General features: G+C 36.1%; 1 protein-coding gene across 1 annotated transcript; it reads right to left on the minus strand.

Annotated features, from left to right (window-relative positions):
- Positions 1-25,215: 25,215 nt before the first annotated feature.
- On the minus strand, positions 25,216-43,344 carry LOC149808451 (uncharacterized). Its single transcript, XM_089950652.1, has 3 exons — positions 43,070-43,344; positions 28,452-29,306; positions 25,216-27,988 (listed from the first exon to the last, which is right to left on the minus strand). Exons 2-3 carry the CDS (start codon positions 29,290-29,292, stop codon positions 27,804-27,806), a joined length of 1,026 nt encoding a protein of 341 aa, XP_089806778.1. The 5' UTR covers positions 29,293-29,306; positions 43,070-43,344; the 3' UTR covers positions 25,216-27,803.
- Positions 43,345-72,089: the final 28,745 nt, after the last annotated feature.

The raw sequence follows: 72,089 nt of genomic DNA on the forward strand, positions 1-72,089 counted from the left end.
GTTGACCGATGGTCAAGTCAAGAAATTACAATCAAAGTCCGCTAAACAATGTGGAACCACAATAACGTTAAAGCCGTCACAGATGACTGGTGGCAAGCATAAAATATCGTTGACGACACGTCAAATAAAACATTTCAATGATGCAATGAAGAAACAGCGAGGTGTTCAAATAACTTTCTCAGCCGCAGCAATCAAAAACATGGAAAAGACCGGTGGGATATTTCCGTTGTTAGCTGCGATTCCGGCGTTGATTTCCGCGGCCGCACCAGCAGTGGCGAAAGCGGCGGCGTTGGGGGCCGTTGGTACCGCGGCGGGAATGGCATTGAAGAAGGCAACCGGGAGAGGCTATAAAAAAAAGAAACGAGGACGATCCGTAGCCGGAAAGGGTCTAAGACTACCGGGAACCCCGTATTCATGGTACAGCGGAAAGGGCTTAAGACTACCGGGAACCGTTTATTAACGCAAGAGTCTATGGTTCCGTTATCCAATTTTGATTTAATAGATGCCGCCGACGCGTTAGCGATAAAAAACTTCAGAGGTGTTTTTATGAGGGATCAATTACCAACAAAACCAAGGAATATTGAAACCGGTATAATTAACCTCGATAAATCCTCCGGAGCGGGAACTCATTGGGTTGCATACGCAATTGATCCGCGTGCGATCGTCTATTTTGATTCATACGGGTTAGCCCCGCCGAACGAGTTCATGCGGTATATCCGGGCGTGTTCAGCCCCGGGTTTTTATTCCACGCTGCCAACACAGCAATTAAGTGACCCACCAATATGTGGCCGTGAGGTATTGAACGTACTCGCGGCGATTTCGTCATCGCGGAAACCACCTCATGTGGTTGTAAACGAATACACTAGTGGGAAATTTAGAGACAATTACATTAGATAACAATGATTGATATCTGGGGACGACCGGTTTCGGCGCTGAAAAAATCCACGGAAACGCCCGCCACCGATGACATAAAAAAACTAATCGAGGATGAAATCGCCGATACGTTAAATCTAACCAGTGTTGACCCAGGTGAAATAGTTGTATTTCAAGACCGCCAGGGTAAATTAAAATCCAGTAATGTGTCGCTGGATGACGTTTTAACACGACAGCGTGATGCCGCTGAAAACAGTATAGCGCTGTATTCCAGCGACGGACGACTTAAATCAGGTGAATCCATCTTGACGATAAATGGAAAAATAAGTACACTGGGCGACAATTATATATCCATGTCGAATTCGTTAAAAAATTTCTATGATAGATTGAACGCGCAAGCAAATCAGTTCGAGGGGATACAAAAGTCTGTCACTGATATACAGCTCACTACCGCTAGTTTTTTTGGAAAACCCCCGGTAACCGAGCCGAATATTGCAACAATAAAAAATATTATTTTGGAGTTTACAACGCTGTCGGGCCAAATTTACACGTTACGAAAAAATGTTAACAGGATCGATGACAACTTTGATAAATTCTTTGGTAAAAAAAATACCAAGCTGGATGAAATTACAACAACTATAAATGATATCACTGCGTATGGGCAGAAAATAGAAACAGTCAAAACCTATGCTACAGCTACCAAGAATAATGTAGACGAGCATAAACAGGAAATAGAAACAATCAAAACTTATGTTACAGCTACCAAGAATAATGTAGACGTGCATGAACAGGAAATAAAAACAATCAAAACTGATGTCGCAGCGAACAAGAATAATGTAGACGTGCATGAACAGGAAATAAAAACAATCAAAACTGATGTCGCAGCGATCAAAAATACTACGACCGAGAATGAACGGGAAATAGAAACAATCAAAACTAATGTCGCAGCGAACAAAAGAACTATAGACGCGCATACACGGGAAATAGGAACAATCAAAACTGATGCCGTAGCGAACAAAAAGAATGTAGACGCGCATGAACAGGAAATAAAAACAATCAAAACTGATGTTACAGCGAACAAGGGGAATATAGACGCGCATACACGGGAAATAGGAACAATCAAAGCTGATGTTGCAGCGAACAAAAAGAATGTAGACACGCATACACAGGAAATAGGAACAATCAGAACTGATGTTGCAGATATCAAAGACAAACTACCGAAAGCGATGGAGCAATTTGAAAAAATAAAACCCCCCCATGAGAACGCCATCAACACAGTATACACAATTCGGCATGGATCATTCACTTGGGCAGCTTCTGCGCATAATATAGTAAATATTACCGCAACTGTCAAGGGCATTTATCGATTGACACTGGTTTCAATGATGCAGTTTAATATATCATCGTCGAGTTCATCCGGGTTTAACAGTACAATATCAACGATCATTGACAAGGACGCAACTGAACGGTTTACAATTTATGCCGTTGATAGAAATTTAGCCAGGGCAAACATCACATGGTATGTGGAATTTGTAGTGGATCTAAGTAAGTAATTGAAAACACTAGTTCTTTTAAAATAAAAATGACCACCAAGGTAATTGAATCAGAGGCATCACCGACGTCACATCAATATCGATTCGATACCGTAAAAGAATTCTCCGCGAACTTGAAAACGCTTTCCGAACAATACCGTGTAAAAATAAAAAAATACCGTCGAAAAATAACCACCATCGACGTGGCCGTGTACTCGGTGTCCGGTATAGTAGCTGGTACCGGTGTCATTTTATCCACGGTGACCATGATGGCCCCGATCGCTGTTCCAATCGCTATCTCCGCGGCGACAACAATTGCTGAAGTTGCCAACGCAATCACTAGAAAGATATCATCGTGTTCTCAGAAAAAACTCAACGAGTATACAGTAAAACATCAAATAGTATCCGACGCGTACTCGAAATTATCCGGGTTGATCTCGTTGTCGATCGATAATTCGTTCATATCCGATGTTGAATTCTCCACGATGGTCCAGTTGTATGACTCCGCGATGTCAAAAATTGAGGACTTTCAACTGGAAGCTGGAAACCACGTCGCTGAAACCACTTCAATGGGCTTAAAATATTCTTCTGAAAACAAGCAGGTTGTTAATATTCGGTGTTGAAATTGAACACTAAAAACAGCGAATAATAATAATGTCGCTGAACCCCGAAGGGTTTCAATTACTTCAACAGATCGCGGAGAACACCACTCCGGTACAAACAAGTATGATATCAATAACGTCAACGAAACCCGAATTCAGTGTGAACTTCCCATCATCGGTTCCAGTGAAGGAAATAGCGCTGGCAAAATTGCGAGTATATCACAGTTGGCCTAATATCCGAGCGGAAGCATTTAACGGACAACAACCTAATAACTCGCTGGTTTTTGCATGGACAAATAAACCCGATGGGACCCCAGACTGGAAGGAGATTACAATACCAACTGGGTCATACCAAATAGAACAAATCAATAAAGAATTTCAACGCAGGATAAAATCGATTACCACAAAGGAATCAAAAATAGATATTACGGTTCATGAACCGACGTTATCGTCGACGATTGAAATAAGCACACCGGGGTATATGGCTGATATTTATAACAGTTCAATAAGAACCATACTAGGATGGCCTGAGAATCCACCTCATGGAATCGCCGCGGACTTGCACACGAATGCGCAATCGTATCATGAAATTAATCCCAGTTATCAAGATGATTTGTCTATTATAAAAAACACGTTATTACCCAGCAGGTTTATATTTCAAGACAGGAATACCATGCAATGGTATTTTCCGTATAAGGAAACTCCTGAATCGTCCGCCATAGTCACAGTTAATTTAAATGATATCGCTGGTGCTTTTACCGAAATTAATCGTAATTACCAATCACAACTAGAACAGCTACGGAAAACAAAAACACGAAAACACGTTGAGGTGTTAAATCAACTTATATCAGACATGGAATATATCAATGAACGAATCGTTAAAACAATATCTGCTAACAGCGATGATAATAAACAAAAATTCCTAACCGAGTATAATATCACAGAAGCCGATTTACCCGATTTAAAGCTTCCAGGATACAACGCGCCAGAACTAAGAAAATCTCTTAATGATTTTCTCGGTCCATCAACTATCCTCAGACACGATAACGGAGAGGGCGGTAGGCATATTGCTCCATACAACGTAAATATTGCATCGGTGATAGCGATCAATCTAGTGTGTGATGCTATTGAAGGGAGTTACCAGGTGGATACCAAGCAATCAAATCAGGCTCAACAGGGGTATATCCTTTATTCATTTTCACCAACAGCCCCTCCGGGATTTTTAATTATTGAGAGTCCGATTAATCCGGTCTATATGCGATGCCATAATCGGTTTTTAACAAGAATTAATTTCAGACTTACCGATCAGTCAAATAACCTAATTGATCTACAAGAGGAGGAGTTAGTGATCACTCTGTTTGTAAGATCATAAAGATCTTCATTGTAAATAGCCACTTAGCAGCAGAGGGGGCGATGACATCAACGCGGTCGTCGCGCTTTTTTACCCGACGCTGACGACACTGGGATCGCTGAGTGCAGAAAGTATATTAAACTAAATGACGTTCGATTTACCCCCCGACGACGACGTCGTTTTATTTTTACCAGGCGCTGACGACGCCGGATCCGCTGAGTGCAGAAAAGTATTAATTAAACCAAATGACGATTGGACAAAATGTCCGATTCGCCCCCTCTGCTGCTATATATATCATGTAATCCTCGTTCACAGATAACTGTCATTCCTGACATATCGATATTTTTAAGGTGATTTTAGAGAAAATCGACCAGACGTGTGACAGTGATTGCTTGGTCAAACTTTTTTATCAGTCGGTTACAACGCACGCAAAATGAATTTGTTCAGTTATGATATTGCAGAGACAGTCTAATCTCATTTTTGAATAACTTACAAATTACTCTTATGTGTCTGATCACAGCCATGGCCATGTTACACCCATACCTATATTTCACACATGCCTATATTACACTCATGCATATGTTACACCCATGCCTATTTTACACACAAGTCTATGTTACACCCATACCTATATTACACCCATGTCTATATTACACTCATGCCTATGTTACACCCATGCCTATGTTACATCCATACCTATATTACACACAGGCCTTTGTTACACCCATGCTTATGTTACATCCATACCTATATTACACTCATTCCTATGTTACACCCATGCCTATTTTACACACAGGTCTATGTTACACCCATACCTATATTACATCCATGTCTATATTACGCATTAATGCCTATGTTACATTCATGCCTATGTTACATCCATACCTATATTACACCCATACATATATTACACTCATGCCTATGTTACACCCAGGCCTATGTTAAACCCAATGATGGCATAAGGTGCCAATTATTGAAACATGATTTCGGTTAAAACGCATCTTTATAGACCTTGCTCAACTCAGCTGAGTAATATTCATGTCAGTTAAATATGTGTTTTGATTCTGAATCAAAAGTTATGTCTGAATATTATCAAAACCAGAACAAAAGTCTTTGAGTAGGTCAAAATATGAAATGGGTTTCTTCCTGATTATTCATTTCAGAACAGAACGCGCATGTAATTCGAAATTGTAGGTCTTATATTCATAACGGAAAGTCCAAGATACAGATCGCTGAGAAGAACATCATATATAGATAGTTAAAATAGGCCTATAAGTAACTCAGATCTTAAATCGATAATTACAATAGGCCTATAAGTAACTCAAATCTTAATACGATAATTACAATAGGCATATAAGTAACTCAAATCTCAAATCTTAAATCGATAATTACATTAGGCCTATAAGTAACTCATATCTTAATACGAATCTTATAAATATGTTGAATAATTAGAATGAATATTTTCTGATTAGGCATCCAACTTTTGATTCTTGTAGGATTAGGGGTGAGTTTAATAAACTTCTAAACTAATATATTGCATGGATTATGCAATGGATAATATGTTTTATAATCCATATACAATCGAGCTTAGATCTTAATCTCGACCCGATCAACATAATCCGTTGTACTCCACATCTGACGGTCCAAGCTACTAAGGAATACAGTGCTTTTTGAATATAATTTCCGGTGATACCCATTATGTGGAAGGAAAGTTATTAAGACTAAACAATAAGGTTTCCATAACATTAGGACAAAGATAACTGTCAATATTCCGTTTTGGGCCTTTGACTAATTCGCAGATATAGATTTTGAAAATCTGAACCCGTTCTGCCAATTTCTGAACTTTGTTTAATCGTATCTGTAGTTGATGTTCTACAGTGTGCACACAATATACGGAACAGTACGTTATTGAATGAAAGCATTTCACTATATCGTAGATTCAGAGTATTGTGATCGACAATATGCTGCTCTAAGGTACACTCACATCCTGAGGATAACTTTAATAATAATAATGATGATAATAATAATAATAATAATAATGATAATCATAATAGCAATATATAAATGTCAAGAGTCTATGCGATATGCATAGTTTCGTAAACTAACGCCGGTGATAAGTATTTATTTACACCTAATTCACCATGAATTCTTATTGGGAGAATCAAATAACGTACCATACGTATGCGTTCTATATCGATCCACCCCGAGTTACACTCGGAAGAGCGCTACTGATTGTCCAGTTGATTGGTGTTGGTTGGTTAGTTTCCTAATGACTATATTGCGGATGTATCTCTCGTGGTTATTCATTCTTTTCTCAAGTTAACGGTTTCGCCAATCGACTAGCACACAATCTGCATATCAGGTTTCACACACTTTTTATTCTGTCTGCCTATCAGTATGTTCATGTCTCTCTATCTCTCATCCTCAGCCTTTAGTTTTGTAAGACCATATATCTGCGTTCAGCAGCAGGGAAGTTCTACAGACCAGACGTTCCAGACCAAATAAACCTTCCTACGCGAACTTTCTCCGTAGAAGCCTCGGATTTCAAAAATAAAGCTTCCCACGAAAAATAATTTGCGTAAATTCGTCCCCGAGTGCATTTTTTGTGTGCAAAATCAATGATTCTGGACAAGGAAAAATCAGACTTTTTCGGGGGGGGGGGAAATTTATTCTGGTGTCGTGTGTGCGCGCAAAGATTGGGCTGCAGATCCTAATTTTACCTTGCATTAAAACAATATAGTTGAAAATAATATGAGTCGGAAAACTAGTAGAGTTGGAGAGCCTCATTCTGCCAGATTAGCGCGAGAAGAATTAGCGGCAGTAAGGAAACTTATCCCGGCAAAACAATTATTTAAGAAAAAAGTTCGTGATTACGAAGATTCCCAATATGGAATTACCGAGATATCGTCAAAGTTGTTGAGTCCAGTCACTGGAGCAATCGAGCAAGTCGCATATGGTGATAAAAAGGAAGATAAGGAACTTAGGAAGCTCGGGCTTATTCCTATGACAAAAGATATCGAGCAACACACTCGAGTGGTTCCGGATAGACTGGATCAAATTCGTCAAGAACAAATACAAACACGGGAAGAACAAGCACAAGCAAGAGAAGAACAATTAGATCGGGAAGAAGAGGAAAAGGAGTATACTAGGGGTAGAGAGCCTTGGGAAATAATAAAAGATAAATTTACTGATAGTGGTTGGAAAACGTTGACAAACCAATTTGATAAATTTGGTGATACCCTTGAATTACTTGCTGTGTTTGCTGAAGATTCTTTTGACAATAGGAAGGCTTTTTTAACGGAAGAAGGATTGAAAAAATATAAATCGCGAGATGTTTGGTATAATATTGTATTTCGAGCTAAATTTAATCTTAAGGAGGCAAAAAAGAGTAATACCATTTTTATTAATTTCCTACAAATCGCAAATGAAAGGAGGGAATGCAACATAGAATCTTTGCGTAAATTACAAAAAACAACTCAACAAAAGAAAGAAACTTTGAAACCACAAAAAACAACTCAACAACAAGAAGAAGAAGAAAAAATAAAGAACGAGTATGAAGTTCTTCATCATGTTTCCAAAGCAAATTTTCTCAGTGATGTGTATGAAAGTCTCAAAAGGGGGGAAAATTTAGTCGAAATTGCCGCGGATTATGAAGATAGGGATAAATATTTAAACCCAAATGCCCGTGGGAAACCTATTGAAAGAAAAAAATGGCTCCAATGGATATATTTTGTCGATAAAAGTCCTCCCTACAAATTTGATTCCGGATATAAAGATTTTGTGGAAAAAGTAAAACAAAGAGAAAAAGAAAAAATAAAACAAAAAAAACCAGAGGGTGATTCGGAAGGTAGTCCAACACCAAAGACGGGAAGCGGATATACCATTTGCCCTGACAGCGTTATCAACGACGTATCTCGCCTCGAAGTTTTAATCGGAGGAAAACGAGCAGGAAATAACTCTCGCGAAATAATCAACGAAGCCTCAGATATTTGTCAGCGATTATTCCGCGGCGGCGTCATCGATTCTCATATTTACAAGGAACTCGTCGATGAACTCATCGATTAAAACTAACACAATTGAAATAACATGATCGTTCACAAACATCAACGCAGACCCAAGCAGGTCCGCGTAGTTAATTCTAGATTGCCCGTATACAAATATATTCACGGTAACGGACTCGGCGATATCATTGGAAGTCTCGTTACTCGAGTAATACCTAAAATTGGACCTGCGATCAAACAATTCGCATCAAAAACGATAGGAAAAATCGGCGAGACTTCTATCTCTGGTATCGGTAATTTGGCCAACAAAGGCTTCAATGCTGTCAAGAAAAAAATATTAAATTTAATGCGCAAAAGAAAACCCGTCGAATTACCTAGCACCAACGAAATGCCACCCGAGATCAGCAAAGTCATAAACGACGCAGCAAATAAAAAAATAAACGACCTAGCGCAGGAAGTTGCTAAGAAAAATCTAGCGCAGGAAGTTGCAAATACAAGCTTCATTTCAGGTGATGGTCTTCGTTTTAGATGATATTATTAATAATAAATGTTCGCACAAGTGTCAAATGAAGTATTCGACATGGACGAGCCGGTAGGTAGGGACACATCCGTGCGAGATTTTCAGTATTTCTCGTACGACGTAGTTGACCCAAATACACCTAATCGCAAGGAAATTCAAGTTCACGATACAACAAGATATTTTCTCCCATCTGAGGCGTATATCGAATTTGTTGGGAAAATTATTAGGACAAATAATACAAATTTTGGAGCAGATTTTAAGGTAGGATTTGTCAATAACGGTATTATGGCGTTATTCAAGAGCGCCACTTACATGATCGACGGAAGAGAGATCGAATCAATCACGGATAACGTTGATATTGCAACGACGATTGTGGGCCTAGCGAGATACTCGGATGATTTTACCAGATCGGCCGGTCCTAGTATGATGTTTGCCAAGGATAATTCCAATCACGCTGATCATGTCCAGTATAATATCGGCGTACCGCAAAATCTCGCTGGTAATGCCGCCGCCACCAACGTCCCTGTGATGCTTGGCGTCAATAACAATTACAATCTTGGATTTGCCACGCGAAGGAAAATGCTAACTGGCGATGAACGAAATTTCTCCTGTGCAATTCCACTATCTCACATTTTTGGATTTTGTAGACATTTCAGAAAAGTTATTTACGGAGCAAAACACACGATAACTTTTATTCGAGATGAGGCGGGCAATAACAGAGCCATCTGGCGAGAAGCGAGTGCGGATGCCGCTGATGTTGGTAAAGTATTATTAACAAAAATTACTTTGTGGATGCCAGCAATAACACCATCGATTCTCGAGGAAGAAAAATTATTATCATTCATGAATCAAGGAGGAAAATCCGTTATGTCCTGGTTGACAACGACAACCGACTCCTCCACCGATATTAATATCAACGGAATATTTACTTGGCGAATTGCGTCACAACAAGGTGTTTCGGCACCTAGGCATATCTTCGTTGTTCTTCAAAATGCAAATAGATACGAACAAATTCGCAGTCATATGATATTCGATCAATTCGAGGCAACAAACGTTTCATTGAGAATAAACGGCCAACAAGAACCATCCGAGGAAATATCCATCAATTTTGCCAATTACTCTACGGCACGCGCGTATCATCGATTGTTAAGTTTCATGGGACGCGATCAAAATATCGATACAGGATTGCAAATATCACAGCTAGATTTTAATACTCTCTATCCCATCTATTACTTTTCCCTGGAACATCTCGATTTGGTAAAACAATCCGTTGTCGATATCCATTTCAAAGCCAGAATTAACACAGCCGGAGCGGCAAGAGCCATCGCAGTAATTCTCAGCGATAGAACAATGATCTTGGAAGGCATCAGTGGTAGAATGAGAATCATCGATGCTCCTGTCGAAAGAATGTGACAAATTCCAAATTTAGATTAAGCGATTATTAATATGCCATGCGAACACGTCAGCGTAACTCTGACTCCGGGTCAGATAAAAAAACTCCAAACAGCAACAGCAAAGCGATGCGGTATGAAATTAACCTTAAAAAATGATCAACTTCACGGTGGGCCTAATAAACTATCGCTAACTAGAGGCCAACGTGAACGCTTTACCAAAGCCAAATCGGCGAATTCCGGTGTTCATCTGAGTCTTTCAATAGACGCAATCAGAGACATGGTCAAAGTAGGTGGATTTCTTCCTCTGATATTGGGTCCATTAATAACAGGCGCAATATCGGCCTTGGGTGGATTCGGAGTTAAAAAATTATTAGAAAAAGTTACAGGAGAGGGATACGGTAAAAAAAAGGGAGGAGATATCCCCCTGCCATTTTTCCAACTCGGGAAATGGTTAAAACAACAAAAACAAGGATCCGGTCTAAGATTAGGACGACCCCCCCCCAATATACGGATCCGGCCTAAGATTAGCACGCCCCTATCAAATTTAGATCTAATCAACGAAGCAAAGAAAAAAAAAAAAATTTTTCAGAGGTGTATTTATGCGAGATCAACTACCAGACAAACCAAACCCTACCGAGACAGGAATAATAAATCTCGATGAAAATACCGGTCCTGGCACGCATTGGGTTGCCTACGCGATTAATCCTCGCGAAGTAATTTATTTTGACTCGTATGGATTAGCGCCGCCAAATGAATTCGTCAATTACGTATCTTCGCTGAATCTTCCGGTTTGGTATTCGACGCTTCCAACACAAACAATAATGGATCCACCAATATGCGGCCCAGAGTCAATTAACGTCCTCGATGCGATTTCAAAATCATCCGGTCCTTATCACAAAATTGTATTTGAATATACCGTAGATAAATATCATGGTTGACATTTATGGTAGATCCCTCTTCAGGAAGGAAAAAGAAAAAGAAACAACCGACATTGATGTATCAAAATTCGCAACCAAGAGCGATATTAACAATCTACTGTCGTTGTCAGAGATAGATCCTGGCGAGGTTGCCGTTTTTCAAAATGCAGAAGCGCGATTACAAACTAGCAATGTCAAAATAACTGATATAATCAAGCGAGACGAATATAACGAACGCATCGAGCAGTTTACTCGCTTGTCAGATTCGGTAACAAAATCCATCGCTGACGTCGCTGATCTTATCGCGAAGTTACCATCGAAGGCCGATATTACGGATGTAGAAAAATCCGACAAAGAATTATCAGCGATGTTGCTACTAAAGATCGATAAGGCAGCCTACGACGATGCTCAAGACAAATTTTCAAAGCGACTAAATAAACTAAATAACGATCTTAAAAAACTCGACGATGCCTTGGGCAAACTTAGTAAGAAAGTTGACGAGAATATAAAAAATCCACTGACATTTCATTCGTCGCAGATCAGCTAGTAAATAAAAAAGTTGATAAGGAATTACACGACGACCTCAGCGATAAGGTAGGAAAAATCAACGATGATATCACTAAATTTATCGCCGACGTTAACGAAATAAAAACCACAATGAAACAAAAAGGCGATAAATTATTATACGACGATCTCAGCAAGAAAACAAATAAAATAAACGATGATATCGCCAAAATCAATAAAGATATCGAAGCGGTACGTGGATTAGCAAGTAAAAATGTCGATGATCTCACCGAGAAAACAAAATTCATCAACGATGATATCACCCAAATCAACAAAGATATTGAAGCGGTACGTATGTTAGTGCATCAAAAAGTCGATAAAACATCACATAACGACCTCAGCGATAAAACAAAGAAAATCGACGAGGATATTATTAAAATCGGCGTGGATATTAACGCGGTACGCCAAATCGTAAATGAAAAAGCCGATAAAACATCACACGACGATCTCGGCGAAAAGTTAACAAGAACCACCAGGGATGTTACTGGCATTCTCGCTGATGTTACCAGGATAAATACTGCAATGGGAGAAAAAGTCGATAAAACATCACATGACGAAAAAACAAATAACCTCGACGAAAAAATAAAAACCATCGAAGATACCATTACGAATATTGACGATGAAGTTACCACGGTGTTTAATCTAGTACATCAAAAAGTCGATACATCCGTGTACAACGGAGAAATTCAAAATATCAACGTAAAACTTCTCGCCGTAGCAACAAGCACCAACGATATCAACACAAAAATATCACCGTTGAATATTCCAAAATTGACGCGATTTTATTTGCCGGATCAGGTAGTGACAAAAAATTTACCCTGCCATGCGTCTTTTGTGTTTCGGACGAATAATCTCACCTGGACACTTGAGAATGACGTATTCAGATTTACCTCGCCAATTCAGGGTGTCTATCGAGTATATATTATCTCGGCGACAAATTTCAACGTTACAGCAGTTTCCCATAAAATTTACCAATACCATCCTGGATTTTTTATTATTTCCATGGATGAAAATATCACGGAATTTTTAACGTTAGAACCACCGGACAGGACCATCACGGGATCGGTTATATATTTTATAATTTTCGAATATTTATCCTCGTGGTTTAGTTTTGATACAGAACCGGCTGTATTCGATCAACCCAAACCAACTCTGGTTGTCGAGATAGGAAAACCGGGCCCCTAATTGGCTAGATAAATTAATAATAATGACCGCATCGGATTATCGCTACAATCAGGCGCGATCATGGCAGGATTCGTTAAAAAAACTCCTCGACGATTATCAGATAAAAATAAAAAAATACCAACGAAGGTTAGTTACCATTGACGTTGCTGTGTACGCGGTATCCGCGGTAGTTGCCGGTGCGGGAATAATATTATCCGCGGTAACAACAATCGCGCCAATCGTAGCAACAATAATAATCTCGTCAACAACAACAATCGCGGGTGTTCTAAATATCATCGCTAAAAAGATATCCTCATGCACGAATGAGAAGTTATCATCGTACAAAAACAAACTAACCAAGATCAACGACGCATATTCAAAATTATCATCGCTGCTTTCGGAGAGTCTCAACGATGGCGTTATCTCCGATCTAGAATTTTCTTCGATGATCAGTATCTACTCCGAGATTGAACAAATAAATATTAATAATGTCCGAATTAACCCAGATCGTGACAAACACGACACCGCCGACAACGACGTTAATATCGTTAAGTTCAACCAAGCCAGAATTTAGCATTAATTTTCCTACACCAATCGACGTTAGTGAAATTGCGCTGTCGCAGTTACGCGTTTACAACAGCTGGCCTAATATCAGATCAAAATCATTCGGTAGATTATTATCAAACAACTCGCTTGTGATCGCTAATAAAAAACGCGCCGATGGAACACCCGATTGGATTCCCGTTAGCATACCAACAGGCAGTTACGAAATTGAGCAGATTGATGCTGAATTCACATACAGAATAGCAAATATAACCAGCGATGCTACTCCGGGAATAAAGATATTAGCACACGAACCAACAATGTCGTCGATTATCGAGATAAAACCGCCGTACATGGTAGATATTTACCATTCGTCAATTAGGACTGTGCTGGGTTGGCCTGAAATTAACCCGGCGAAACCAGAAAAACCGACGGTGTTTATTCCTGATTGGCACGAGGAGATTTCAGATCCACCCGAGCCTAAAAAATCCGACTTTATCACCGATGAAGGATATTACGAAACAGCAATCAGACACAAGGATCTTGTCGAAGATGCCATCATTCTCATGAATAATCACAAATCTAGCAAGTTATTTTTTGCTTTTACTCTTCAGGATAAGAATTTCTCATGGTTACCTCTTCCCAGGGTATCCTCGGATGTTCTCGAGGTAAATGTTTTACAACCTAGACGAGTAAAACCAATAGATGGTATCTTGGTAAGAAAAACCATCGATGATTTTAACCAGGAACATAAATTACAATTAATTTTACTAAAAAAAATCTTTCATGATTGTATCTTAGAAGAATCAGATTCATGCAATAAACTTATCATCGAACGAGTGAAGATACTTAATCAACTCACGCTTGATGTTGAATATTATCATGGTATGTTCATTCGGGCGATAATCGATGATATATCAGTCGCTGATTATGATCCCCCCCGCGAGTAGTTTTCGGTTGATCAGGAATTCAGGAGAAAAAAAGAAATTTATGACATTATTCGGATTGACCGAGGAAACACTGCCGAATTATAAATTTCCCGATTACAACGTTGATGAAATGAGAAAATCCGTCACCGATACCATTGATGATTTATTTCCGAAATTGTACAACACGTGGATGGCTAACAAAATAAAAACGAGATCAATTCTTCAGCATGACAACAACGAAGTTGGGCAAGGGCGACATCGCTCGCCGGGCATCGTTAATATAACGGAGGTTGTCGCGATTTATCTTCACGCGGATGTTGTCGAGGGCAGCTATAATGTTGATCATGCAATATCAAAACAAGCGCAGCAGGGATTTGTCCTGTATTCGTTTTCCCCTAGCGTCTCTCCTGGTTATTTGATAATAAAAGAGCCAGTTAATCCGTTTTACCTACGATGTCACAATCGGTTATTATCAAGTATAAATTTCAAACTAACGGATCAAGATGAAAATTTACTTGATACACGCGGAGAAACATTAAGTATCAGCATACTGGTAAGATCGTGAGATTCTTGATTCTGTCCATGGGAAAAAACAGGCCAAAAAAATAAGTAAAATCCAAGGAAATTTTCAAAATTAATATATTTTTTTAATTTTTGTTTTTTTTTGTGATTCAAGAATCAGAAGATTCCCTAACTTTGCTCTCATCGACAAGCTTTTTCAGCTGCCTGACGCGCGAGCTTGTAATTTTTCTTGATTCATATGCATCTGATAAAATCAATCTAGCTTTTTCCACTAGCGTCGATAATTTAACGAAATCTTCGATTTGACCATCGTTGACTGTAGCTAGTGATTGGTACATCGCAATTTGGATTTTCTTTATTAGTTTGTATTCGGATGGTAGCGTGTATTTATATTCGAGTTTTCCTTGAACAATTGTCTCGAATTCGGATCGAATTTTATTCGTGTCTAGATCCGATGGAAGATTTATTTTTTTCTTCAGGTCATCGATGGCTTCGATGATGTTATTTATGGTTTCCTCATTCATTATATTTTTTGTTAATATTTAATTATTCTTCGTCGCTTTCCAAATCAAATATTATTGGGATGTAGGAAAATTTGATCCAAGTGCCGAGATTATATGAAAACGTCGCATTTGTCATTCCTTCTGCTGCATATCGCACCGATGCTGAATTAATTTCATAATATTTCGCAGCGGCTTTCATCGACTCAAATATCATCTCATCGCCTGTTGCTTGATTTATCGATTTAACTGCCCTGGCATATTTCGGATGTCTACCAACGTTACTACTGTTAAGTAAATTTTCGCTCTGAGAGACTGCGCGTAGATTGGAAAGTTTGTTGTTAAGTTTGTTTCCATCGATGTGGTCGATAACAAGTCCAATATCTATTAGTCCTTTGTGACATTCGAATACGAACCTGTGAGTATAATAATTTGTTTTTCTTCTTCTATTATTTTTATTGACGGTGAAAGCAAGATAACCAGTGTTATTAACAAAACCAACAATATTCTTTGTTTTGATGTTTCTAACGGTACCATCCGATGACGCCTCGTATCCCTTGATGGTTGGATGAGATCTATACTCGTGTGTGATTTTCATTGCAGGAATCGTCGATTTGAGATTCATTATACAATAATTATCTGTCTAAATCATAATTTGCCTTGAATCGATTAATATAATCTTCTTCGCAAGCTATCACCGACGAGGATCTTTTTTCGTAATAACGGCGTAACTCCCGATAATTTTTCCCTCCACAGGATAAACACAACCGTGTCTTTCCTCGAGTGCCAACTTGACAAGCTAAACATCGTTGTGGTCCTTTACTGCCTCGTCGAATCGCGTATATGTGAGCGCCGCAATATTCGCCTCTGCAGGATTTGTCGCATGATTTTGTTGATCCGATTGGTATCCATTTGCATTGCATATTATAATTTAAATATTTGTCTAAAATATAATAATGGATACTTTTGATCTTGATGAGGCAGAATTTATCATTCCTGAGGTCGATCGAGCAAAGAAAGAATTTTTCGATGATGGAACGGTTCACACTTGGTCGACTTGGAAAACAAACTCTATTGATGCTACGATGAATCTGGAACGGGCCAAGAAAATAATCGAACATATAAAAAACTCGCATAAGGAGGAGCGATTTATCTTCGGAATAAAATTTATCGCACAAATGCCTGACGACACTTGGATTATTCGCGATAAACGAGATCCCGTGCGTGGCGGTAAGAAAAATGTTATTCTTGATAAAAATTCGAAGCCAGGATTATTATTGGGAATTGATGGTCCTTATTATGCTAGGGCGTATCCATCTAGCGCTGTTGTTTATGGAATTTATCGGCTGAATAATAATCCTGACATGAAAAATCTACCTGCGATGAAAGAATCAGGAGTCTCTGACTCCACGATGATAAATTGTGTGGCTGAGCGTGTTATCGAACATATGAAAAACGCTCGTCGTGGATCCGGCTTGACCCAGTTGAGGTTGGATAAAATTAACGCGTGGGCGAAGATAGTTGTTGATGGTGCATCGATTGACGATGTAGCTGTGTTGAGCAAGAAACTTAAATTTCCAATCACGGTGAAAACACTATCGGGAGAAATATTATACTCGTCGCCGTATAGATCTCGAGGATTACCAATCGAGATTGTCGATCATAATTCACATGCGTGGTCGCAGTCGGTAATGATATTTCCGCGGGATCGTGTTGTTAAATTTTATCCCACAGATAGTAAATCTGCGGATGCTGCAAAGGACAATTCCGATGCCATGTTCAGATATATCAAAATATTAGCCGCGTCTGATCCGATATCGGTTTGGTTATTTTCGAGCGAAGAAAAGTATGATCAGTTTATCTTGCCCCGGGGAGATATTTACCGTGATGAAAAATTACACGAATCGATGAAAAATATCGCGGTGAAATATTCGTCAAATCCTGATCAGTTATTAACGAATTGTTTTACGGTTCCATCTGTTGCCGCTCACGCTGCCAGAGAAAGAAACTCGTGGAAACCTACAAGGAATGAATTCCTCGCTGATATTCAACTTAGTTGTATCGAGTACGGCCATGGCGGATTGTGGAATACCAAGTATTATTTCGAAGATATGATCTCCGTTGATATGAGCGCGTGCTATCCTGGAAGTTTCCTCGGATATGGCGATTGTGCAGATTATTTTGCTAAATTTGGCCATCCCACCAGCGAGATGACAAGAGTTGCGATTAACGGACCGTTGCCTGATTTTGTCATGACAGGATTCGCTTATGTAACTTCATTCGAGTTTGCTGAAAATTTACATAAAATTTGTTATATTTGGTTTGGTCGGCATTTATCTCAACGTAGATGGGTCCCTGTGGTTTTGTTGAGATATATGCTGGATTCGTCAATGTTATTATCGTTGACAGTGAGCGAGGCGATTATATCATACAGGAAACAAACCAAAGTGTGGTTGCCGACAGATTGTGAAAACGCGAAAGATATAGGAAGAAAAATAATTGGCAAATTTACTCAAGGAGGATCCGTTGATCATAAACACCGACACGCTAGGTTATTTATCAATGATACCGAGATGGATTTTATTATCGCCGATACAGTATCGCGTGGAATATTCTGCAACAGAGAAAATATTATCATTGATGGAGAAAAATTAGGTACCGTAATCAGCTACCTCGACGGAGAATCAGCGCAGTATACGCATTTGAGATCGTCGATGCTCGCTTATGTTAGTATAAATTTGCTATCGATGATAAATAAATTTTCTGATATCGCGGTAAGGGTTGCGACGGATTCGTTTTATATCGATAAGAAATACCAATACAGGCTAGAAAATTTAATCGCTGATGGTTCTTGGGGAACTTGGAGGATAAAAAACGAGGATATCCTAGATTATTGTGAAGACGCCGATGTCGAAGATTGTGATAAATTTCATCGGGATAAATACGAGGAAATATCGACGGCTGCATCCGCCTTTGACCCAGTTTCGCGTAACAAATTTGTCTACATGAATGGTCCTGGTGGTAGCGGTAAAACAACGCGAGCGATAAATTTATTTGCGAAATCTGATATGATCGTGTTAACTCCAACTCATAGATTAGCGCGAGAAATAAAACAACGCGTCGTTGATTCTTGCACATATCACAGTTATTTCAAATACAGCGGTGGATTGTGGGATTCGGCTCGCATGGGAAACAAATATATCAACAGGATCATAATATTTGATGAAATTTGTACAGTAAATTTAGTCACGTTAAAATCATTCCTGGCCTGGCTGGAGGGAAAAAATACCGCCGTGGTAATGTGCGGAGATCATGGCCAGCCTGATCCTATTGATGGTGAATCACCTCACGAATGGCTCAGGGACTTCGTTGACTATTATGAAGAAATCGACGCCGATTATAGATCCGATGATAGTTTACTGACCGAATTTAAGAAAATAATTCGACTACAACCGAATAAATTTCAATGTGACGTGATGAGAAGAATAATCGACGAGACTCCGATGGATATTTTTCTAAATTTGTGGCGTCCCGATCATTTGATCGTTGCTAGCAGGAAAATTGTTCGTGATGTTATTCAGGAAATGTTATTCAAGCTACATTGCGAGAAATTTCCAACATTGCAGGTACCGTTATGTTACAGGCCCGCTGATACCAGGAAACAAAATATCAGTGTTACTTTGCCATGCGGAGAGGAAAGGATTTTGGTTTTGAATGATATTATTCTCGTTGATATTAATCTTGTCAATGACGCGATAAACGCAGAAAGATCGCCATGGAAACTAGGATACGCAACAACGATACACTCATCGCAGGGATTGACCGTGCACGGCCAAGTTTGGATCGTCGATGATAGAATTTCCTGGTCAAATTTAGTTTATCTGGCCGTGTCGAGAGTAAGAAAATTATCCCAGTTAGGTAGAATTCGGTTTCACATTAATGACGCTGGCGGTAGTTGAGTGTCTTTCGGTATTATTTGTAATTCTTCCTTGGTAAATCCGCGTTGTGGCGCTAGTGAATCTAGGAAATAAATTGCTGGTCTACCTGACGATCTTGTTACGGCTGATATTTTATGCGTTGTAACGCTCCAGTTTGGATCGGTTGCTCTTTTTCTTCCTCCTTCGGCTTCTCCTTCTTTATATAAATACCTGACAATGACGCTACCTAGCACAGGCGGAATCGTAGAATCTCTCTTTAGTGGTATATTAGGTTTTGTAATTGCAATTGCGGGTTTCATTGCTATTGTTCGTGTTGTCTCGTTATTTAGCGCGTTAATCACACGAGGTAATCTCGATACCCAATCATGAGATCGATTATCTTGGATGAATTCGCGCGCGTACTGATATCCAAATAATCGTTCCGCTAGTGTTTTGTTGAATCTTTCAACGATAGCCTGATTACGATGAACACCAACTATACCACGTCGGATTTTTACGTTGTTCTTTTTCATCAATGAAGTAACCGCGCCAAGGAATTCTCGCCCTGGATCAATCTGGAGAAGATTCGGCCAGGTTAACGGAGATCGTGAGTAAATTTTCTCAAACGCCTTAGCAATTTCCGTTGCTGTTTTATTCGATAATGGTTCAGCTTCTTTGTATCTGCTAGCGATATCAACGATGGTTAGGACATACTTGTATGTGACTCCGTCGACGGTATCGTGAGGAAGAAACATAAGATCGGCCTGATGAACTTCATTAGGTACGCTGACAGAAAAACTCGCATATGGTATTTTTTTAGGTGGAGGGAGATATATTTGCCAAACTGCCTGTTTCGATAACCACGATCCAGCAACGGACTGTTTTTCTTTTGCTGCTTTGGCAAGTTTGGCTATTGCTGATTTTCCTCGCCAAAATCCTCGCGGGGAATAATATATTTGCTCCATTATTATTTACCAGCACCGAATACTAATTTACCTTTCATCGCGCCTTTTACCAGCCAAGTTGCCAATTTCTCTTTGAAACTTTTGTCAGGAATCGCGTCTATTGCGTGAATTAGCCTAATATCAGCGAGATGTCGTTGTTGTAAATCTCCGCTGCGATACGCAAGATCGTGATAGTAACACGCGTTATCGATGGCGTTTATTGGATCTTCGCCGGGATTTGGTTGATTATTATTGTTGAGTCTTATATCGAGCCTCGTACCGGGTCCACAGTAATTGTATCCTGGTAGATGCTTCTCTCCGGGATATTTTGCCCAGGGCAGCCCTGGTAGATTTTTCAAGGAGGCGGTAATGTCTCCTCCGGTTCTATTTTTTTTTTTACAAATTTAAACTTGCGAGTCTTGCAAACTTCACATTCTCCCTTGATTGCATTCCTGTTGTTGCGTGTGACGATTTCGATTGGATTTAGCGTAGCTGTGCGAGTGCGACACTTAACACAATATAGATTCATATATTCTAGTAACATGAATGTAATTGATTTTTCCGCCACGAAGAAACGCGAGCAAATAAAACACAACGCGGTGTTACCAAATTCGATAAGAATGATAATCATTGGCCCGTCTGGTTCTGGAAAGACGCAGTTGTTGTTAAATTTGATAATGCGATGGCTAAAATGGAACAAATTGTATTTGGTTGCGCCATCCGTTGATGATCAGCGATGCTATCAGGTGCTAAAGGAATTTAGCAACAATACCGACGAGGGCACGATAGAATTTATCACAGACATCAATGAAGCTCCATCAGTGGAAAATTTAGATGGCGATGTTAATAATCTTGTCGTATTCGACGATGTTATGCTGGATAAGCAGATCAATCCGGCTAGAATATTCTCGCGTGGCCGACACAAGAACACCGATGTGATTTACGTGACGCAGCGATATACGCAAATTCCGAAGGTAATTAGGGACAATTGCAATATTTTGTCAGTTTTCAATGGCGTCGATACTCACACGTTGAGAAATATTCATCAGACCTGGTGTAACGGCGACATGGACATAAACAAATTTAAAAATTTATTCAGCCGAGCTCAGGCAACGCCGCATGGTTTTATCACAATTAATCTTCATAATCCGCGTAGTAGATATCGAATCGGTCTCGATCAAATTTATTCATAAAATTGCAGCCCAATCTTTGCGCGCACACACGACACCAGAATAAATTTCCCCCCCCCCCCGAAAAAGTCTGATTTTTCCTTGTCCAGAATCATTGATTTTGCACACAAAAAATGCACTCGGGGACGAATTTACGCAAATTATTTTTCGTGGGAAGCTTTATTTTTGAAATCCGAGGCTTCTACGGAGAAAGTTCGCGTAGGAAGGTTTATTTGGTCTGGAACGTCTGGTCTGTAGAACTTCCCTGCTGCTCTGCGTTCTCATGAAGTTACTCAGTTGGTTGACGAACAGTGTTTGTTGTGGATGAGAGTGAGAGTCTATGTTTCATCTGCCTCATTTGACATTGGACTCTTGGATTACTACATATCGTAGGATGTCTTTTCTGCATGCTCTTGTCTCTTTCTCTGGCGCATCTCTAGATGCTTTGCTCAAGCTCTTTCCTCCTTAGCAAATGTTTCCCAGCTGTTGGTGGTGCATGAAGATATATAATGCCTTAATGTCTCTTTTGTAGATATCTTTGAAATTCAGGTGTGGGCGAATTTACTGCTCTTTGCCAGAAGCCACCTCACCTTAGAGGATGTCCTTTGAGATGTGCCCATGATAAGCACTTTAGCCATCGTAGACTTCGCCTTCTGTCAACAAGCTGAAATGTATGAACGCTCAGGAATAGCACCAATCTAAGTTGTGAATCTCATATCTTGATGAGAGTACAGCTTCCATAGTTGAAGGACGTGTATGGAAGGTGGCTTCACAATCATCTGGACCCATCTTTATCGTTTTTTTTCAAACTAATGGCTAGCACCAGGTCTTGGCAACCTTGAAAAAAAAGCCTCATAAACGATGATTCATCATACTGGACCGTGCCATGCATGTTTTTTATGGAAAGATCATACCGGGTAGCTTGTGGGGGACATTCTATATTGTTTAGCAGCTTCAATCACACAACACTTTTCATCACATTGGTATCACTTCAGCGACATCGTACAGACTGGAATCTCGAGAAAATATGTATAAAAAGAATATATTGGATTTGCCTGCACAGACCCTTAGACCATGAGAATACTAAGGTATGAAATTTGTATCTATGATCCTGTTGCGAGAATTACAACTTTAATTGCTTGATTCTTGGTAGCATTTCATCTTTGCTCACCTGTGACAAGATGGAGCTTCATGGCACATTGAAACGTCGGATTTGCAAGAACGAAAATAGTTTAATATATATTTTTCTCTCTTTTCTGGATATATTTGTATGCAATTTGGTTTCACCATAACACATCATTATGCAAATAGATATCTGGCGTAGTCTTGTGATTGAAATCGCTCGCCATTTGAGTCCTTTGCCTTGAAATAAACTTAAAATGCGATCCTTCGTTCTCGAAAATGTTTGGCGTTGTATCTGACTTTCTGCGCCGTCCTTTGTAATTTTTACTGAGTGTATAAATTCACCTTGACAAAACAATCACATAATGATCCAGTACATTTGAATATCTGTTTATCTATTCAAAATTAGCTATATTCAATTTCTTACCATTTTCAGTTGCTTTTTATATTTAGAATTTCACCATTCAAGCCGAGAAATGGAATATTTGAGCAAAGTATGATTTTACAACTTAGATAAAATAATGCTTCTTTGTCAATATTGAGATTTATCTTGTAGTTTTATTTGCTTTGAGATCTTCTGGTTATTCATCACATTTACTGGTGTTTGTGTTGACTTTCAAGTGATGTGCTTTTTCATTATATTATACAATAATGTGTTTGTTACCGCGATTTGATTAACTTCATTACATATTTTTAAATAATATATTTTTAAAGTTTATTTCAGATAAAGATGGGGGCAACTGCAAAACGTTTAAGTATGGCTAGTAAATCTGTTTTATTTCACTTCTCAGCTCTTCGTGTTAAATTCTTAGCATCAACAAAGGTGATATGTAAAGTGATCATGAAATGTTAAAGATTTCTGGCGTTCGAATTCTATTTAGAATGTAAATTAAAAACTAAACTACAACATGTTCATACATGAAAACCTTTCAAAAGGAAAACAGAAATATGTGTATTGTGTTAACATGCAAATGATAATATATGTATTTTGTTAACATGCAAATGATAATATCTGTATTGTGTTAACAGGCAAATTCCAGTATATGTATTGTGTTAACAGGCAAATGCCAATATATGTATTGTATTAACAGGCAAATGCCAATATATGTATTGTATTAACAGGGAAATGCCAATATATGTATTGTATTAAAAGGCAAATGCAAATATATGCATTTTATTAACAGGCAAATGCCAATATATGTATTGTATTAACAGGGAAATGCCAATATATGTATTGTATTAACAGGCAAATGCCAATATATGTATTATATTAACAGGCAAATGCCAATATATGTATTTTATTAACAGGCAAATGCCAATATATATATTTTATTAACAGGCAAATGCTAATATATGTATTGTATTAACAGGCAAATGCCAATATATGTATTGTGCTAACAGGCAAATGCCAATATCTGTATTGTATTAACAAGCAAAGACCAATATATGTATTGTGCTGACAGGTAAATGCCAATATATTTATTGTATTAACAGGAAAATGCCAATATCATTAAGTGGCAAAAAGTAGTCAGAGTTTGGATCTTTGAAATATTTGTGGTTTAGAATGATGTAAAGAACCATGACCACAGAGTATATGTAACTAAAAACGTGCCAATGAGGCAAATGAATTTACACTGAGATTAATATATAATGAATAAAATCAATAGTTCAGAAAAGTAGGTCGTTCTGACTAACTATACGTGTGGCGGTGATGCCAGCTGCACCATGACTATGATCAGGTTTCATGAAAACAACACACGACTTCAGATTTGCAAGAAAGTTAACACTTTTGTAATAGTGTAAGCCAGTAAGTAACAAAGTCATAGGCTTAATATAAGTATATAATTGTGACCTACATTCACCTATGGTGCTTCATTATGATGTAAGTCAGACATTGCTTCATTTCATGAAGCTATGCCTATAGCTTTATATCTGGGGAAAAGACAGCTTTGATTCTGGACTTAATTTATGAAAAACAAAGTTATAAGTGTTAGAACGGTAGATCAACACAAAGTTATAAGTGTTAGAACGGTAGATCATTCTGACCAACGTGTCGTGATGTTGAAAACATGCAATGAAAATCCTGACCAAGTTCCATTCCCACACCTAAACAAAGTTCAGAGTGAGACAACTGTTTACACTTGAGTCATTCTAATTAATGCAAGATGAATCATTAGGTCACTGTGGTGCGTCTTCTTCTGGGGTACTTTGTAATGGAGCGAAAAACACGAGAACAAAGGGTAATTAACATTCCTACAGTTGGAGATTTACCTGGAAAAATAAACCATTACAAATGAGTTATTCTTTGATAAGAAAAAAATTCATTTGTAATACAAAAAAGTATATTGTCATATATATCATCTAGAGTAATTCAAATGAGGAGACTAAAACCAAACTAAGTTTCATGTAGAATTAAGGAATACAGCAGAGTTGACAACACAAATGAAACTGTAATACTTCTAAATGACTGCGAACGCCGTAGACCAGGAAGCCAATACCATCGATGCTGGAGTTAAAGTTTAAATTATGTTGTACTTCGTACATTGATTCAGTTGATGAAGACATTCTGAGACAGTGGGTTATAAACAGCCGAACCATGAAAAAAATGTTATGCATAAAAAACATTAGTAGAAAAGATTGAGAAGAAAAAAAAACCCAGTAAATCACACAATGTTTTATTTCAGCTGTAAAACATGACTATGACTCTTGAAAGAAATTTAACAGCAACAGCGACAATAATAATAATAATAAAAATAATAATAATAATAAATACGTGATAATACCTCATTTATCGTCTGCAAGGGATGTATGTGTATTTAGTATTTATCTATTTCAATTATATTACCTTATAGTTTTTCAGATTTTAGTTGAACATGGTCTCGCTCAAACCTTTAGAAATTACTTTTCTGCTTCCGTATACAATTAAGATTCCAAAGTTTTTGAAAAATCAAGAAAATATACTTTTCTTATATAAATTTTGTAATCAGAATGTATGCCTCTGAAAGTGTACATAATCCGATATAACAGACTTTTACAAAAGAACTTGAACTAAATATTTATGTTTCGTGCATGGCAGCACACATCATTAAAAAATCAGACTATATCCATTTTACATTGTCTGTGACACTGCTAAGCGTTTAATTTGCAACGTCTGTCTAGAAGAAGAGGAAGATATTTAATTAGTTTCATTTCCAAAAATTTATTTCAGCAATTCATTCCAAAATGCGCTAATATACCAATATCATTGTAATTAATTTTATTTCTTTTTATGCTAAAATTACGATTGTTAAATTAAGACAGAATTATGGTATTGTTCACGAAATCTTAGTCTACTGTTCCTGAAATATCATATCCCTCATCCGTCTGCTTCACTTAGAAGCAGCATAAATTCCCTAAGTTCTTTCTTTTGCTACAAGAAATCAGTATAAGACTTCAGGGAGATTTAGGTTCCTATTTTGCTAGGAGAAATCAGTAAGAGTTAAGAGGGTGAATTTCTCTTTTTGGAGTTTCTTATTGTAAGGAATCAAAAGATCTCAGATATACTATATTTAGGTAACGAATCCAAGAGCTTTAAATCACTATTTCATTCAGACTGCTTTTTTTGACTGCGCCCCTTGACACGTTGTTCAGAAAGTGGCCACCGCAAACTAGAATATAATTCGAAACCATACAATCCAGGTATTGCGCATCTTCTGTATTCAGCAATTGCTTATTAGATTCTACGTTTCATTTCGGCTCTAAGTATTCTAAATAAATGTTTATGTGAATTTCAGCTTTTCATTGAAATTAGCGAAGATGACTATAAGTGGGTAAAATTTATTGTCTTTTGCAATGTGGTTTATATTCATTCTGCAAACTAGGCTCATATTTATACAGACCTTATGACGTTAGAAGGAGCTATCGATGTAGGATTTCAATAAATAGCTTTGCATTCTGATCTTTTCCTAGTGTTCAGCATACGTACTAAACACACGCTCCCTTAGTAAAACACCTTGATTCTCCTACATTCTTTCAATTTCGGTCATATTATCTGGAGTGTAAGTAGTGTTAAGAGCAATGTTTGAATTCGAGTTTGACAAAGTTGACTTCAATAAGCAAACTTATCTACTTGAAGGTCACCACAAACAAAAACAATATTCTTGTAGGTTTATGAGAATAAAAAACAGAACATTTAAAATCATGAAATAAATCATTAAGAGAAAGTCAAACAGTTTCTTCAAGCACACTTCAATGTTTATTTGCATGAAAATAAATTATGCTGATACCCTATATCTATTTTAATATTTATACAATTAAATAAACAAATAAATTGAGATAATGGACTTAGATATTTATAGAAAAAATAAATAATTAAAGCGAATCAGGGTTGTATACTTGAGGCTGATTGCGAGTCGAAAATACTAAGAATATGCTCAATTACACATCAGAAGAGGAAAACAGAGCCATGCATTTCAGGTAATAAACAAGAACATATATTTGCATGCATTAAACACTGGTCTCAGATTGCAAACGTGTCAATTGTATGTCCCATTTTGATGTAAACATTATTGTAAGATAATGTATAAATTACACTCGATTGTGTAATGCCATTGAAAAGTCAGGCCGTACAAAATATTTATTTTTCTGTTACGATAAATATTTGTATGATAAATGTAATATCTCATAACTAAATTCATTTTTCCCTGTATTTTAAATTTAGCTTATGCTAGACCTTTCGACAAGGAGCATACCCTGAACAACGTCACCTTTATTCAAAAGTCTGCTATAAATTTTATTAGACATGTGACGCTATGCATAACTTAAAACAAAGAAAAATCAATAATTGCTCATGACAATTAGTTTTCATATTTAAGAGTGATAGACAAATACTTACTGTATTATAAAATATGTTCATGAAAGATCTCATTCAAGGAAATATAATATATGTTTTCTAGATCTAACTTGGGATATTTTGCTAATAACATGTGAATTTAATAACACGACTATAATGCCATATATTAAAGTATAATATAGTAGAAAGATTAATTAAAGAATATATAACGAAATACACAATAATAAATACAAAGTTACTCTTAAGTTGCTTTTGAAGAATAAGTTTAGCATCATATGTCCTTTACATATTTCCCACATTTTACATTTATTTACACTAACCTACTTTGAATTCCAAATTCAACACACATAATATAAATCAGACCCAACGTTTTGCCTGATAAAGAAACGCTACACATATTTATAATTATCACGGCCACTGATAATTCTTGGGGTTGATGTTTCTTCCAGCAAAGTCAAAGTATAATGGAATATCAGGCAACGACTCAGTCTGAGGAATCCAGTCTTGAAGAAGGTCTCCAGAGGGCTTTTTGTCTGTGTTCTCTGGATAATGTAGTCCTTTCTCCATCCAATGAACGGACAATCCTCTATCACCTAAAACAGATGTGAAACTAGTGCATAAAGAAAGACAATTAAATATAGCTGCAGATTCCTAACTTATCAGTGGTTATGGGAACACTCGTTTTGTGGCGCATGTTATTTACTCTAAACATTAGCTGTAGAATCCTAACCCCTCAGTGGTTATGGGAACAATTGTTTCATGACTGCATGCTATATATGCTGTTATTTACTCTAAACATATGTATGTATAAGTCAGTTGTTCACAACTAAAACTAAACTGATATTGCTTTCTTAAAGAATTAATCTTTTTGTCAAAAACATCATATTGACATTTTTTAAAATTTGCAATTTGAGACAATTTTCCCACGAGATTAAATACATAATCACACTCTTAATACATAAGCGCTGATATATACACCTGATGAAAGGTTATTGCTTCGTCCTTAATAGTCGGTACGTTGTGTTGCAAATTGACAAAATGTTAAACAAATCTTACCTTGAATATTTGGAAACACAGTAAAGAGTTTGTGTACATATGCATGATATAGATGCAAGAAATCCCAATTATCTGCCTCTGTTCCTCTACTTCGTGCATTCTCGTACGCGATGGTTGGCTCAATGTTTGCAACAGACGGTTTAAATGCGGTATCGTTGCTTTTTAATGTCACCCAGTTCACGAAATGAAGCCAATGTTTTGTATGTGGTGAAAATCCCCAAGTATTGAAGGCTGGATAGAGAAAAACTGTGTTGTTTTTAGGAACATGGATATATTTGTTTCGTGGTTCAATTAGCGCATGATTTTCGCATCTGCCGTGTAACGAATATCCGTTTATATTATCGTAACTATCATACTTGCTGTGCACCAACCGTAACCATTTGTAGAAAAAAGGTGAAACCTCAATGTCATCTTCAAGTATAACAGCTATTTCTGGTGAATGATCACTGACATTCCACGTGTAAATCCACTGTCCGTACACACCTGCATGTGATGGCTGGATGTGAATATACTTTGTACCGTGTAGAAACTGAAAGGAATTCGCCACCTCTAATGTTTGCATATCCACCTTTCCATCTTTGGATCTGTCAATCCAAATGTCAAGAGCGACAATGTCTTCGAAATAAGATGCATTATTTAATGAGTTCAAGAGTCTTTTAAGAGACATTGCTCGATCCCCAACAATACATAGGATCCTCAGGTCTACATTGGAATCACATGCAAGTAGTTCTTTCCTTTTGCATGTTATCGGTGATTGATAAATACAGCCAAGCAGCGCCATTGCTACTAATACAATTGTCATTACTCCAAAAACCAACTTGAACTTTCGTGTCAGCATCATCGTTGTACTTCTTGCTGAAAAAGAATATGTACATCATCTATTTTGTACTGAAATGGTAGTGTCGTCAAATATAATTTGTCAATTTAACAGTACTCGGTATGTGAAACATTTGTAAATGTAGATTTTATAAGTTTCACATAAACATGGCCATACTACAACAGATTCAACATTTAAGATCTAACCATGTTTCAGGGGCCCTGAGAGGCCTGTTGTTCTAAGAGGCTTCCCTATATACATCAGCCACTCATCTCTCCTCTATCCGCATGAGTTCCAGTCCCGGCTCGATTAAAGTGGGTATATAAGAAAGCTTGCCAGTAGTTTCCTGTAGTTCAATGGTTCTTCCCCGGTTCTTCCTCCACAAAATATACTGGACGCCATGTCAAGACTATATAGTACTGCAAATGGTGCTAAACCCAACAAAACAAAACAAAACCTTAATATAATCTGGTAAACGTTAAAACAGAATCTGTTTATTAGCTTTGAAAAACGGCTACAACTCTAGACATATGCTTGATTTTGAAGCAAATTTTGAATCTGTTTATACTGAATCACCTTAGCACATACAGTTGTATGTTACAACAGTTTATCTTCCACCGGATATTCCATTAAACAAGTTATCAAAATTTATGCGTTCTGTTGATTTGGAGGCTTGATCTTGAAACTAATTCGGAATCTGTGCAGGTTGAAAGCAGTTTTTATCCCACCTGTAATTTCAATTATTTGGAGATTTGCTGGAATGCTTTGGACAAATGACTAGCCTGATTTGGTACCTCTTTGATTTTCGGACAATATCAATTACAAAACAGTTTAAAATATTTCGAATGAACCCTGCTTGTATTAGTTCAACGGTAATACTGCCAGAAAAGGCAATGTGCTAAATTGGATTAAAAGTTCGCCGGGGAATGTACAGGGACATTTGATTGAATGTACCCTTGATACTGATCACTAAGAAATTACAGGATATTTTGTTTACTACAGAAAAAATGTCTACCAAGCTGATGCAGAAAAAGCTATCTTTTACAATAAAACGATTGTTTTAGGCGCATCTTTTAAAACCGGAAAAACTATACAAATGATCGGTCTTGAGAGATCTAACTGGATGACAGAAAAGCTGGTCAGAAGTCCAGTTGTAGAACATATATGTTGACTTGGCTACACTTTCAGTGGTTGAACCCAAACTGCGATCACTCAAAACCCCAACTGGAGTTCGGTAACCTGGTAAGAAAAGGAATTTTGCTGGATACACCGTCTTAGAATTCTGAAAGAAAGCGCTATTTGTATTAAAATAGCACACAAAGAAAGGATGCTTTAGCATCATATACGTCGAGTGGGGTTGGTTTTCGAATACTAGCTTTGCTCATATGACGCTGTGTCGTGATATAAAATTACATACATTGAATTGCAAAAGATGCTACATACAAAACTTGAAGTGATTTACAGTAGTTTTTGCGTTTATTACAAACGGTATAAACACTTGTTTGTATTCAATGAAAAAGAGTAGTCACAGTCTTGTCATGGTAGTTCCATAGTCATAGGATTGATACAAAATAATGTATTAACAAGTGACACCTGTGTGATGGAATCATTCGATAATCACTTCGCTGCGATCTGTGCATTAAAGGCTGCGTTGACAAAAATGATTTGTCGTTAAAATTACGAACAATCATGATAAAAGCAGCATGTTCGTGTGAAATGTAAAGCAAACCTATGTATATTAAATCATTAAACAAACAAAACGAGACATGTTCGTACTCCAAAGGCGGTTATTGTTGAAGAAAACAAAATCTATCTCCACTAAGAGTGACGCAAAGCATTGTATTTGTGGTGGAGACGATGATGGAAGGAAGATGATAATGTGCGAACATGAAAATTGTCTGAAGGTATGTTTAATGCAAGTTGAATAAATTTCAAACGTGTGCCAAAGGTCAATGATATTGTGGCGAGTGCAAATGAATAATATATTTTCCAGTGCCCAGCATGTTATGTCTTTCTACAGTGTTAATATACTGTATATTGTATTAGTAATAGTTTGTAGTTTATGTCGGCGATGCCAGCTATCTGATAAAGCAGTGCTATGAAGATTACAAATAGACTAATATTATATATCAACAAATCAACAATATGTGGAATTATGCCTCGTTTGTGTCATTTTAATATGACAAAGAAATTTAAAAAGTACGCTTAACAAAGGTCACAATAATTTGTAGTCGTGGAATTCTCGAGATCAAAATGTCATGATCACAAATATGTCATCACTTACGTATGTAGATTTCTAGTTTTCCCACGTTCTAGTGTATTTAACTGCAATTTTCCTTACGGCTAATGAGCTTGATGAAAGATGGAAACGTCCTCTAGGATGAAGCCTCTGATACCTTTACTGTTTCACCTGGTAATAGATTGTCGAGAAGTCCTAATTTTATTTATTACATACTTGTCAAAGGTCCTGTCTCCCCATCCATTAGAATAAATGTAATAATATCCTGAGAACCAATGCCGGTTTGATACTTCACAGTCTGGTTATATTTGTAATTGGAATATATGTACACTTTGTTCAGAGAACCGCTCGCACTCCCCTTATATAATTCAAAATAATAATAATCTAGGATAACAACAATGTCTTCACCAAACTAATTTTTGAAACAAATAGCCAATGCTTTTCTCAAGTGTTCTCGATTTGGCCATTGCGCTGGAATGCTTAGTGTAATGTAGAGTACACCCATAGTATTATAAACACTTCTTTGCACAATAGGTAAAGAAAATATCATATGATAGGCTATTTCTTGGAAAAGATAATTCATGATAAGTTCGCAAATCACAGTAGAAATTCATTTTTTATGGACTGGTACTACTGATGTCTTCTATTAAATTAAATACAGCATCGTCAACGTAAGATTGATGGTCATATAATCCTTTCAAATCAATATATTCATTTTATTTGGCTTCACTGAGTCGGGATTTATTATCATTTTCAAGTTGTTTCAATGCTTCGATGGTTATGCCAGTTTGGGTGCCCATTGCCTTTAATATTTCATCATTATTATATGAAAGGACGAGTGTTCCACTACTTAGTGATCATTACATGTACTGTCGTTCTGTTTATCTGTATTCTGAGCAGATTCTGATATTCCACTGGCATTATTGTCCCCGAATTTTATGCATCTCTTTTTCAATGTTAATAGAGATGCTACTACATCCGAAATCTTTCTTTTGTGTTTCCGCTGGCTGGCCCGATCAAATCTCTCATGATATGCTCCTATTGCAGGTGAAATGATATCTGAAGAGCCGAGATGTAGAGCTGGCAGATAAGATGGACTTGTTCTATCCTGCAAATAACCTAAACACATGCGAAACGAAAAAGATAGCAATGGAGATAGTGTCTTCATTGAAAAGAATTAAATATATGTATTATGCTAATTAAAGAACAGGGCAATTATTTCAATGGAAAAAATAGAACTATCAATATGTAATTCAGTAACTCTTAATCTAAAATATAAAATGGTGAATCAAACATTTTTATTCAAAAGAGTTGTCTTGCTACCTGCTATGGGGACTGTAAACACAGATTATCAGTTATTTTTCAAGTATGAACTCAAATATCTATAAAAATGAAGCAAAACTTATATAATGACTCAGGTGAACAAATTCTATCTTTTACAGACGAAGTAAATCTTGACCCCCATCCTGGAATTTGTTTTGCGTCTTCGGCGTATATCTGGTGTTTTGATAAGATAAGTTGTGCTTAAGATATAACACGGTAAATTATATTATGCTGTGACCAGTTTGGGCTGAATTTTGTTATTCAAATTATTCAATTCAAGTGACTATTTTCTCTGGAAATACAAAAGTGCTCTAATATAATTCTTAGACAAAGTCATTTACTGAAACATTTACGGAATTCAAAACTGGAATACTATTTTCTTCAACAAGAGACTGTTGACACATCTGCACTTCGTCGGTTATTACAGACGTCATCGCCTTCCGCAATGGATTTTCATCGGTATTTAAGCTGAGAGTCACTTTGTATTCTCGGAAAATAAATTATTTGTTAAATTTTACAAAGCTTGTTGTCTTCACTTTTTCTTTACTTATTTTAAGAGCATAGACTCGTAATAGACAATTGGGGCGCTCGTCCTTGAGATATAAATTTTGCTAAAATATTTCAGAAAATTGTTTTCGAAATTTAAATTCCCCTAGTTTCTGAATTTTAAATCCCAAGTATAATTTCACATTTTATAAATGTTTAGTGAAATCAACAGGCTTGTTTACGATGTCATCAAAAGTGGAGATCTTTCTTTCAACACCTACGCAGGAGCAGTTAGACTGTCTGAAAGAAGATGAATTGATTCAGCTTCCCCAAAAATAATTATCTTTATGAGTCAAAGCTTCTTTAACGAAGCAAGAAATAAAAAATATTTTGGTCCATTATTTGGTGGAAAAGAATGTTTTGGATAAAAGTGCTTTGGATTTGATTGATATGTCTGCATCAGACTCTGACATAAAAGTAAAGGAATTAAAATGAAAATACAAGATGGAATTAGAGTTAAGAAAGCTGGAACTTCAGAAAGATAAAGAAGAAAAATAGATGCAGTTGCAATTGGAGAAAACGAAAGAACAAATTCAGTTACAGAAATAACGAATGCTATTGGAGAAAGAAGAGAGAGAAACAAATGCAGTCACAAGTGAAGAAAGAAAAGAAAGAGAGAGAGAGATAGAGAGAGAGACTCAATGCAAATGTAGAGAGAGAGAAGAAAGAAAGGGAATATTAATTTTCAATAATAGAATTAGAGCTGGCAAATAAAAGTACTTTCCCACTTTATATACAAATTCAAGTTCTGATGTTACTAAGAATATGAGGTTAGTGTCCCCCTTTCATAGAAAAAGAAGTAGGCAAATATTTTCCTCATTTTGAAAAAAAAAATGGCTAAAGCAGCATTGAAATCTGTTATTAAAGAGTGCTCATCTATGCATCCTTGTCACTACAGCAGAGTGCTGACTATGATCTGGTTAGGGAATGCATCTTAAAGTGTTATGAATTAGTCCCTGAGGCTTCTCGACAAATATTCAGGAGGTATAAAAGAAGCTGGAAAAACTCATGCCGAATTTACTAGACAAAAGAGCAGTTATTTGACAGATGAGGCTTAGCCAAGAAAGTTGATGAAGATTACGAAAATCTCAGACGACTCGTGTTACTTGAAGAGTTTAAGAACTGTGTCCATAGTGACATTAAGACTTATCTTGGTGAGCATAAGTTCGAAGACTTGGAAAATGATGCTCGTTGTGCTGATGAGTATTGCTTAGCTCATAAAGTTTCTTTTGTAAGCAAGTCCCACATTCAGCAGTCTTATGGTGGAAAGTATCGCAGCATAATACAAGCGCTTCTAAATTTCAATCTAGCACAACGTTTAGAAATCAGGTTTCTGATAAGAATGATCTGAAGTCCTTATCTTTTTCTACGTGTTCCTATTGTAAGAAGAAAGGACACGTTATTTCTGATTGCTACAAATTGAAAAACAAGCAACAGAATCAGACAAATTCCAAATGTTCTTATTTCTAAGAGGTCAAAGTCACGGTCATGTATTAAAAGCAATACGTTTGTTGGGTCTACTAAACCAAAGACTGGTTTTATTATGGAGAATTATGAACCATTTATGTCGAAGGGTTCTATATCCCTCTTGAGTAATTTGGCCGATCCCATCCCTATTGAAATTTTAAGGGACACAGGAGCTTCTTAACATCTTTTTCTTTTTTTGTCAGGTACATTGATTTTTTTCTGAGAAGTCTTCTTCTAATGCGAGTGTATTCAGGGAGTAGAGTGCGGGTTTGCTAATTTTCCTCTCCATTGTGTAAATTTGTCATCAGACTTAGTCTCAGGACCCGTGACAGTCGGAGGAGTGTCTTCTTTACCAGTTGAGGGTAATCATTTATTACTAGGCAACGACCTAGCTGGAGATAAGGTTGTGGTTATACCACTTGTAACTGACAAGCTTGTGCAGTTACCAGAGCTATGTCAAATAAAGCTCTTCAGAGTGATGTTAATAAGGAAAGTATTTCTTTAGCTGACACATGTATTGGTCAGACTTTTGATGAGGTCACTTTCACCCCTTGTTTGGATCAATCGAAATTTATTGATTACAATGATCCTCTTGTAACTACTTATCCTCTTTATTCTAATCAGGGTGACAAACGACAATCACTTGTTGTTGAACAGGAAAAAGATCTTGAGATCTCCTTTTTGTTTGAAAGGGCCATTTGTATAACTGAAGCCACAGAAGTACATGTTTGTTATTTAATTAAAAATGGAATTTTTATAGAAACTGGAGACCTCCCGAGGTACCTACTGGTGACGAGTGGTTAGTGAACTATCAAATTGTAGTTCGAAAATCAGACAGAAAATACTCAGTACGGGATATGAAACTCCTTTGGCTGGTCATTTAGGGATTAATACGACTTATAACAAGGTCTTGAATCACTTCTAGTGGCCAAAAATCAAAAGTGATGTTTGTAAATACTGCAGATCTTGTTATACTTGTCAAATGGTAGGAAAACCCAATCAGAGATACCTAAGGCTCATCTGCAACCTATTCCTGCCTTTGATGAACCATTTAGCATAATAATGATAGATTGTGTCGGTCCCTTACCTAAGGCTAAGTCAGGTAACCAATACTTGTTGACCATAAAGTGTTCGTCTAGAAGATTCCCAGAGGCAGTTCCTTTGAGGAATATTAAAACTAAAACAATAGTAAAAGCTTCGATAAAGTATTTACTTAATTTGGCCTTCCCCAAATCTGTCCAATCTGGATATAGAGAGGAAAAAAGGATTCGGTCATTATTTTCATTTCCGGAATTGTTGCCTTTCTTTGAATATGAACTCTAAAATAAGATCCGTCAGTTTTTCATCATTTGGGTTTTACTTTCATTCTCAGACACTCCCACATTCCTGACATTATATTCAAGCTTAATGGAAATATTTAAACTCATTTTCCTCCTAATATATGCACGCATAACATTTTAGATTTAAACTGGGAAATTTACTACCCCCGCTGGCCATTATTCCCAAGATGACATCATGCATTCTTTCTCGCCTTTATTTCCTATTTATTCGTTTTTCATTTATTGAAGACTACTTCTTGTTTGTATGAAGGATTACCTTACATATATTCAAATTCATAGTCTCTTTGGTGGTTATACATCAGTTTTCGTAAACAGCAACATACAGTGTTCATCGTTTTCTGAACATTTACTGAATATGGTCTTTATACAGATTCTAAAATATTAATGGATATTTTCTGGCGAGTGACTTAGATTTTATGATAGTTACAATACATATAGAGGAGTATATTGACATGTCTGAAAGCTAGGTCAAAAAGTGTGTTCGAAGTCAATAGATGTGTCTCAGTGTGTCTTAGTAGAGCACGAATTAAGAATATTTTATCATGTATAGTAACATTCTTTCTCAGGTCAGATTATCAGTACAATCTAAGCACATTCATCTCTGCTTGGTTTGTACTTTGTACCGTAACTTACTTGTATGCTCAAGGACATCCATTAGCCTGTAGGATGAGTAAGTTTAAGACCTCGTTTGAATATACATTGACTTGCGTTTTCTTAATATGTGTAATGTATATTTTGTATCTGTGTTTTGGGTGAATCGCTCAACTCCGTTGGTATTAAAACTAATCTGCGGTCTAGAATGCAGGGATATGGGTAATTTAGCAATAATGACATATACTGGTTATTCACTTAATCAAATTTGAAACTTCTCACTGACCATAATAATTTGGAAACCGGTACTGTCTTATTTGGATAATAATATATTCTGAGCTATGCACCGAACATTTCATATTGATGAGGTGAATATAATTGTACGAGTAGAAAGCAGTAGCTTAATGAAATATAGGTATCTTTCTACGAATTTATCTTTTAAATGAAACAAAACTTTTTGACATGAAATTTAATGAAATGTACACAGTGTGTAACAATTTAGTAATGTTGAATTTCCGCCATGGTGTAATAAGGATACTGTTATATTGCTTATTTACAAATGTACTTCCTTGGCTTGCAGTCCTTCATGTACATGTGACACAAATGTATTTCCTTGGCTTGAAGTCATTTATGTTAATTAAACAGAACTGAGAAGAACTATTACTTTGAGAAATTTTCAGCTTCCAAAACATAATTATTTACTGACAACATTACTCTAGACATTGTCACAAAAGATCATATTTTCAAATACTGTCAGATGCATTTAAAATAAAGACAATAACGTGTTATTTGCGACGATTTATCTTTGGGTTCATGTTAAATATCAATTTTGAAAGCACAGCGTAATAATATCATCGTGTGCTAGCAAAGAACACATATCTACGCGGGGTTGGTTGGTTGTTGTAGGATTTAACGCCATTTTTCAGGAAACGATAGGCTATACAGTAATACCTCGAACATTCGCGAGGTTAGGTTCCAGAACCAGTCGCGGATCAGGAGGAACCGCGAATGTTTGGTACGAGTCACTAAAAATGCTAAAAAATGCTTATTTCTAGGGTTTAAACCCTAAATATGACCCAAATCATGCTCCCAAAGCACTTAAATTTCATTCAAAAGTTAGCGTAATACATTACCTTTAAAAAGAAAAATAAATGGTTGACGTAAAAATAGAGTACAGTATCGCCTAATGGGTATTTGCCACACTAGCGCATTTACAGTACGGTACATGTATACTAATATAACCCCTATACTAATTCATTGGCTGCCTTTTTCTTTTGCACTCACAGTAAGGTAAAACCAAGTAACGAATGGGACTGTAAACTTAATGACTGACTTTTTCTTTGTCATTGTCAGGAAGGTAAACTAGGTAAACTTCTTATGTCACAAGTCATATAACGAAGGTACAATTCAATAAAATAAAGAAAACATATACGTAGCGGGTACTAATGAAAATTTCGCGAATCCATGAATTCGCGAATCCAGAAACACGAATGCACGAGGTATTACTTGTACATGGCGGCCAGTATTAATGGTGGAGGAAGAACACGGGAAAACCCCGGAAAGAACCACCGACCCACGAGAAGCTACCGGCAAGCTTTCTCACATATCAACATTAGCCGAGCCCGAGACTCGAACACACGCAGACAGAGGTGAGATGGCAGTGATCCGTAACGGAGAGCGCTTTAGACCACTCGGCCACTCGGGGCCCCCCTACGCGAGGTAAACTTTGGATAGGCAAAGGTTTTCATTGGCGGCAGATATTATATGCTGAAATCCAAATTGGTTCTTGTTCCTCTTTGTAATTGTGTTTAAGGCCACAGACAGGTTAAGAAACAAATTTCGCGTTTTGATTTGGTCACAATATATGCATCCACTAATGTTATTAAATGTAGTAATGTTGTATTGATATATGGCTGTTCTATTCTAACAATATATGCTTAATTGTTAATGATGTACTTCTAAAACGTGCAAAACTCACCAGGAAGTTACAATAGTCCTTGTATTATTAATTTTAGTTGGATTGTTGCTTTAAATTTGCCTGTCAGTGCCTCTATCGATAAGTTTCCATTTTTTAAAACAAGACTTACAGTTGTTCTAATAAGTTCTGTCGGTTCTTGCAAAGAGTATATATTTTCTGTTTGCTCAAAGCTTCGCTAAAACATCTTTGTTGTTTAGTTTGTCCCTACCTCTTCAAAATGCTTGTTCCTTTAAGGTTCCTCTCCATCAAATCATCACATTCATTGCCCTCGTCGATTATCAAAATAAAAGCATCATGGTTCATTTCCTTATGAGTATTAGCTTCAAGTGTGATGCTTTTAGTTACTAAGTTACTTTTCATCACATTTTGTAAGACCTACCATAATTATCTGGCACGAAAGCCGCGAGTAAGCCAGGTAAACAAATACACTGATAATTATCTTTGCTGCAAGTAATTGGCATCCTGTTACGCCCATATTACTTAAAAATGTAGCCATGCTAACCTTGATCCAGATAAAAATTATGTCGTCGACTTTGTACGTTGGTCTAACAGTATTATAGTGCTACTTGTTTGACTATATCACTTGTAATCTAGTTATTTATTTATAGCACATACAATTAGTGCCATTTTTAACTGGTAGTGTCGGATGTAAGAAAGGTGAACGTGGTAATTATTTGCTCGTAATTGTTTGTTCATTTACACATCTGAGAACGTAAACGTTGTAGTGTTAAATGGTTGCAATGACAATATAGATGGTTTAGGTTATAAAGTTTTGTCTGAGATTTTTGTCATTTTTGGGGGCTTGGTTTCAAAAGATAAATGTAATCCGTTAATATTTGGTGTACTCGTTTAGTTGTCTCTCATATCTACGCATATGTTATTATGCGGACAATTCTGGTTCAAATAAACTGAAATAATTACCATAAAAATGTCTTACATGCTTAGAAGTGGATATATTGTTAGCTTTGAAACTTTTTACTCGACATGATATAGGCAAAATAACAGATTTTAATGATGTACGGTAATTTGTGTTTATAATATTTCTTGTTTCCAGAGACATGTTATGCATGTAAAATCTATGACAATTATTATTCATACAATGTTAACACATATATTAATATTAGTGTGCATTCCTTTCGTAGTAACATGTTTGACTGGAAAAAATCCATATTCTACTACGTTGTTAATTACCAACGTAGGTAGCAAGAATAGATCCATTATTTGTGCAGTTTAGTCTATACCACTGTTTGGTTTGATGGTCTTTATTCAGCTTAAACAGCATCTTCTATGGTATGTGCATTGTGATGGGAGCTATTTGTATCGTATGTAAATATAGTGATACACATCTTTGTTTCATTCGACATTTATCAGTAGGGAAAAGGTATCTTTTACTTGATATATTGAAAACATCTCTGCGTTTGATTGGCTTTGATTGAATTGCGGATATTTTCCAGGTCGCTTGACAAGTGAAGCTCTTTCTGGATGAAGACACTTTTGTGATGAAACACTTAAATCTTTTGGTTAAGATTTCCTTTATTTTCAAGATGCTTTGCTTTCGATTCATTATGTACACGGTAATTTGACAATTCAATATCGTTTCCATGGGTAGAGAACTATAGAAGTATTGTAGTTTATCCTCCAAGACAATGGAATTTTAATAAAATATTCAAGAGGTTAAATACTCGTGATGGGTTGCAAAATATGCTGACAATGTTACAAAGAAAAAGCGAATAACCGTATATGTAAATAAACGAAATGAATGTGAATAAGTAAAACTGTTAATAAGAATGCAAAGGGAACCATAAAGAGAACCAATAGGGTACATTAAAATAAATACGTGAAAAACTAACCTAAATACAGATAAAACAAAACTGACAATCACAAAATAATTCAAACAACAAAATCAAAATTCACTTATATCAAGATGCTGATGATCGATGTTGACACTATTCAAGATGCTGATGATCGATGTTGACACTATTCAAGATGCTAATGATCGATGTTGACACTATTCAAGATGCTGATGATCGATGTTGACACTATTCATTTTGATACTACTTATCATGAGGGGCCCTGAGTGGCCGAGTGGTCTAAAGCGCTCTCCGTTACGGATCACTGCCATCTCACCTCTTTCTGCGTGGGTTCGAGTCTCGGATTCGGCTAATGTGGGTATGTGAGAAAGCTTGCCAGTAGCTTCTCGTGGGTCGGTGGTTCTTTCTGGGGTTATCTCGGGCCGACATGTATAGCCTATCGAGTGCTGAAATATGGCGTTAAACCCTACAACAACAACAACAACAACAACGTATCATGACAGTGTTCTCACTGGAGATTTTATAATTTCACAGCGCTTTTTCGAACTGTACTAGGAGATGTAAAGGAAAGACTGGCAAATCTAAGTAACGATACTATTTAAAGACATAAAAACAACATAATAAAATCGAACATGAAACCTATATAATATTTAGCCATAAGCATAAAACCTCACATATCAAGAAAACCTGACGGCAACACAAAGACAGCACACATTTATTAGTGGGTAAAACCGTGAACATCATATCGAAGAGTATTTTGGTTTTACATTTTTCAAAATCCGAAAGGAAACATCCCTCTCTTAGTATAGCATATTGTTTGCTTTGGAGTTTGTCTTATGCATTTGAATCAATTGTGTAAACATACGTTTAGCAGAATTATCGCCACGTTTGCACCCAATACTATAAATATAAATAATGTCTTGTTTGTTTGATGGTCAACATTGTTTCTTAACTTTTATAAATTGTCATCTAACATTTGAACATCTGAGTATTGTAATATGTGAGATGATCTTATTGTATGACTATAGCCATCACAAGCAAGTCCTACATTTTTGTATTCACTATCTGTACTTTGTTCCTATCTACATGGTTGTGTAAACTGTTGCTATACAAAATATAGATTTGGGTTGGTTAGCACATTAACATATATTTAAATACAGCAGCACGAAATACTGTATCTAAATGCCAAGAGGATAATTTTGCACAGGGGTGACAATTCTTTTATCATAAATTTTAACAGGAAATTTGAAATTGTTAACCATTTTGGTACATATAAATAACTGATTTAATTACATGTTACTACTTTCTATAATATATTTGGAGTCATTTAGAATTTTGGGGTAGGAAATTTAATTCATTTCCACATGCTGAAAATATACACGACGGCGAAGAAGAAGAAAATGACGATGATGTTTATGCTGATGACAGTGACATTAAATTAGTGCAACTTACATGAATAAAATACTTTTTGTTATCTGCTCATGTTATTCACTCAGCACACATTTGAAACTTCGAAGCAAATACCGATATAAAACAAATGTAAAGCTCACATTTCAAACATCCTAGTACAATTCAATATCTGGGTTGCAAGATACAAATTGAAGTAGATACTTACTGAGGAATGTAAAGCACAGACGTTCTCACTGATAAATATAGGTCCGAGTTTAATGTGTATGACAAAGTAAATGTCCGAAGGTTAATGCGAATCACACGTGAGATGCAATAAGCAGTTCGATTGGTTCTCGGTTAAGCTGCAACATGTAGTGTTTAGAGGACGTTTCATTTACCTCCCGGGCCATGCTCACTTAAGTGTAACATATGGGGAAAACGCTACCGATCCATATATATATATATACATATACATATACATACATACATACATACATATATATATATATAACCCACTGGCTAATCAATTGATTTAGTCGAGCACAATATTTTTTTTGCCCTAAAGATAGGATACTTTTTTGGATCACAGGGAATATGTCTTAGCACTAACTGTTTTGTTTTGTGCCGTGAATTGTATAATATATACTCCTTTGAGACAGGGTTGATTAAATTAGAAACAATCAGCTTTGTGTTATAAGCAAAGAAAATCTGAAATACGGAAGGCAAAGGTTTTTCTTAGCGATGAAGGCAAATAGTGGTTGTTCGCTTAGTTATATTTAATATTAATTGCAAACGTTTATCGAGTACATATATATAGAGTAAATGTGAGTCATACGTTTCTACATTTATGTTCAGGTGGATAGGCGGTTTAGTAATACAGTGAGGCATCTGTTAGTACCATTTTTTTTATGTATTTGGTATGACTCGGCCGGGGATCAAACCAACGACCTCCCGCATCCGAGGCGGACGTTCTAACCACTAGAACACCAGAGCTGTTCGTAACTTGTGGCTACTTACTGAAAATATAAAAGAAAATAAAGAAGAGGAAGTAGAAGACGATGATGATGGTGATGATAATTGTGACGCTGATAGTGCCAATAAATGAATTGCAACTTACTTGAGTATGATTGATGTCGTGATCCGATGTTTTACTGCTCAACACAAATCATATACTTTGAATAAAACACGTCCTGTACAACTGAATATCTCACAGTTGAGTAACCAAGTTTTCAAATGAAGTTAATGAAGGAAAACTGAATTTCTTGCGTATCAGATATATGCCATAATTTAATGTATCTGTTAATGCAGACTTCTCATAGTTAATGCAGATCACACGTGAGAAATAACAATCAAATTGATTGGTTTACGGTTAGTTGTTCGGGACGGAGTCGTGCCTTTTTGACTAAAATAGCCACGGGAAAATGACTAGTTTTACATTATTAAGTTAGCTTCCGCAATACAGTTCCATTTCCTGGTTGATGTGTCAGACAGTCAACATTTGAAAACATCGGACGTTACACTTTTCGGGTCAAGGGCAGATAAAATGCTCGTTTTGGGAAACTGTTTTGCAGCTGCTCTGTTGCCAAGTGTTGTGTCTATATTATTGATCAGCTGGATAATATATGTCTTTGGCTCTATTTGTCTTTTCAGAAATCACAGCCTCATAATACGATTATTTTTTTACCCAGTGTGATGATTAATTGGATATTACAAGCAAACATATCTCATCATGAAATAAAGTTTCTCTAATGGTGAATTACACAGGATTAATGGTATTGACGTTTGTATTGAGAAGAGATTTGGTAAGATTAGTTATGATTTTTTCATATTGATGCGATAAGCTTAATCATTTGTCTTATAGCTACGCTCAATAGTTTCATAAAGTATTTGTATCTGTATATGAATCAACACTGTTTCGTTAAAAATATTCAACAACAACAAAATAATAATAATAATAATAATAATAATAATGACAACAATAATAATAATGTTTTGTCATTCTCTTTCTGATAAACAAACCTTTGTGACAAGAACTTTGAAGAAAAGCATAAGTATGTAGCAATTTAGTGCTGTTGAATTAATGTCAAGATATAATATGCATAGTGTTACGCAACTCTTGGTCTTTGATTGTAGTCGCTCTTTAAAATTATATGCAAATAAACCAGTAGTGAAATAACAAAGTCACACTTTACTTGCTGTGTGTTGGTACCGAGGGTCGTTTCTTTGAGATACATAAAGAGGACCAGTGGATGGGAGGGGAAGAGTTGTCAGACGGATGTTTGGTGAGCAAATCTCTGTGTGTGTGTGTGTGCGTGCGCGCGCGCGCGCGCGTGTGTGTGTGTATCAATGTGAACAGCACGGTATTACGTATAAAGAAAGATACTTACATATTCTCAAAATTTGTAACATGCATGGAAAAGAAGCTGATTCTACGAACTTTCTGAAACGTTACTTTCTATGCATGCATGCATTTATGTATGTATGTATGTATGTGTGTGTGTGTGTGTGTGTGTGTGTGTATGCATATAAAGGGGGATGTCCAAGGTCTGGGCAAGACGTCCTGCTCGCCAAAGGATAGTGAAGCGTCTCTTATAGTCTCTCCTTTCGAGGTTTAGTGATCGCCGCGGGACCACTGTATGGTTCAGCTGGGCAGGAGATTACTTGCATATGGCCTCTCCTACACTATTGTGTCCACAGCAGCACCTTCATGCGGGGCCCCCTATTTTCACAGAGCCTACAACAAGATACTACACCGTTCCACACCAAAATGGTCGCCCTCGTATCATCACTGCACATATTTCGGTCCCCTGCGTGTTGGAGGAGTATGTTTTCGCTCTGGACCAGGCTCTCCAGGACCTGTTAGAACACGATGCCTCAGCCAAGTCGAACGCCATCAAGGGTGTTATCTACAGCACATCCATGTCCACGTTTAGCAAGAAGGAACAGCCCAGTCAGGACTGGTTCAACGCACGTATTTCAACAAAGGAACAGCCCAGTCAGGACTGGTTCAACGCACGTCTTTCAACAAAGGAACAGCCCAGTCAGGACTGGTTCAACGCACGCCTTTCAACAATGGAACCAATAATAGAGAACAAACGAAAAGCCTTCATAGCTTAAACAAAATACCCTAATGAATAATGAATGGACGCTTGCTGCCCTCAGAAGTGTCCGCTAATGATGATGATGATGATGATGATGATGATATATATATATATATATATATATATATATATATATATATATATATATATATATATATATATATATATATATATATATACGTGGTTTAATGGAAATTTAAGAATGAGACCAGACGTAAACTGTAATCTGCAAACATTGGACATTAAAATTTTTATTAAGGCTATATACATTACAATGATGTTCAGTCTTGTTCTGGTTCATTTTTTAATTCTTTGTAATGACAGTTAACTAGGCAAGAAACAAATGTGGTATTTGTTAGCAACATGAATTTTAAATATATTTTATGTTTGTCACTGGTGTAAAAGAATACATTGCTTTTGCTTTTTGTTCATTTAAATTATTTTAATAACTAGGAAAAATATATTCTATGTTGCGTTATTGATGGACAGGCAATTCCATCCTCAAACTGATTGTTAAGATAAAGTTCTTTCTCAGCGAGGTCCTGTATTGTAATATATATTTTCGCTTGTTTTCGAGAAATTTAAAGAACCAAAATTTCGGTTTTTATATTCAGTAGTCTCCTTTCTAGTAATTATTATATATTGTATGTTTATTGCGAGGTGCACGAAAATATTTTGCCCGTTATAATATAACATTATGCTCGCAAAGGAGAAATTTAATGTGCCAGAGGTAGTATTTCTGTATAAAATGTCTCTTTTATATTTTGTCTCTTGCCAACTACTCGAGATGTGGCTTGTCTCAGATTTGGTCCTTCAGAAAAATGTTTCGTGCTTTTACATTTTCTTTCTGTTTTGTATACGTGTATAAACACTAAATCCGTTATTGATCACGAGACAAATAAAGATCACATACTTAACATATTAGCACCAATCCAGTCAAAATGTCAAAGAAACTATTACGCTTGAAGCTGTACCAACAAAACCTAAACCTGTTCTTATCGTAGTCATCCTAACCTTTATACCGCACAGAACATTGCGACTTTCCATGTCTTTCTCACACAGTAATTGTTTTATCTCTGACGAAATCATGTATATAATTACGAACGAATTCAAGGATGCCTCTAAATGTGAGAATAATCTTCCAAATGATTGGCAAATAAAAAAAGTAGTCAGAAAAACTTAAATCACAATTTTGCTGATGATATCGAGGCATATTCTAGCAGAGTTAGGATTCTATGGTCATAAATTAAGTAACATTAAAATTTAAGAGGAATGTACAGTATTATGAAATGAATCCAAAATAATCCTAAAATGGTCGTCTCAGCTCCAACAGAATCGAATGTTTCAAATAAATTTCAGATTATCGAATATACTCGTCTGCCTAAAGTCCTGAAGTAGCAGCATGGCATTATGCATAACTGTTTTGAATAATTCATAATAGTCCCTGAACACTATTTTAGTCCAATTAACACTTTGCAAATATCTCCTGTCAAATAATTCCAAATGAAACATTAAACACATCTGCAGACTGATTGTAACCCCCAAAACATATGAAATAATAATCCGAATTATGAATCATTGCAAAATAGAATGAACTAATTGTTCACTCCTTATACACATCTCCAGCTGTATAGAACGACAATATGTTACAATATACACAACGTGATACACCTTACTATTTAATCCAATAGTTCACAAATATCTACTCACGTGACCTACCCATCAAATGGGAAATAATTAAATAATTCTCACAAACCCCAACTGACCCCCACCAGCCAATCGGAAATTACTCAAACTTGTCAACACATTTATTATTAATATTATCACATTGTAAGTATCGTTTTCCTATAGTATGTGCAGCTTCATATTTCTGATATTACCACATGTTAAAATATCACTTTATGTGATTCTGATTGGTCCAAATAAGCCCATGAAATTATTGTGCAGTATCCTCTTTAATGATTGGCTGGGATCGTGGGAAAACATTTGTAACGCCGCAATCTGGAATGTTTTTTTTTGAATGAACATTTTGGCAGTCATGTTCGAACTCGACACGCGAAATGAAATTGAGGAAACATTATTTCGGCTGTCTAAATATGGATATGTTACCCCCCACAGGGGTTTGTTATGTCATGTATAACAAGATCATAATGAGAAAAATGGCGTAAAACTACAAAACAAGAACAACAATAAGAAGTAAAACTAAGGGTATTGCTTATTTGATGGCGGGGTGGGGAGGGTGGGTATATCTGTAACATAGAATCCACCCTATATACAAGCGTGGTTTAAATGTTAACTTACAGAAGTAAATAAACTCACCTCTGTTCACAGAAGAATTTGGACATAATGGGTCTCTTAACTGACAGAATTTTATCCAACCACAGCTGATCTTTTATATGGGATGCAAATCCGACTATAAAAGGAATTTGTTTACGTCTTCTGTGCAATCTATTGTTCCAGTGAAATATTGCAAACATCCGGTCACAAATGCATTGCAGTAAATGTGGGAGTTTCTGCTTCTAGCAATCCTATTTCACATGAAAATCGCAACAATGTAATGTTTTGTTCTGAAAGGGACATTCTAGGGTAAACATGTACTCTAGGCCTACTATGTACCGTATCTAAAAATGTGACATCACATCGCATTGATCATTCTGTTTTGAAGAATTGTTTTGCCGTTACAAAATGTTCTGTTTATTCGGATGGAAGCTTTTTCTTTGATTTATAGCTTGTAATAAAGTACAATCTACTTTTACTGGTTCAACTTTGTTTGGGACTATATTTTATGCATAACAAAAGAAAGGTGCAAATTATTCGTTCTCCTATCTAAAACTTTCCAGTGAAATAAAAACTATGTGATAAAAAGAATCTCAAATTGGTAATGATATAATATTAAATATTAAAAACTCGTTGAACAATGTTCAGCTTTTGCTCGCCAAGGCTCGCAATAGTTGGACATTATTCAACTCGTTTCATAAATCCAATATTATATCATTACAAATTTGAGATCCTCAGTTTATTGTTAATGATGGTAAAAACCTACGTTAACATAATATTCATAGATCCTCCACAACCTACACTCTTAACAGAACTTTTAAAACGTGTACAAAAATGATGTATCTAATATCCAGATTATAGACAATCATACAATTTAGTCTTGACAAAAACATTACGAAATACAGTGATACATAACACTTCCCGTCATAACGATAAGAAAGTTGTACGCAATAAAGCTTTCTTTTTTCCATATCAATCATAAATACGTATGATAAATAACACTAAAATTACACACGAAGATTGCTTCTAATTGCACAAAAATGTATACAAATAAACCAATACAGAACCTCTATACACGTGAAGGTGCATCAAGATCTCTTCATATGCCTAAGTTTCCTGATTTATTTTTCCAACATCAAACTGCACCTCAACAATCTATGATTTTTGTTTTTCATTTTGTTGATGAAGGTATGGGGCTTAGAGCATTGAATACAATAATCGGAGAAGGAGCTGAATGAATATACATTTCAAAGTGTTGTAAAGCTAAAACCATAGTCTAACACTCCTTATCGATAGTGAAATAATTTGTCTTTGCTTGTCTAATTTTTAGAGAAATAGCACACAGCAGGATCCACACCATTTGTGTTATCTTGAATTAATACGCCACAAACCCGTACATCACTTGCATCAACATACATATTAAATGATTGGTTGAAATCAGGATATGAAAGAACTAGTTCACTTTTAAGCGTTGCCTTTAATATTATAAAATGTCTCCTGATATTTGTTAGGCCAACAAAACTCGGCTTTATTAATTAACAAATTTGGTCTAGGGCTCAACAATTATGGAAACTTTTAAGTAAGATTTCAAATAATATTGAGCCATGCTTAAAATCTGCATTTTACTAATACGCATAGATGATTCTATTTGTAGATCCGACGCAATCTAGACTCTTAATAGAAATATTATGTTATACCCGTGTATGAAAATAATTTACCTCATATCCTGAGTATTGACGATCACTACAGCTTACAGTCATGAACAGAAATTACAATAGTATAAATATACATAACATTAGTAAGGAATATATCCAAGAGCAAATCAGTTGTTCAACTCTTGTGGAGTATTATTATAACAATGGAATCCAAATTCAACAATCTTCAGTTTAAATATATGTGGTACGCAGAAAAGGAGCGGTGCAAAGACAGGGATTTTTTTCTTCAGGAGATATAAATGAAAGCAATGAAGCAAAATTATTCAGGAAATTTACTAACGTTCCAAGACATTTAATGTTATTGTATACAAACGTACAGAGTCTGGTCGTATTCGTATTGGTGTAATACTCATTGATGGGTCATTTGAGGTACTTGGGGCTGATAGTAAGTTGGAATTTATTTTATCTGCGTTTTCAGCAGAAATTATTTTACCTAGATTTGCAACGGAAGTTTAACATGATTCTAAAATGAACAAGCCTGTTTGTTGGAGAAAGCCTGATTTAAAATTTCCAATTATCATAAAATAGCGCAAGGGACCCTGTCAAGATTTCTATCCGCCTAGCCTCAGTATCACTGGACTATTGATCCAGAGGGGGAGGTAAAAGAACAGAGATGGGTATCCACACTCAATCGTCTCCATGCTCAATCAAATTTGAGCTAAGCATAAAATAATCCTAACAAGTAACAATGTTGTGGTTGTGCCCAGTTAGATAAACTTTTAATTGTATAAAAAGTTAAATAGTTATTTCAAATATGAATTTATTGGAAAGGATGAATTCTGCGGTAGAACATGTCACTATGAATATTATAAATTGCATGTGTTATATCGAGTTGGTACAACTCGACAATGTCTTAAATGTGGCATCGAAATCAAATGAAAATGACGTACTCAACTTGACGGTCACGTGGATCTGTTTGTGAATATTGGCGCGCGTAAGCAAAGATTCGTTGAACCTGTAATTGCATAAAAGCATGTGACTGAATAAAAACGCTTGATGCTGCTGAAACAGATACAGAAAAAACCCATGAAATAATAGCTAGGTTTGATGCAATTTCATGTTTGGATCTTGACAGAGAAGAAATATTAAAAGACGTTGTTTACGGATTTTTCCAATTCAAGAATAATTTCACTTATATACAAGTGTGCCGACCGTACATCAGCTAGAACTTATTACACGATAGCATGGAATACAAATACAAAGCCGTATGCGAAAAGCTGATATATTTAAATTATTGAGACCTATATTTGCACAGGATCAACTTGCTGTCCCAGATGTTTAATCATCGGTTGCTAGTACAAAAACGGTTGCAAATACAATAAAGATTGCTAATGTAACGAAGCGGTACAACTGAAGCAAATTGTACGTGAGCTTAATATTTCAATACCTAGGGGTGCAAGAAAATCTGACATACTTGCATTATTAAGCTTGTTTGTAGATGATCAAAAACGCGGACGTAATACATCTTCTATTGTTACTGTAGCTACTGAGGCCGCTAAGCAATTACAAATACCTGAATTTAAGTTTCATACGCGTTGTGGTGAATTAGAAAAGTATATGGCTTTATCCCCCACACACATAAACGAGATAAGGACCATCGAAAACTTATAAATATGATTCCTGGAGTGATATCGGTGTTGTAACGCTATGGTGATGGGCGCACATAAGTTTAGTGCTATAGAATTCCCTGTGCATGTCATTAAGGTTACACTGAACAAACTCGAAACAGTTAACCCATATATCGCTCTTAATGTGTTTACTTGGAATAAACGTTTTAATCATTTTCAGAGTCTATGGTCTTAAAATAAGAAACAAAAATTAGTGCAAAGAATAAAGTTTTGTAAGATTCAACAAAGAGTTTATTTCCCTAGAATACAAAATGAAAATATAAAGGAACTTATGGTATTGCGAATTAAATCAGAAGATAATCATAGAAGTGCAGACACAAATTCTAATAATTTTAAGTTCTGATAAGCTTTAGTAGAAATCCAAATTAAGTCCAACGCTGAAGGTGTTGATATGACTGTGGCGGCCTGTATTGTGTTGTTATACCAAGAGTCTTTTTGTTGATGCAAAGTAAAATAATTCCAGGTTTGAATTCACTATAAATCCGAGTTAATGCATCTGTCCAAGAATATTAACTTGGAGAACTCTGTATGTCCAGAGAAAATTTATTTGAACTGAAACAGTTTGATAAAATGAATTGCAGCCCAAATGAACTAATGAACAAAATAATAATACAACCTGATTCTGCTAGATCTAATGCAAGAATAAATAACCTTTTCAGTGACAAGATTATATAGTCCTCTACTTGACCTCAGGTCACAATTAACATGTTCTAAAAATATTATACAATGGAAAATAACCTCCTAGAAAGTTGGTAATGTTACAAAATAAAATTTTAGTTATAATTAGAATGTCTGTTACTAAAATTATAATATATAAACTTGAAAATGCTGTCAGGTTCACCAATTAAATTGTAGGAGAATCCAGAAAACCTAGACCTATACCCAAATAAACATATTTACTTCTATTAATAATGATCCTGATAATAAGCCCATAAACCAAGAGAATATTTTAGCTATATTTTAGCTAAGTATTAGTTATTTACATAATAAAATTAAAAAATCAAACGATATGATTGGTCTCCAGCAGTTGATATCACATTCTATATACTCTTTCCAGGTTGATTAACCGACACGGTACCAGCACAAGTTTAAAATGCTTCCTTTCAGACGTTGCATGCATGTATTTAATGCCCACCAGCAACTGCTTTGTTAGCATGAGTTTTATTGTGGTGGGATCAATGAAAACCGCAGCGGACAATAATGGAACAACCAGGCAAAATATTCTCAAATTTACTACTCTACAACGAAATATGAAAGTGCCTTATATTATATAATTTCCCGTGATAATTTAATGAACATGGTAAAATCTGATATAAATTGCTATAATTTGTACATATATTTCGTCATCATAAAAATGGACATCTGGAAACTCTCTGGAAATTCTTCTTTCGATTACGTGAACAAAAATTGGCAAAAAATTTAAGTACAATTGAGTTTTGCCAACTTGTTTTAATTTTTTTCGGACATATTGTCTGATACGGTCAACTTAAGCCTGCGGAAGGTAACTTTAAAGCTGAATTCCCAAATCCTACCTGCGGTTTTGGGTGTGTGTGGATATTATCAGAACTTCTTGCTCAAATGTTTCCATAATTGTTGAGCCATGATAAATTTATTGAGTAAAGAAATCATGTTTTATTGGTCTAACAAATGTCAGGAGGCTTTCGATAAATTAAAAGTCATTTTAAGATGTGCACCAGTTCTTCCAGCTCCTGATTTGAACCACTCATTTAAAATTATGATGATGCGAGTGATGTAAGGGCTGGGGTGTATTAATTCAAGAAGAGAAAAATAGCGTGGATTATCCAGTGTGCTATATATCTCTAAAATTAAAGAAGCAACACAGAAAGTTCCTTCCCCGATTATTGTGTTCGGCGAAAAGAATCCCGTTACTTTAATTGGTAATATTAAAAGCAAAAAATCAGAGATTATTAAGGTAGAGTTCGATGTTGCAAGAATACAATACTGACATCAGGTACAGCAATGGAAATTTCTTTAGGTGAGTTGCGTTATGTATGTCTATATTTTGTGTAACGTTTTGGTACATGAATGCACCAATATTGTATGTAATTATTTTTCGTGATTGTACATAGCAGTGATCGCATATAAAGAAGCTATTACATAGCTAATCTGTATACATGGGTATATATTCTATATTAAGGTGTTAAGAGCACATGTAGATTGGCTTTATACATAAGTGTCAAGTTTCAGATAATACAATACGTTTACATGCTTGGTATTAGTTCCAATTGGATAGGTATGTCAGATGGGGTCTTAGAAGTTTTTTTCCACAGTGGATGGATCGGTCAGTTAGGTTGCTATACGATGTGGAGTATTTGCAAAATGTCACGTAGTAAGAAGGAGAACATTACGTTTTATGTGTGTGTATACAAGCAGACAGCTGGGCGGTTTGTTCATTCCTATTTCGGATTCTCATTTCCATTTTTCAAAAATATAATTCTACAGATGTATTTAATATCGTGTTTAAATAGTAATTGAGGGAAACATTTATTTAGACTACTCTTTGGAAGTATAAAGCACTAATTGGAATACAATAGTGTTATGGGACTATTATGACTTTATTCAAAGTAGTTCTGGACACTTTTTGGCAGACTAATACATTCGATGATCTGGGACTTATCTGGAACATTCGAATATGTAGGACTTGTGATAGAACATTCGAAATTATTTTGGATTTAATTCATAATACTGTAAATACCTGCTAAATTTTATTTTATAACTTCCAAGACTAAATTATTTGTTAAGTTTTGTAAAATGTTTTTTTTTGTGCTTCAGTCTGTTACTTAGTTTATGAGCATGACGTCTTAACACTACATATGGTTTGTTGATAGTATTCTGCACGGTGTTGGAAATAGATAACTGGATATTGGAAAGCACACGGCTTGTTGATCTTATAGACGTGGTGTTGGATAGTAGATGCCTGAGAATTGGCCACTACGCATGGTATGTTAGATAATGTATGTGGGGTATTGGATAGTAGATGATGGTTTATTCGTAACTGCACACTGCGTGATGATGTTATAATACGGGATGTTCATTGTTGGATTTCCGGGGCATCGGTCACTATACGCGGCATGTTGAATATAATACGTATTGTTTTCGAGTGTAATCGACTGCTGGATAGTAGGGACGTACTTGAACTGCAGAGAAATGTTGTTGACCTTGTATTCCAGGAAAGTTTTGACTCTTGTCAATATAATAGGATCGACCCCATGAAGATTTAGACCAAATAAACACTTTGACACCATACCGCCTAGTATTATAAAAGTTGTAAAAGTCATCGAAACTTTTAAGGTAGGATTTCCCGGATGATACTGCCTCACATTGTAACCTCTGGTCTAATGTTAAAATCATGTATTACTAATAAATCCTCAAAATAAAATTACTCTTAGAAATGTCTACAAGTTTAATAAACAAATTTACTGATCATTACTATCATCTACTTACCATTTTCCACCTCACTTGACCAATACAAATTCACACTAACCAGAACCAGTTTTTCGTGATATCACACATTGTCCAGGACAAGCATATATTGACTATAACTAAAGCTTACTGAGCAATACACATTCTTACTGAACATCACACACGTCTACTGAGCAGCACACCGAATAAACGACCCATGCACTTTCTTATTGGACAGTATTCATCTGATCATCAACCATACCTACCAACGAAAACCCATGTATACTGAGAAACATATGGTCTTACTGACCAGTACCCACGTTTGCCAACAAACTCCCACGCCTAGTAATCAGTCTACAACCTTATTGACCAAGATCGGCACCAAATCACCAGCACCCACGCTTACTAATCAATGCACGGTCTTACTGACCAGCACCACAGCTATAAACAGACATGTACGGATGAGATGTAAAGTTAAAGGATAAAATAATGAGGATAAATATTTAATTTTAGACGGATTCGCGAATTGTACGTCCAGCAAGTAAAACAATTTCAAACACAGTAGAGGAAGGATAGTCATTTGGACAGAACGTTTCCTGGTGGCTAAATTGATACAGTCAAAATTTTTATACAGTGAGTAACTAACTATACCTTAGATGTTACTGGTGGTGTCTGTAAATTTATATATTCTGTGCTGATTTTAGAAACATAGCTGTAATCAATGAAAAAAAAATCATGATGTTACGTGTTTAGTCTCGAATAAACAGTAACACAAGAAAGAGTGAAAAAACAACAAGCTTTGAAATTTTTTACAAATAATTTATTTCTCTGGAAAAATACTGTAAAAATGAAAGCAAATATGAGAACTTACGGTTTCCAGAATCTAATCGAAAAATAATGTAAGAATCATCCACGAATAAAATTTTTGAAGTCCTAATATTGAAATGTTCTAATAATTCCATGTTCGAGACCCGACGAAGAATCCAAGATAAAGGCGATGACGTATGATGTAGGCTGTACTGTGTTGATGTCTACAGTTCCTTGTAAAACTTAATAGTTAATCTTCCGGTCTTGGAAATCCAAATAAAATTTTTAAGCAATGTCACTGTTCAAGAATTCTGTAAGAAACAATACTATTTCCAGAGAAACGAATTAATCTTCTAGAGTCCAAATAATCTGAAGAAAAACTAACATATAACTCAAAAACTAAAAATCTTCAATACTTCAATACTGGTAACAGCAGAAGAAAACAAATTGACATCAAGTATTTAAAAACACGGACACTGATCTCTCTCTCTCTCTTTCTAAACATCACTATTAATACCAAGTATTTCGCAATTTTGGAAATGTCTAATTGCGAAATAGAGGATGACGTGATCATGTTTACATGTAAAATTCACATGTGTCCTTGATAAGAACCAGTCATTTTACTCCTAGAAAAAAATTGTTTACTTGACCCTCAATCAAGGTCAGGAAATAAGTTAAAATAGAAACAAGTGTTTCTGTTATTAGGTATTTATTAAATGATTCATGTCAAATTGAATTTTCTGGAAAATATCAAATTCTATTAAACAAAATTACATTATATTGACATATAAAGAAAATAAAAAGACTCCAAAACCCACAAACAATCAAATCATATCAAACACAACTTAAATCAAATACAAATTAAATCAAATATATGTAACAAATATAACTGTAAAATCAACTTAAGTCATGCTAAAATAACTAACTGTCATGGAATTTACTGCTGACAAGATGAATCCGAAACATTCGATGAAAATGACTAGACCGACGGTAATATAAAACATTCGATGAAAATGACTAGACCGACGGTAATATAAAACATTCGATGAAAATGACTAGACCGACGGTAATATAAAACATTCGATGAAAATGACTAGACCGACGGTAATATAAAACTTCTGTTATCCATAAGTACAATGATATAAATCTATAATATGTAATAAAGCTATAGGAGTGATTTTTTTACAACTCAATTAGAAAAAATAAACAACATTAATCTTAAATCTGAAACCCCAATTATATAATCCAGTAAAAAAAATGAAATACCACAATAATGAAAGCACCCATTTCTATAGCAGGTAAAATGTGTTATATATTGGTCATGAAACAAGGTGTTGTTATTGTTGTTGTGGGGTTTAACGCCATTTTTCAGCACACGATAGGCTATACATGGCGGCCAGTATTATTGGTGGAGGAAGAACCCGGGATGACCCGAAAAGAACCACCGACCCACGAGAAGCTACTGGCAAGCTTTCTCACATACCCACATTGGCTGAATCCGAGACTCGAACTGGCGCAGACAGAGGTGAGATGGCAGTGATCCGTAACGGAGAGCGCTTTAGACAACTCGGCGAAACAAGGTGTTATAATCCATTAGAATCCATTGTTGTACAAAGGCCACTGATAAAATATACTCAAGCAATATATATGTAAAAAAGATACAACTTAAGTCTCTGAATAAATAAGAACTTATTTACGATTTACGAACTTATTTACGATTGGAGGTCAATGCACAGTCTTTTTATATTCATACCAACCACCATACTATAAATTATATATATTGGTTCTTTCTCTGATGTCAATACTCAAAATTTCTAACAGAATGTTCCTTTCTGTCTGTTGGACTGGTTTGACTTGTTATTGCAGTTCAAAGTGGAGCTTTCCTTCAAAAAATCGTAATCCATTGAATACATCCTCATAATCATATAAAAAGTTTTGTGTTCCCTCTGTAGCAATTATATGGTGTTCTTTCACTGTAATACTTTACTGGTTGGGGTCCAAGTAGGGGTTTTACTTGAACAATGACAAACTCTAAAGTGTACACTTTCTTTGGATTTTCAATGTGCAACTATCCATAGCAACTTTGGCATTGTCCTTTTCTAGGCACTCCAGTTTGTAATCACGTCATTTCCGCAAACAGTATTTATATATCTTGGTAAAAGTCTATTTAACTGTCACAAAAAGTCAGCATCATTGTAAAAACTCGAATTCAGATAAATAATTCTAAGCAATTATTTGCTTATATTTCATTTTGGTACTCTCCTCTTTGGAGCTTTTGCTTACATTTTTTCTTTAACATATACATTGCACATATTGTTCCAACAACCGGGCATGCTTCTGTCTTTATTTCATGTTTGTCTCCATAGTATTCGCCCTACATCTGCGCTTGACTTAAATCTTTAAAACGTTTCACTCTTCCTTTGACTAGTATTGACATTTCATCCTCATTCATAGGTTACCTCTTTTATTGTATTGTTTGGTTTGCTGTATAAATATATATGCCAGTTCGCAAAGTTAAATTATTGTCTTCTATTTGGTTTCTCTGATGCCAAGGTCCATTCAAACACTCAGTAGGCCACTGTCCTCCAACTCACCATAGTTATGTACTTCGTTAGTGACCCTAGCGCCAGAAACGGATGCTTCCTTAGTCGCACCTGTTTCATATGGTACCGTTCGTAGGTTTCGCCTGCTTCTTAAATGTAATACTTTTCAAGTGTGTCTACTACTTAGTCAGGTTTCACTTCTTCAGCATTTATTTATCAAACGTGGATGTATCAAATAATTCTATCGTATCTAGTCCCAAACAAGTGAGAAACAAGCGCTCTTAAAATGTTTCCAGACCACATCTAGATTTCACCAATGCATCAGATTCAGCGAAAAAGAATTGGCGATGAACACGCAGTTTCCATAATTTTGATTGTATGTATCGTTTTTTAGGTTCACTAAAGAAGACAGAGCTTTCACTCAGCGCATAACATATATTCTACTTACGCTTTTGTTTTAAGAAAAGAATAGTAAACCCATTAGAACAGCAAAAGCGTCATACTACGACGTGACTGTGAACTGGACTAATACATGTATTTACACATTACCGTACGGTAGGTTGCATGACGGCACTTATTACTTATGTAGTTTTTCTTTATTCATAATGATAATTGTTTTGTCATGTTATCATATAACGCGTGTTTCTAACTGAAATTTCATATTATGGTGAATTAAATAGAAAAACATAATTCGTGAATTTTATTATTAATGCTAAATACATGCTAAGTATGATTTTGGGAAAAAGCACTTAATTCAAACTTTGATAGCAAACCTTTCATTGTTAGCAATGTGTCCTAAAAGTCGGGTCTCATTTAGTGTGAACCATCCTAATGCATTCCAGTTCATGTTTTACCTGGACTAAATATAAATGTTGATAATGAGCACTACATTCGGTTCTATTGTGCAGTTTATTTGTTTCTTTCTGTTGGTTTCAACAGCACGTTCAACACATTTTTGGCTGTATCATGCCGAGGACATGGGAGTTAAGTGCCTTTATGATGGATACACCTAGGAAGCCAGTTTCGTCTGGGCTTGGCGGGTATCGAGTCCGACGCGCGACCGACTGAGCTGTCGAAGCTTCATTTGTGCACTATAATTTATGCTTATATCACTAATAGTTCATATCTAAATAACCGTTAATGGAAATCTGGATTTCGGGATTTGGACTCTAGTGTATGTCTTCTGATATACCAACGTTCTCCAGGATGAGAGCCATGGATATCAACTTTTGAAATCCTAGTAAAACACTGGGATGAGGGACACCGAATTTCCGTCTTCATCCTATGTCCATAATTCTCGAACTGGTGTACTTGCCTTGTCATGTGTCATCCACCCCTCCCCGCCAGCTCTCTCAGCCAAATACAGTACATCATAGGCTTGTAATTAATTGTTTCAAGTGGGTTTATTTTTGGCTTTCTTGAGAGTGTTACCTCTTGAAATAAGGATGATCATGCCTCAGAGATTCTGAACAGAAAGATGAGCTTATTTCATCCTGCTCATCTGCACCTTCCACCTCCATTTGACTTTCTGCACATTTGTAATTCAGTGCGTTTGGTTCCACACCACTGATATGCTTTCAAAAACATGCAATAACACTGACGTATTATATCATTTTTGGTTCCCTTGAGGAACCTTACAGTGTTTTTTAACAGGCATTGTACAGTTTAACATGCTTACTAATTTATTAAAGCATCCTTACACTGTTCTATACCTCACCTAAGGCATTGTACTTTATTACAGGATTACTACTATCATAAAACTATGGGACCGGCTATATGTAAAAAAAGTTTCTTTTCATATTCAACTGTTCTGTCTTAGGACTTGTGTAAAGTGGAGCTGTGGCGTCTACACATTCACTAAACATGATAAAGTCTTTTCTCCAGCCAAGCTCTGAAGTGCTTTAGCCTTTCTCCTCTCTCGCACGTTTGATCTTATTCTCGACTTTCCATTAGGGATAAACCCTAGATTACTGGTAATGTTCTTCATCTAGTGCAGACTGTTTTGTTCCGCAACTATCTTTGTATTGTCCTTATCTTCGGGAGATACAGAACCGCAAAGGGTTAACAATGAAAAGGTCGACATGGATATTCAAGAACAGGGCTTTGATCGACGTTCGAGGACAATGGCGCACTCGAACGTCAGGATGCAAGTGTTTATGAGAATCAACTTTCCGTAAAGATGATCTGAAATGTTCGGGCATCTCAGTATACTGCGGCGATCAAATGTTTCAGATTGAAAAACCCACCTCTTGTGAGGCTGAAAGACTTTGAAGAAAATATCTTAATGGGTATCCACAAAAGCTGCTTATAGCAAAGCAGATTGTCTATCTGCAATTGATCAGCGCGAAGTTAGTTTGCTTTTACACTATCCTCTCCAGCCAAGCTCTGACGTGCTTTAGCTTTCACGAACGTTTTAACTTGTTTAGCTTTCGATTATAATCATTGGATTCCGTGATGAGAAATCATAGCTAAATTTCATAGCACAGAACAGACCTCGGCGGAATTATTCCTGGTCCTTTTGTTACCAGGTCTCACAGAATTGGTTGACATTTTGGTGGGCTTTTTCGCTTTTCATCTTGATTAGAGAATATATTTCCCAATGGTGCCAGCGATGCGCTGTTATTTTTGGTGAGACTGATCAGACCAGTTTCACGGTGTAAGTGTTGGGAATCATATATGATATTGAACCTGTGAAAACATTTTGTTTTTCTCACTGGGTTTCTTATTATATATATATATATATATATATATATATATATATATATATATATATATATATATATATATATATATATATATATTGAAACAATCCTGACTACCTGTCAACTTGTATTTTTATAAAGTGCATTTGCACATATCATTAATGTTGGAGATAATTTATAATCTCCATTTATTGTTTACATTCCCTTCATGTTAGAAAGTCGTACCTCTGTTTCCAATGCAAATAATGGTAACTGTAGTATCAGTTTTTGTAATATGACGCCTGGACAAAGGAAAAGTGATTTGATACAATATGCAAATCATATAACAATGATTTGTTTAAATATTTATCATCTGGGTAAAGATTTTTGAAGCTCAGTGTGTACATGACAGGATTGTAAACTATTATCACTTACCTTCTATTTTGCGAGAGAAATAGGCAATTGTATCCATTTTTTCTCCAGGATTAAAGTAAGACTCGTGTAAGTTCATAATTGTTCGTCACCAGTGTGATGAAACCGTTCATCATCAATGTTGAATCTTTGTATAATTTATTGTGAAATAATTGCTATTTTTGTCGTTTGAAATTGGGCGCCATTTTTACTACTGTGTGTATTGGGCGCTCGGCTTTCCACTAGGAGGCGTTCATTTTAATCTTTCCGAATTCTTCCATATTTAGTCATATTCGTGAAAACTTTGTCATGAATTTCCCGAGTGTGTCCCCAAAACCTATAAATAGGGGTGAGATCCGCCGTTTTGGCAGTTGTGGTTCTACTGGATTCCAGTAAAGGTCTCAAGACCAAGCAAAAAGTCTCAACTGATAATTTCAAGCCTTAAAACCAAGGTATACTAGTTACTACCGACACATTAAATTTAGTACTCATAATGACTACTATAATGTTTCTCTGAAATTGTTTCAACGTTTATTTCCTCGTTATATCAGATAAAAACTACCACAGAAGGATTTAGCTGACGACATTGTCACTGTGTCGTCATGAACACAGCCGTCTGCTATCCATTGGAAATTTAATATTCCGATTGGCATTATCGAATTTCCTATTCAATTTCATGTAACATTTTGAAATCACAAATTTCCATCCATTTTGTAGTGGTTGTGTCATTTAGTTGTCGAAATAATATATCCGACACAACGACACACTGTGTCGCTCAAAACGACACACATTGTCGAATTCAACTCAAGCGACACACTATCGACATCCGGTTTCAGACTGTGTCGCTCAAAACGACACACTGTGTCTCAGCCAACAAACGCGACACACTATTAACATCCGGTTCCAGACTGTGCCTCTAACATATTTACCATTGGACTCTAAAACACAAACCCGGGTCTGGTTCCGAACCTTGATTGGGTGCACAAAATCATTACCACTTCGGTACGTTATATGAACAAACTCTGAGATAATTAGCTTCTTTTTCTGTATAAGATTCGTTTGGGAATTGGGATTATCTGAGTTAGAGATGATGTGAATTAGGACAAATGGAACATTTATGCTGATTTTCACATGCAATTTAACACTGAAATTATTGTTGTCATTTCAACATGCTTTATGAAACATCTGTTCTGAAAAATTGGCAAATCATATAATTCTCTATTCTGAGCACTAGATTTTGTGAGATCACACATTCAACCCTGGAAGACATATAATAAACTGTGTTGACTATTTATATTTGTTTTGCTTTGTGCTTTTATGACCTATATAAGAACTTTTGTAGTGAACACACATTTCTTGACACTACAATACACTGGAGAGGTCTAGTAACTGAAAAAGGCATGAGTTGTCCATCTATTCCATTTTATTTGACCTTGACCCTTGGCACGTTACAATATATATATTTTAAAATTTGAAATACCGACCTGTTTTTGAGTTTTATTGAAGTGGGATATGTCCATTGTCCACTAAACCCTGCATTTTGTCACAATAATCCTTTGAAATATCGACCTGTTTATGCATTTTATTGAAGTGGGTTCTAGAACAAAATCGAAAATGGGATTATCGTGCAATGTGTCGCAGAGAAGCTATAGGTAATTAGGTGAGACAAATGTGGTTGGTTGAGATCACTTTAATCAATACAAGGTGTTGTAATTATTTCATCTATTTTAATGCACCTAAACACATACAGCTTCAGAGTTTATTATACATATATTCATATATAAATTAGAACTAAATTTCATTTACTTAGATTTCCTATTATTCATCAAGACAAGGACAACACACGCGCATGTACACACGCATACTTTAAAAACACGACCCTATCTGTGAGAAGTTCAACGACAGGGTTATCAGTGAGAAGTAATCCATAATCTAACATGTAAGATATATGACACTAAATACATTTAAGGTTACTTCAAACAAGACCGCATATTCAGGTGCATTTTGCTGATATAGAACGCACATGTAAGGGACTGTAGTCGATACCACAATTTAAAACTCACGTGGAGCTCGGTATAAAGGAAAATGTCTGACGTTCCTAATGTATTCTTATAAAAACTGCAAACAGGCATCTGTTTATCAGACGTACTCAGTTCTTGCTATAATATTTAGCCAATAAAGTATTTCGAACCTGTTTACATATAATAATAATAATAATAATAATAATAATAATGATTTATTTATTTATTTATTTATTTATTTATTTATTTATTTATTTATTATTATTATTATTATTATTATTATTACACCGTGCGTTTATGTATTTCATTAAAATCTCCACGAATAACTTAGCAGTGATAAAATTTCCTTGTTCATTTTGTACATGGCGATGATTTTTTTAACAGAGCATGGTGTCCGTCCTTTGGGTCTGACTCGACGGGACTGTGTGTTTGGTGAATTCCGACAATCACCAATTGAAGAAAACTGGGAATAATTTGCACTGAAGATACAAAGAAAAACTGATGATTGAGTAGAAAGCATACTTGCGAGATTCTGACTGAGGCAATCAGGTTAATTCCGTGTACAACTGGTGGTTTTCATACTGAACAAACACTGCCACCAACCCCTCTTATTTACATTCATTTTTAACAGCAAAAAGCTCTTTTGAATATTTTCCTGTGACAACGCGGCTAAGGGACTCAGTATGAGCCTTGTGCATGAATAAAGTTCACTAGTACTATAACAAATTAGCATACTTGTCATCGCCCCTCAACCATCTCGATTTTTAGATAATTACCTCTGTAGCAGACATACGTAAATACGTAAGCCATGTTGGCTGTTCATTTGCAGTCAAAGTTACGCATTTGATCAGGGCTAGTCTAACTGTGACAGGCAGTCACCAAACAAGCCAACCTATTTTCAAGCCCAACACAAAGTAGATCTAAACCACATTACAGATTTAGCTTCTGTGTGAATTTATAAATGCTAGGCTTATGATAATTAGTTTCATGCCTTCTACATTAAAAATTAGGGAGTTGTAAAAATACGAAACTATTCACTGAGACCTTATTCCAAGCCAAGATTTAAGTCAAAATAATTGTTTTTATGTGTGATAGGCACGATAATCCATTTTCGACTTTGTTCTTCAATCTTGTTGGCATGAAGACAGTATAAAATACATATGTAATTTACCCGTTTTAAAAAACTTTTATCAATTTGCTTAATGTTTCTGCGTTATAGATTTTGCTTTTTGTTTGTATATTTTCCCAGCATTCAAACATGTAGGAGTCATCAATTGTTGCCTATCGTCGTCCATGTCTGTTTGTCCCAAACACGCTATATCTCTCGATATGTATTTTTGCAGTATATATGGTAAATTATACGCGGCTCAATATAATTCAGAACAAGAGTAAGACTATTACGTAAAGCTTTCGTGACCTGCCAATTCCTTGACCAAAGACAAACATATATAACACACAACATAAACTCCGTGAATACTTGAAAACTATGGACTATTTTCGCCTTTAAAAAAATCAGGTTGAGGCATTGTTTACAAAATTCGAGGCGGTTTTGAGTTTAATAACCACATGCACAAAGTTAAAGAAATGTTCTTTGCACGTTCAGATCATAATTAAATCAATTAGCTTCCTGAGGACACAAACAGTTACTTTTCACCATCTGAATCGTTGAAAAAGGACCTGTTCCAAAATGAAAATTAAATTAACGTTCTGAAAGACCAACATTACTACTATCGTTACTACTATTACTACTACTACTACTACTACTACTAGAAATGACAATGTTAAACGAGGTCTAATAATAACTAGTAGTTTCTCAGCCGATATGCATCTTACATAGCGGAATTGACTAAATGAGTTAGATTACATTGATAGAAAGACTAGAATACTAATGTGAACTGCCTCTATTAACAGAATGCAGAATCTATCAAAATCGGGATGGGGAGGGTTGCTTAATCAACGCTTAAAAGTGTTAAGGTCGAAACAAGACGAGCCTCTGACAGAAACATTTATATCTAGATTTACTCCGGGAAGAATTTCTCAAAGAAAATATAGCACCCTCCGAAAAAGTGAAAACAACAGCAACAAAATGACAAGCAATCCCCCGCTCCCCCCCCCAAAAAAAAAAAAAACAAACACCGCAAGTGCATACAGAGAACATCATAATATAACGAAAGGGCAATACTTTTGAGAAGCAGAACAATTACACAATGAACATAAAAATAGCACCAACTGGAAAATTGAAGAAAGAAACGTGTCTCTTTATTATTCAGTATCAGACACTCATGACCAGCAACGTGAAAGCAAGTACATGCAGGATATGACGTTCTTGCGGAGAGTGTGCAGTGGCAAATATGGGACAGTAAATCAGCTGATTTGTGAGTACAGTACGAATTGTGAAGATACAAATCGCCACGAGAATCTGACCTTACCTGTTTGTTGGCAGCTGTGTAAGATATATTGGGTGAACGCGCAAATAATATATGATTTTAAGCAAATAAAGCGGTCCAGAATAGCAAGATGAAGATCACGTGGGATTTAAACACACAGACTGACCGAATGGTGCATCACAGTAGACCAGACACAATACCATTGACAACTGAAGGAACATTAATTGCATCATACACATATCAGAAGCAAACGACTTTCAGCTCTCACGCAATAAACAATACAAGTTAGGAGAGCTCATTCGGATCTACAGGTCAGATAACTAAACATTGATTGCAGGTAATCGTATGTTGTAAAACAAAGTAGGGCTTTGCTATTAAAGGTAGATACATGTTTAACCTACACATGATGTAACATCTATATTTATTGAAAATATTTATATTTTTACGTCTATTATACATTTAAAGCCCAAGCTCTAATAATGTATATTACAAGGAAATTAGTGTGAGTAGTCGCCCGGCTTGTCTGAAGAAAACGTTCGTATGACACCTGGCAAAGCTCTGATCAGAAGTTCGATCTGTGTGGGCTCTTCCATCTTTCTGGTCGACTTGAGAGTAAAAATAATACTGTTTCGACCTGCAACCTACGCGCGATCACTATTACATTGTGTATGACATGAAGGAACTTTTTAATACAATAAACGTCACTTGTATTATGGAATTCCTGAAAGCAGTGAACATTTACTCTAAACTCTAACTTTCATGCCATTACCAAGAGCAGTTTTAAATAATATATACCGTCCCTTTTTTAACACCTTTTCATCTGTCTTCATTAACATTCACCATTGGAATCCTGTCGTGCGTGCTAAAGGTGAACTGCCTCATCGCAAACCTCAAGACCGTATCTCATCAACACGGTCGACAGTCTTCTTTCAGGAACCCACTGGATAGTCGTCTACTTTCCCCGTGATGGTTGTGTGGAGTATTTTGATTCGTATGGATTGTTACCTTTGGAAGACGACATCATCGACTTTATCAAAGAAATGCCCAGATGACACTATTCAATAATGTGAAATTACAAGGCACATATTCCATTGGGTTGGGACAATATTGTGTGTATTTTTTTCATCAACGCAGTCTTGAATATTCTTTAGAACATTTAGTGACTTATTTTGATCGTAACTCTTCTAGAAACGACGACAAAGTAGATGGTTGGTTTTGTGACCATTAGGGCTATCTCTTGTCTTTAGTTAGTGTACATCAATAGCCAAATGACTTCCATCAGTTGTCAACCTTGTCAAAAATAATTTCTTTTTTGTTTTATTGTTAATTGTTGGTTGTTTGTTGTTTGAATACAAAATGCTGCGTTTTGAAAAAATGTGTCATTATACACGCCTTTTGACTTCTCGCATCCCTCACTCTAAAATCAACTATCATAGCGTTCGAACCCAACAAAAATTGTAGGGATGTGTTCTATCGCGTCCGTGCTTAAACCTTATAATTCAGATCAGTCTCTAGTATGACAATCCATTGTTGACTCAATTTATAAAGATGCCTTCTAATTTAGCTAAAGTAAACGAAACCTACGTAAAGTTCCATTGTGTCAGGTAAAGCCTGATACCCAAGCCTAAAGAGATAGAGAATGTCAGGATGCTGATAGAAGATGTCTTCAGAAGGAGAAAGAAAAATGGACGTAGAAGTACAGACTTCAGAAGCAGAGAGAGATCAACAGGAACAGCAGGAAGTAGGCATAGGTTTTTGTCGACTGCCTTGTAGACACGAAAGAGTCCTTCACTTTGCAAAGAAGCAAGCCCTCTTCTGTGGGAAAGCCTACCGCCATGCGGGGACGCAACTTTAGACGATAACAGAATGAACTGACCTCCCGTCCACAAAAGCATCCACTTTCTGGGCTATCCCGATACTACAGAAAAGACAGACTAATCGAATTGCCAAGATTTGTGTATTTTTGTTGATCTGCATGTTACAAAAAATAGAAGTGTGTCTATAAGAACTTCGTTTCTTTGTTTTAGGTCAAAGAATAGCAGTATTTCTATAAACACTTCCTTTCCGTAGCTTGTTAAATAGTCTGTGTTTTTCTTTGTAGTTAGTGATTGTAGGTAAAAAGTGAGTGAGTGTTTCTTTTATGTACACCCATTCCATGTTTTCTGTGATATGGATTATTGGCGTCAGAGGGATGTTTCCCCTATAAAAGGAAGCGTTCGTTAGTCTGGCTAACTATCGGTGATTTATCAGCGTGAATAAAAATTAACAGAATTGCAAAATTGATAGAACTTCAGAAAGAGCTGCAGATGCCATGCGGATTCTGGATGAACTGGCCGTGGCAGCAATACAGGAGGAAGCCAAGGTTGCGAAAGAGGAGGAAAATAGAAAGAAGATAGAGAACGAAGAAAGGATCCTGCCTCACCCCAGGCTTATACCTATGTCTTAGGTCTAGCCTGAGGTGAGGACTCCACAACCATTAGCACCACCACCGCAATGTCAACCACAGCCACAGACACAACACCCTGTACAGCGTTCACAGGAGGCAATGATTCCAGTTCATCCCCGATTGTGGCACAGAAGACAGAGTTAACAACAACAACAAGTATTCACTATCTCTCAAACGTAGGATTGGGTAAGTGAAGCAAATCAACCTCCATCGGCGCTCCCAACCACACGCATAATTTGGGAGCAGGACCGGAGATGACTATGCATGTGTGCGTCTAGACCTGGGAGGTGTCAGCACTAAAGTAGTTCATCTGGAGTTTTATAAAACACCAGCCTTTTTCAGGGCTATCCAGATCTCTAGAAAAGAGCCTATTCAAATTACCAATTGGTGTATATGTGGAGTAGTGTGATTATAACTACTCACTCCTTTCCTGGTGTGTGTGCTTGTGTTTGTATGCGTTCGCGTACGTTTGTAGGATATTATATTTGGGGTTTGTTTTTTCTCCTTCCCGTGTGTGGATAGTATATTTTGTGATTTAGTTTTCTCCTTCCGTGTGTGGATAGTATATTTTGGGATTTTTTTTCTCCTTTCCATGTTTGGATAGTATATATGCTGTTTATATGCGTGCGCGTACATAGTGTGGATAGTATATTTAGGGTTTTTCCCTCTTCCCGAGTGTGGATATTACATTTGGGACTTATTTTTCCTCTTCCCGTGTGTGGATAGTATATATGGGGTTTGTTTTTTCCAACCCGTGTGTGGATAGCATATTTTGGGGGTTGTTTTCCACCTCCCTGTTTGTGGATAGTATATTTGGGGTTATTTATTCTCCTTCCGGTTTGTGGATAGTATATTTTGGGTTTGGTTTTTCTTCTTCTTGTGTGTGGTTAGTATATTTGTTTTTTCTCCTTCCCGTTGTAGATAGTAAATTTGGGGTTTGTAAGCGTGTGCGTACTTTGTGTGGATAGTAGATTTTGGGTTTGTTTTTTCCTCTTCCCGTGTGTGGATAGTATATTTGGGGTTTGGGTTTTCCTCTTTCCATGTGTTGATAGTATATTTGGGGTTGATATATGTGCGCGTACGTTGTATGGATGGTAAATATTTTGGGTTTTTCCCCTTCCCTTCTGTGCGTATAGTAGATATGTGCGTTTATTGTAATGGATGTAAGAGAGAGAGAGAGAGAGAGAGAGAGAGAGAGAGAGAGAGAGAGAGAGAGACTAGTTTATGAAATAATATTTTTTCCTGATTCACTAGATTCCTGTTTGTTAGAGAGGAAAGTATATTTTCAACGCAGTGATAATATTAAAGTTCAGAACAAATGTGGGGCTATTCGTAGCGCTTTCGTGCTCAACTAGTTTATTCATCAACGATACACGATAGTAACAGACATAAATATGTACACAAACCCCGTGAATATTTGAAATCTATACACGATTACTCCGTTACATCAATTTACGACTGAGGTTCCAGTTACATAATTTGAGTCATTTTTGATGTTAAAAGCGAATGCACACTAAGAAATGTCTTTCATTTAACGCAAGTTTAAGAGTCAGTTACCTGCCTAAGGCAACAAGAATGTACTGCTCCGTTGGAATGTATAAACAACACACCTATTCCAGAATGACAAATACATTCACTTTGTACAAGACCAGTGAGAGAACTAAAGAAAACAAGTCTCGTCATATGAGAGCAGGATCAGGCACTCGTGGTCGTCATCAGAAAACAGGTACATAAATTATTCAAGGACGTAGCATGTATGTGCATCGCATACATGGCTAAGATTTGGATAATCTGAAACCGGATTAATGAATGCGGTATGCTAACCCAGTATAACAATCGGCACTTCAAACTAGTGGAATGATAAAAACATCAGATGAAGTGGTCGAAACTAGCAAGTGGGAGCTCGTGTATGCATGTTTGCGTCCATACAATTCGAACTGTATTAACCGTAAGAGAATAAGCTTGTTAAAATAAGAGTGGATCCGGAAGTAATAGTGGAAGCGAGTTGAATAAGCTTGTTAAAATAAGAGTGGATCTGGAAGTAATAGTAGAAGCGAGTTGTTTGAATTCGACGATAATGCTGCAGTGTCTTAGCATCATTCCCATTCAAAGTTAATATGAAACAGTTGATAGGTTTAATGGAACAAAATGAAATCTTTTCAAATGAGAGGTGTTGTGATGATTTAGGAATTCAATAATAATAATAATAATAATAATAATAGAACATGAATAATAGTGCTCTGTCCTGAAGTACAACTTTAATTGCTTGCTGTTTTCAAGATGGTAGCTTTGCTCCACTGATTCTAGCTGTGCAATTGATAATATCGTTTACAAGATGTTTTCTTTGTTTCAAGCAGTTAAAGACTGAGTAACCCGTGGCAAGATGCAACATTCTGAAAAGCCTTCATTGCAAATTGTAACGTCTGATTTGCAAGAATTTAAAAAGTAAAATATATACCTTTCTGCTTTTCCTGGACACATTTGTATTGATTTCTTTAACATTGGCTTCACCGTAATAAATTAGTATGCACAGTTTTGTAGCTTTAATATTCCACATTTGTGTCACTTGCCTTCAAACAAAATTGGATACTTAGATCTAGAAAATGCTTGGGGATTTATCGGTCTAGTCCGCTGTCCTTTCCTTGTTTTACTTCGTCTCCTGATGATCCGAGGCATTTGAATATCTGTCTAACTATTCACGACTTATACAATATCTAACCATTTTCAGTTGGCCTTGTTATAGAGGAGTTTTACTACTGCAACCAAGAGCGGAATATTTGAACAAAATACCTTTTTACAACCTAACAAATCTATAATATTTTCTTGTAAAATTGAGATTATTTTTGCTTGGAGATCTTTAATGCTTTACACTTACTAGTGTTTATGTTGCATTTCAAGCAATATGATTTTTGGTTATATTTTACAATCATGTATATGTTATCATGATTCAATTATCTTAAAATTTATTACATATTAAAATAATATGTTTTAATAATTCATTTAATATAAATATCGAGACAATTGCATTCAATTTAATTATGACTGGTTAATCTGTTCCATTTCTTTTAGAATATAAGCTTAAAAACAAAAATACTGATTGATATGTTGAGCATAACAAAGATAGCTGTATTATAGGAAAATATTGTCACATGCATAGGTTATATTGTAATTTCTATGCTCGTAAATTAGGTGGTGCTTGAAAGCAAAGAGTAAATAAGGATTCTGAAAAATTCGGAACCCGCGAACGAGAAAACGTGTCTGGTTGAACTTTGTTTCAACGTGGTGTTAGCACGACCTGTTTGAGAAACAACTACGCCTTCTCTGTATATTGATGTCTGTGTGACTCTTGTTACAATTTACGAATTTATAGTTGGAAAATTAAGTCACTGCAACAAATATTACTTTGAGGAAGGGACACACAAATGTAAGCAACGTCCTGAAAAAGTTCAATTTTGGAGAACATATTTACAACTGAAAGCGTCCAAGAGGAAAACAAAAATCTTTTTGCATTGAGATATCCTGTAACTTCCAATATCTTAGCTGCAGAAAAGCAGTCACAAGTAGAAACTTGCCATTAAGGCAAATGCATGTACATGTACTCTGCGATTAATATATAATGAACATAATCAATAGCTCAGAAAATAGGTCGTTCTGACCAACATTTAATTGGAGTGGTTTAAACTGATACTATCTACACCATGTCTATAAATAGGTTCCATGAACACCACACTGTTCTAACTGGAACTTTGCCAGGACCTTAACACGGTTGCACTAGAGAAAGCTAGCATATAAAAAGGTCAAAAAGGTTCATAGAAGTATTTAACTGTGACCTACAGTCGCCTGGGGTTGGTTCAAAATGATACAAGGTAGATATGGCTTTATGTCATGTGGAAACCATGCATATAGCTTTATATATATTTAATCTATGAATAACAAAGTCATAAGCGTTAGAACAGTAGGCCATCCTGACCCACTTGTACTTGAAGTAGTATAGAATGTATACAAGGAAAATCCTGAACATGTTTAATTCCTACAGTTGCACAAAGTTCAGAGTAAGACAAAATGTTTATACTGGCGTTAGTGTAACTATAGCAACATAAAGGATTAGGTCACTCTAACCTATCTTTGTAAGGTTGACTTTATAATAGTGCAAGAAACACCCTAACTAAGTTTCGTTAACATTCTTACGGTTAGATATTTATCTAGAAAACAAAAGCATTACACGTGCCATAGTCTTTATTAACAAACTCATATATTTATGTATCATCTAGAGTGATTGAAATTAGGGGACAAACACCAAAACTAAGATCCAAGAAGAATTAATACATGCAGCTGAAAGCAGCACTGCAGCTACAAATTTGTTATTCTATTAATGACAGAGAACACCGTAGATGATGAAGCCAATGTCTCCATGCTGCAGTTAAAGTTTACAATCTGCTGAACGTCTCACAGCTGAGATATTACGAAACCAAGTTTCATTTTTAGCTTAACCATTCTCCCTCTTCATCAATTTGTTTTTATAGAAAATATTAACTAAGACTGAAGAAAACAGGAACTCACGTGTTTTTTAAAATATTTAGAACATGAGTATGACTTTAAAAGAAATTTAATAATAATAATAATAATAATAATAATAATAATAATGATGATAATAATGCGTGGTATTACCATATTTAAGGTAAATTAATTGTGTACAA

Source organism: Sinohyriopsis cumingii, chromosome 1 (assembly GCF_028554795.1).
Source record: "Sinohyriopsis cumingii isolate HCF-2022 chromosome 1, ASM2855479v2, whole genome shotgun sequence".
In the NCBI taxonomy this organism is placed as follows: Eukaryota; Metazoa; Mollusca; class Bivalvia; order Unionida; family Unionidae; genus Sinohyriopsis; species Sinohyriopsis cumingii.

Coding starts and splice junctions, on each gene's coding strand:
- LOC149808451 (XM_089950652.1), bottom strand. CDS start 29,292: ATGATGCTGACACGAAAGTTCAAGTTGGTTTTTGGAGTAATGACAATT. Junction 27,989..28,451: donor TGTGTTTCCAAATATTCAAG/GTAAGATTTGTT, acceptor CATCTGTTTTAG/GTGATAGAGGATTGTCCGTT.